Source organism: Homo sapiens (assembly GCF_000001405.40).
Source record: "Homo sapiens chromosome 16 unlocalized genomic scaffold, GRCh38.p14 Primary Assembly HSCHR16_RANDOM_CTG1".
In the NCBI taxonomy this organism is placed as follows: domain Eukaryota; kingdom Metazoa; phylum Chordata; class Mammalia; order Primates; family Hominidae; genus Homo; species Homo sapiens.
The window spans coordinates 1,680,458-1,752,546 of record NT_187383.1 but is presented as its reverse complement, the minus strand read 5'-3'; the positions used below and the strand labels follow the sequence as shown (position 1 = coordinate 1,752,546).

The 72,089-nt window shown below is 44.9% G+C and overlaps 1 long non-coding RNA gene across 1 annotated transcript; it reads right to left on the bottom strand.

Moving 5' to 3' along the window:
- Positions 1-15,812: 15,812 nt before the first annotated feature.
- On the bottom strand, positions 15,813-47,729 carry LOC105379547 (paraneoplastic antigen Ma6E-like). The gene is made up of 6 exons (XR_005647093.2): positions 47,677-47,729; positions 47,335-47,570; positions 47,075-47,167; positions 41,733-41,899; positions 40,780-40,869; positions 15,813-17,230 (listed from the first exon to the last, which is right to left on the bottom strand). It is a non-coding gene; the product is annotated as a paraneoplastic antigen Ma6E-like (long non-coding RNA).
- Positions 47,730-72,089: the final 24,360 nt, after the last annotated feature.

The following is a 72,089-nucleotide window of genomic DNA, read 5'->3' as shown; positions in this document are numbered from 1 at the left end:
CATCTGACTTCAGAGTACATGTTTTTTACCTATCATGATAAGACATGTGTAGTTTCTATTGACAGGGAGTTTACAGAGTAAAGAGGGCAACAACTTTAAACAAGAAGACCAATCAATCATTACAAACCATGAGCAGGACCATCATGGAAAAGAGCAGGAAAAGATGGTGAAGAGTAACAGGAAGGGTCGGGCACAGCAGCTCACACCTGTAATCCCAGCACTTTGGGAGGCCAAGTCCAGCAAATCACTTGAGGTCAGGAGTTTGAGACCAGCCTGGTCAACATGGTGAAACCTCATCTCTACTAAAAGTACAGAAATTATCCGGGGCATGGCAGTGAGTGCCTGTAATCCCAGCTACTGGGGAGGCTGAGGCAGGAGAATCACTGGAACCTGGCAGGCGGAGGTTGCAGTGAGCCAAGATCGCACCACTGCACTCCAACCTGGATGACAGATTCTGTCTCAAAAAAAAAAAAAAAAAAAGAAGAAGAAGAAGAAGAATGGGGAGGACCTGTTTTAGGTGTTCAGAGAAGTCTTTTCTTATTAGGTGATATTGTCTGAAGAATGAATGGGATCAGAAGGAAAAATAGCTAGGAAAGAGAAGAATGTTCCAGGCAGAAGGAATAGCAGGGAGGTGAGTCTTGAGGCATTCTACAGGCTGGTATGTTCTCAGGACTGAAAAATGGTCATTGCTTCAGTGAGGCTGAAGGGGTGAGTATGTCTTTTACTTATTGCCATAGGAGGGTAGCTGGTCAGCAAATTTTTTGTAAAGAGCCAAATAGCAAATTCTTTAGGTTTTGTAGGCCATGTAGCCTCTAATGCAATTACTGAACTCAGACATTGTCGCACAAAAGCGTCCATGTAGAATAAGCATAGCTGTGTTCCAGTAAAACAGTATATGCAGACACTGAAATGTACCTTTCAGTGTTGCAGTTCCACAAACAGCAAGCATGTGTGTGAGAACACACAGGATGGTCACAGTTAGTGCATTTCCAACAAATCCGGTGGCCTTTCATGAATTTTTTTTTTTTTTGACACAACGTCTCACTTTGTCCCCCATGCTGGAGTGCAGTGGCATGATCTCAGCTCACTAAAACCTCCTTCTCCCGGGTTTAAGCAACTCTCAGAGTCAGCCTCTCAAATAGCTGGGGTTATAGGTGTGTGCCACCACATCCAGCTAATTTTTGTATTTTTAGTAGAGATGGGGTTTCACCATGTTGGCCAGGCTGGTCTCCAACTTCTGGCCTCAGCTGATCTGTCTGCCTCAGCTTCCCAAAGTGCTGGGATTACAGGTGTGAGCCCCTGTGCCCAGCCGCCTCTCATAATGTTTGATGCACCTTGACCTTTAACTTTCAGTGAGTTCTCTGTTGAAACAGAACACAGGTCACACCATTAAGAACAAGACAGAATTTTGAGTAAAAGTAATGAATAAGCGATTGGGTTATCTAATTATCCCATTTCTAAAGAGGAATAAATGATAGAATCACCCAGAAAAATGAAGTAAAGTTCTTGTTGACTTGACATGATGTATCGGCATCGACAAAGATAACATAAAACACATGCTCCATCTTTACAAAGAGGATGGGGACAACAAGACTGGTTAATGAGTGTCATCCTTCAAAGAGCATTAAGATTAATTGCCATGCAAGAAAACTTGAATTGCCCTGAAATCTTGGAGGTCATGTAAGAAAGAAATGTGATACATGTTTTCTCAAATTTAACACAATAATCCTAAAATTTTACAATACCTGACTAGTAATAAGTGGTGAAGCCAAAAGAAACTTTTCAAAACTGACAATAGTAATTAAAAAAAAATTTTTTTTGATCAATCATGTCAGGCACAGTGGCTCACACCTGGAATCCCAACACTTTGGGAGGATCACTTGAGGCCAGGAGTTCAGGACCAGCATGCGCAATATAACAAGACCTCGTCTCTACCAAAAAAAAAAAAAAAAATTGAATTAGTCAAGTGTGGTGGCTAATACTTGTGGTCCCAGCTACTATAGAGGCTGAGGCAGGAGAATCACCTGAGCCCAGGAGTTTGACAATGCAATTAGCATATGATCATTCCATGGCATTCCAGCCTGGGAAACAGAGTGAGACCCTGTCTCTAAAATTAAATTAAATTATATTAAAAATTACGATCAGCCATGATGGAGGAAAGACTAAATCCTCCTTCTCATAGTCACTATCTATAAAATAATAACCCAGTATTGTTAAAAGATAATTAAAGAGTTTGTAGCTGAAACATATAGGACAAAAGTATCATAGCAGGTGCCTGTAAACCCAGCTACTTGGGAGGCTGAGGCAGGAGAATCGCTTGAACCCGGGAGGCAGAGTTTACACTGAGCCAAGATCGTGACACTGCACTCCAGCCTGGGTGACAGAGCAAGACTCTGTTTCAAAAAAAAGTCAAGCAGTTAGTTAATTTTTAAAAGATGCTATTTGGGGGGGATTTTATGATATTAGTGATTTTTTCGGCTTTAAATTTTTTACAATTTGTTGTACTTTCTTCTTTTATTCTAAATAAACATTAACTTTCCTAACTAATTTTGTGTTCTTTTTCTTTCGGGAAGCCCCCAATTGTATAAGGTTGAAGACCTATAAACAGGAACCACTTCCGTTAAAGCCCCTACTATATGAGCCAAGCATATTTAGATGCTAGAAATCATTGAACGAAACAGATGGAGGTGGTTTTAAAATAGGTCCACAAATTCTCTGGCACTCCTGTCTCTGAAAGGCAGAGGTTATTTCCCTTCCCCTTGAGTGTAGGCAGGGTCCAGAGACTTGTTTCTAAGGAACAGAAGGTTGTGGGGGTGACACTGGGTGACATCCAAGACTAATCATAAAAGGCACTGGAGTTTCCTCCTTGCTGTTCCTCTTAGGAACCCAGCTGCTGTGACATGAGAACTCAAGCTGCCCTATGGGAAGGTCTGCATAGTGAGGAACGGAGGCCTCCAGCCAGCAGCCACATGCAGGAGCCTGCTCAGAAGCACGTTGTCCAACTCCAGTCAAGCCTTTAGGTGCCTCCAGCCCAGAACAACATCTTGACTGCCTCTTGACTATTCACAAGAGGCCCTGAGCCAGAACCATCCATCCAAACTGCTGTAGGATTGCTGACCTCAGAAACTGTGAGATAAGAGATGTTCGTTATTTTTCTAGCTGGCCCTTGAGACAATATTTTATTTTAATAAATAGAAAAAAATGTTTTTAAATGTTCATATTTTAAGCGAGTAAGTTTAGGGAAAATTTGTTACCAGCAAGAGATAATTAATATACTTACAAAAGTTCCAGTTTTATGATTCTTATATTCTGAAGTTTATTAAATAGACAACGAATAAATGGCTTTTGAGAATGGTGAACAGTAAAAACTTTAAGAAATGCACCAAATTATCCTACCACTTGACCCAGCAATCCCACTACTGGGTATCTACCCAGAGGAAAAGAAGTCATGATACAAAAATTAGCCGGGCATGGTGACAAGACACCTGTAATCCCAGCTACTTGGGAGGCTGAGACAGGAGAATCGCTTGAACCTGGGGCAGAGGTTGCAGTGAGCCGAGATTGAGCCAGTGCACTCCAGCCTGGGCAACAGAGCAAGACTCTGTCTCAAAGAAAAAAAAGGAAAAGAAGTCATTATACAAAAAAGATACATACACACACATGTTTATAGCAGCACAATTCGCAACTGCAAAACTGTGGAACCAAACAAAATGCCCATTAATTAATGAGTGGATAAAGAAACTGTGGCATGTATATAAATATACACACACACATATATATGTGGTATACATATCAATACATATCATATATCTATGTATCATCTGGGTGGCTTGGCTGCCTTGGCTGGCTTGGCTTGCTGGCTGGCCGGGTGATTTGGCTGTCTTGGCTGGCAAGCTGTCTTGGCTGGCTTGGTTGGCTTGCTGGCTGGGTGGCTTGGCTGGCTTGGCTGGCAGGCTGGCTTGGCTGGCTTGGCTGGCTGGCCGGGTGGCTTGGCTGGCTAGCTGGCCTGGCTGGCTTGGCTGGCTTGGCTGGCTGGCTGGCTGGCCTGCCAGGCTATGTGGCTGGCTGGCTTGGCTGGTTGGGTTGCTTTGCTGGCTTGGCTGGCTGGGTAGCTTGGCTGCTTTGGCTGGCTGGCTGGCTTCCCTGGCTTGGCTGGCTGGCTGGCTGGCTTGGCTAGTTGGCTGGCTTGGCTGGCTTGGCTGGCTTGGCTGGCTGGCTGGCTGGCTTGGCTGGCTGGGTGGCTTGGCTGGCTTGGCTCGCTGGCTGGCTTCACTGGCCGGGTGGCTTCGCTGGCTTGGCTGGCTCGGTGGCTTGGCTGCCTTGGCTGGCCGGCCATCTTCGCTGGCTGGCTGGCTTGGATGGCTTGGTGGCTTGGCTGGGTTCGCTGGCCGGGTGGCTTGGCTGCCTTGGCTGGCTGGCTGACTTGGCTGGCTAGGCTGGTTTGGCCGTCTGGCCGGCTTGGCTGGCTGGCAGGATGGCCGGCTTGGCTGTCTAGCTGGCTTGGCCGGCTTGCCTGGCTGACTGGCTTGGCTGGTTGGCTGGCTTGGCTGGTTGGCTGGCTTGGCCGGCTTTGCTGGCTGGGTGGCTTGGCTGGCTTGGCTGGCTGGCTGGCCGGGTGGCTTGGGTGGCTTGGCTGGCTGGGTGGCTGGGTGGCTTTTCTGGCTTGGCTGGCCGGCTGGCTTGGCTGGCTGGATGGCTTGGCTGGCTTGGCTGGCTTGGCTCGCTGGATAACTTGGCTGGCTTGGCTGTCTTGGGTCCCTGGCTGGCTTGGCTAGCTTGGCTGGCAGGCTGTCTTGGCTGGCTTGGCTGACTTGGCTGGCTGGGTGGCTTAGCTGGCTGGCTTGGCTGGCTGGGTGGCTTGGCTGACTTGGCTGGCTGGCTGGCTTGGCTGGCTTGGTTTGTTGGCTGGCTTGGCTGGCTGGCTTGGCTGGCTTGGCTGGCTGGCTGGCTTGGCTGGCTGGCTTGCTTGGCTGGCTTGGCTGGCTGGCTCGCTTGGCTGGCTGCCTGGCTTGGCTTGCTTGGCTGTCTCGGTGGCTTGGCTGGCTTCGCTGGCTTGGCTGGCTGGCTGGCTGGGTGGCTGGCCTGGCTTGGCCAGCCAGGTGGCTTGGCTGGCTTGATTGGCCAGCCGGCTTCGCTGGCTGGCTGGCTTGGCTGGCTTGGCTGGCTTGGCTCTCTTGGCTTGCTGGCTGGCTTGGCTGGCTTTGATGACTGGGTGGCTTGGCTGGCTTGGCTGGCTTGGGTGGCAGGGTGGCTAGCCTGGCTTGGCTGGCTGGCTGGCTTGGCTGCCTGGCTTGGCTAGCTTGGCTGCCTGGCTGGCTTGGCTGGCTTGGCTGGCTTGGCTGGCTGGCTGGCTTGGGTTGCTAGGCTGGCTGGCTGGCTTGGCTGGCATGGCTGGCTGGGTGGCTTGGCTGTCTTGCCTGGCTTTGCTGGCCGGGTGGCTTGGCTTGCTTGGTTAGCCAGGTGGCTTTGCTGGCTTCGCTGGCTGGCTGGCTTGGCTGGCTTGGCTGGCTTGGCTCTCTTGGCTTGCTGGCTGGCTTTGCTGGCTGGGTGGCTTGGCTGGCTTGACTGGCTGGGAGGCTTGGCTGGCTTGTGTGGCAGGGTGGCTAGCCTGGCTTGGCTGGCTGTGTGGCTTGGCTGGCTTTGCCAGCTGGGTGGCTTGGCTGTCTTGGCTGGCTGGCTGGTTTGGCCGGCTGGCTGGCTTGGCTGGCTTCGCTGGCTGGCTGACTGGCTGGCTTGGCTGGCTGGGTGGCTTGGCTGGCTTGGCAGGCTGGGTGGCTTGGCTGGCTTTGCTGGCTGGCTGGCTTGGCTGGCTTGGCTGGCTGGCTTGGCTGGCTTGGCTGACTGGCTGGCTTGGCTGGCTTGGCTGGCTTGGCTGGCTGGCTGGCTTGGCTGGCTGGGTCCCTTGGCTGGCTTGGCTGGCTGGCTGGCTGGGTGGCTTGGCTGGCTTGGTTGGCTGGTTGGCTTGGCTGGCTTGCTGGCTGGGTGGCTTGGCTGGATTGACTGGCTGGGCAGCTTGGCTGGCTTGGGTGGCAGGGTGTCTAGCCTGGCTTGGCTGGCTGTGTGGCTTGGCTAGCTTCGCCGGCTGCCTGGCTTGGCTGGCTTGGCCGGCTGGTGGGCTTGCCCGGCTGGCTGGCTTGGCTGGCTTTGCTGGCTGGGTGGCTGGCTGGCTTGGCTGGCTGGGTTGCTTGGCTGGCTTGGCTGGCTGGGTGGCTTGGCTGGTTTGGCTGGCTGGGTGGTTTGATTGGCTTGGCTTGCTGCCTGGCTTGGGTGGCTTGGCTGGCTGGCTTGGCTGGCTTGGCTGGCTGGCTGGCTTGGCTGGCTTTTCTGGATGGCTGGCTTGGCAGGCTGGTCTGCCTGGCTGGCTTGGCTGGCTGGGTGGCTTGGCTGGTTTGGCTGGCTTGGCTGGCTTGGCTGGCTTGGCTGGCTGGGTGGCTTGGCCAGCTTGGCTGGCCGGGTGTCTTGGCTGGCTTGGCTGGCTTGGCTGGCTTGGTTGCTTGGGTGGCTTGACTGGCTGGCTGGATTGGCTGGCTTGTCTGACTGACTGGCTTGGCTGGTTGGCTAAGCTGGCTGTGTGGCTTGGCTGGCTGGCTGGCTGGCTTGGCTGGCTTGGCTGGCTGGGTGGCTTGGCCAGCTTGGCTGGCCGGGTGTCTTGGCTGGCTTGGCTGGCTTGGCTGGCTTGGTTGCTTGGGTGGCTTGACTGGCTGGCTGGATTGGCTGGCTTGTCTGGCTGACTGGCTTGGCTGGCTGGCTAAGCTGGCTGTGTGGCTTGGCTGGCTGGCTGGCTGGCTTGGCTGGCTTGGCTGGCTTGGCTGGCTGGGTGTCTTGGCTGGCTTGGCCGGCTGGTTGTCTTGGCTGGCTTGGCTGGCCGGCTGGCTTGTCTGTCTTGGCTGGGTGACTGGCTTGTCTGGCTTGGCTGGCTGGCTGGCTTGGCTGGCTTGGCTGGCTGGCTGGCTTGGCTGCCTGGATGGCTTGGTTGGCTTGGCTGCCTGACTGGCTTGGCCGGCTTGGCTGGCTGGCTTGGCTGGCTTGGCTGGCTGGCTATCTCTCACAGGCTGCAGTGCAGCAGTATGATCTTGGCTCACTGCAACCTCTGCCTCCCAGGTTCAAGCAATTCTGCTGCCTCAGCCTCCCAAGTAGCTGGGATTACAGGCCTGAACAACCTCACCTGGCTGATTTTTGTACTTTTAGTAGAGACGGGGTTTCACCATGTTTTGCACTCCAGTATGGGTGACATAGGGAGACTCTGTCTCAAAAAAAAAAAAAAATTTATACATTGCCATACAGATTCATACACATACACTCATATTCACAAACACACAAGTACGATAAATGCAGGGGTACACACAAACCCCATCAGAAAAACACACTTCCATACAACACAGGAATGCACGCTCACACAGAAACACACATGGAAACACACATTGTCTTACAGACTCACAGACACACTCATCATCACATAAACAGGCACACACACACAGCCACACAAGCACACACCCACACCTACATCAACACACACACTCCCACACAGCACCCATGCGCTCATGCACACAGGTAGAACAGGCCTGCATTACCTGATAATACAGTTAAATCAGACGTGATGCTGCCTGCCGAGGAGACCTGGAGGCTTCCCATGAATGGGCTTTCGGACGAGAGGTCTCTGGGTGCATTTGGTGACACCCCAGGCAGTGGGGGAGACGTCCAGGATGGAAGGCCAGCCACAGCCAGCCTTGCCCGCGGATGCCATGTCCATTTGCTTCAGTAGGATCTGCATCCTGTAAACCCTGGTTCCTGCCTCTCCAGGACACCTCACTGAGGTCAGCACACTCCTCAGGTTTAGAAGGGGTCTCTCAGTGAAATTTGGAGACACCCCAGGCAGAAGGGGGGGCGCCACAGCCAGCTCTGCCCGCGGATGCCACGTCCATTTGTTTCAGTAGGATCTGCACCTTGGAAACCCAGGTTCCTGCCTCTCCAGGACACCCCACTGAGGTCAGCACACCCTCCAGGTTTACAAGCGGTCTCTGGGTACATTTGGTGACACCGCAGGCAGAGGGGGGATGCTAGAGCCATCTCTGCCCGCAGATGCCACGTCCATTTGCTTCAGTAGGATCTGCACCCTGTAAACCTTGGTTTCTGCCTCTCCAGGACACCCCACTGAGGTCAGCACCCCCCACCCCCCACCCCCAGGTTTGTCCAGCTTCGCTCTCTGAGGAGAGACCCAGAAAGACCACATTCGGTGGAATTCTGGCTATAACCTTTTGTGGCCAGCAAGAAGGATCACCAAGCTGTCCTGTTACCTTGCTGGAGCAGTCACTGGTTTCATGCTTGGCCCCCATGCAGTGAGTGCCTGGGCCAGGCTTGATTCCTGGAGCTCCGGTGAAATTTGGGCTTGGAGCTCATGCCTGCACCATCCAGAAAGCAGAAGGCAGCCGGCCCGGGCTGTATGGTTCGTAGAATCAGAGAGAACACTGCTTGCCTTCGTGTCTGTACCACAATAAATCTGCCAACTGCCGTCAAAGTCTCTGGATTCCTGCCCCCTCATTTTATTTTGTCTATTACGGAGCGGAAGGAGTGAGAAAGATTTTGCTTCCTATTTTGTTTTGCAAAGCGCTTCTAAGAAAAACAACCCGCGTTCTGAAAACGAGATTCTGAGTGTCCCCTGGGCGTGATGAAAACAAACTTTGGGAATCCAAGGGCCTGAGAGGCAGAGTGAATGTCATTCGCATTTCCCTGCGAATGACAAAGTCACTTTTTATTTATTATTATTATTATTATTATTATTATTATTGTAGATTCAGGGGATCCACAGGCAGCTTTGTGACCTGGGGATATTGTACAATGCTGAGGTTTGGGTATGAATAATCCCGTCACCCAGACACTGAGCATTGTACATTCCTGAGGTATATAATGTGTACTAAAAATAAAATGTATATTTATATATGCACTAATGATTCAACTTGATTCCTTGTAATTAAGAAAAACAAACCCCAAATTCTAGAGGAGTTCTAGAAATATGTAAGAAGAGAGGCCAGGTGCAGTGGCTCATTCCTGTAATCCCAGCACTTTGGGAGGCCGAGGCAGGTGGATCACCTGAGGTCAGGAGTTCGAGACCAGCCTGGCCAACATGGTGAAACCCCGTCTCTGCTAAAAATACAAAAATTAGCCAGGTGTGGTGGCGGGTGCCTGTAGTCCCAGCTACTTGGGAGGCTGAGGTAGAAGAATTGCTTGAATCCAGGAGGCAGAAGTTGTAGGGAGCCGAGATTGCACCACTGCACTCCAGCCTGGGTCACAGAGCGAGACTCCACCTCAAAAAAAAAAAAAAAAAAAAAAGAAAAGAAAAAAGAGAGAGAGAGAGAGAGAGAAAAAAAACAAACAAGCAAGAAAATGCAACAGAAAAATCCATGACCCAAAGATCTCTCCAGTTGCTGCCTTCTGCCTGAAATTCAAAGAATCTCAGGGTAATTTTTCAACCCTTGTACCCCCACCCCTGCTTCCTGATCTATTAGTCCTGAGGGTCTGTGGTGCCCCTTCATTGTGTCCAGGTGCAGGCAATGTTTAGCTCCCACCTATAAGCGAGAACATGTGGTGTTTGATTTTCTGTTCCTGGCGTTAATTCACTAAGCATAGCGCCCTTCAGCTTCATCCATGTGACTGCAAAGGGCATGATTTTATTCTTGTTCATGGCTGTGTAGTATTCCATGATGCGGAAGGACCACATTTGCTTTATCTAATTGAGAACATGTGGTATTTGATTTTCTGTTTCTGGCATCAATTCACTAAGCATAATGCCCTTCAGCTTTATCCATGTTGCTGCAAAGGGCATGATTTTATTCTTGTTCATGGCTATGTAGTATTCCATGATGCGGAAGGACCACATTTGCTTTATCTAGTGAAGAACATGTGGTATTTGATTTTCTGTTCCTTGTATTGAGTCACTAAGCATAATTCCCTTCAGCTGCGTCCATGTGGCTGCAAAGACATGATTTTATTCTTTTTCATGGCTGTGCAGTGTTCCATGGTGTAGAAGGGCCAAAATTGCTTTATCCAGTCAAGAACATGTGGTATTTGATTTTCTGTTCTTGTGTTAATTCATTAAGCATAATGCCCTCCAGCTACATCCATGTGGCTGCAAAGGACATGATTTTATTCTTTTTCATGGCTGTGTAGTATTCGATGCTGTAGAAGAACCACTTTTGCTTTATCCGTTACCCCACTGATGGGCAACTGGGTTGATTCCATGACTTTCCTATTGTAAGTCATGCTGTGATGAGCCTTACAGGGCCGGGCACTGTAATCCCAGCACTCTGGAGGGCCGAGGTGGGCAGATCACCTGAGGTCAGGAGTTCAAGACCAGCCTGATCAACATGGTGAAACCCTATCTCTACTAAAAATACAAAAATTAGCCAGGCATGGTGGCACATGTCTGTAATCCCAGCTGCTCAGGAGGCTGAGGCAGGAGAATCACTTGAACCCAGGAGGCAGAGGTTGCAGTGAGCCGAGATTGCTACTGCACTCCAGCATGGGCAATAGAGCGAGACTCCATCTCAAAAAACAAAAAACAAAAAACAAACAAACAAAAAAAACAAGGAATTTTACCATGCATGTGTCTTTTTGGTAGAATGACTTCTTTTCCTTTGGGTAGATGCCCAGTCTTGGAATTGCTGGTGCAAATGGTGGAGCAGTTTAGATTCAGGAGGTACATGTACAGGTTTCTTACATGGGTACGATGTGTGATGCTGAGGTCTAGGGTATGAGTGATCCCATCACCCAGGTAGTAAGCATAATACCCCACAGTTGGTTTTTTCAACTCTTGTCCTTCTACATTCCTCTCTCCCCCTAACTAGACCCCAGTATCTGTTCCCTTCTCTGTGTCTACATATACACAACATTTAGCTCCCACTTATAAGTGAGAACACGCAGCATTCTGTTAATTTACTTAAGATAATGGCCTCCACACTGTTCACAATAGCAAAGATGTGGAACCAACCCAAATGCTCATCAGTGATAGACTGGATAAAGAAAATGTAGCACATAGACACTGTTGGCTGGGAGCGATGGCTCACACCTGTAATCCCAGCACTCTAGGAGGCCGAGGTGGGTGGATCACCTGAGGTCAGAAATTCAAGACCAGCCTGACCAGCATGGCGAAACCCCGCCTCTACTAAAAATACAAAAACTGGCCGGGCGTGGTGGTGCATGGCTGTAATCCCAGCTACTTGGGAGGCTGAAGCAGGAGAATTGCTCCAACCCAGGAGGCAGAGATTGCAGTGAGCCAAGATCGTGCCACTGCACTCCAGCCTGGGCAACAGAGTAAGACTTGGTCTCAAAAAAACAAAACAAACAAACAAAGCACATAGACACTGTGGAATACTATACAGCCATGAAAAAGGATGAGTTCATGTCCTTTGCAGGGACATGGATGAAGCTGGAAACCCTCATGTTCAGCAAATTGACACAGGAACAGAAAACCAAACACTGCATGTTCTCATTCATATGTGGGAAGTGAACAATGAGAACACATCGACCCAGAGAGGGGAACATCACACACTGGGGCCTGTTGCAGGGGTGGGGGACTGGGGGAGGGACAACATTATGAGAAATACCTAATGTAGATGACGGGTTGATGGGTGCAGCAAACCGCTATGGCAGATGTATATCTATGTAACAACCCTGCACATTCTGCACATATACCCCAGAACTTAAAGTAGAATAGAAAAAATAAAAAATAATAAAAATAATTAAAAAAGATAATGGCCTCCAGCTACATCCGTGTTGCTGCAAAAAAACAAAAAAACATGATTTTGTTCCTTTTCAGGGTTGCGTAGTATTCCATGGTGTAGCTGTACTGCATTTTCTTTGAGGGTGGAGGGTGGGAGGAGGGAGAAGATCAGCAAAAATAACCTGTGGCTGGGTGTGACAGCTCACACCTGTGTTCTCAGCACTTTGGGAGGCCGAGGTGGGTGGATCACCTGAGGTCAGGAGTTTGAGATCAGCCTGGCCAACACGGCAAAACCCTATCTCTACTAAAAGTACAAAAATTAGCCGGGCATGGTGGTGCACGACTGTAATCCCGGCTCCTCTGTAGGTTGAGGCAGGAGAATCCCTTGAACCCAGGAGGTGGACATTGCAGTGAGGCAAGATCGTGCCACTGCCCTCCAGCCTGGGCCACAGAGTGGGACTCCATCTCAAAAAATAATCATAAAAATAATAATAATAACCTGTTAGGCTTAGGACCTAGGTTGATTCCATTACAAAAAAAAAGAAAAGAAAAAACTATCTTTTTAAAAGAAGGATCTCTCTGTTCAAAAACAAAACCAATGCCCTGTCAGGAAAGATGTTCTGTGTTTTTCTGGTAAAGCTGGAAGGAACCTACAAGAAGGAGTCACCCCATAAAATTAGTGGAGCAGCATTGCCTTTTGGGGTGAGGGCTGCTTCTGATAGGCCACCAGGATGAGTGCCTTCCTGGGGAGTGTGGTTCATCCTAAACCATCCAGGAAGCAATTCCTGCCCCCAAATCACCTGCCAGCTTCTGCCCTGTAAGTAAAATCCCCAGCAAGCAGGCAGCAGGGAGCTGCTTGCCTTGGAAGGCAGCTGAAGTCTCTGCCCACCACCCAGACTGTGTCCTCTGGGCAAGGCCAGGGCTTCCAGTTGGATGGTTTTCACATTAGCGGCTGCTGTTTAGAGTCATCAACATTGGCCAGGCGCGGTGGCTCATGCCTGTCATCGCAGCACTTTGGGAAGCCGAGGCGGGTGGATCACAAGGTCAGGGACCAGCCTGGCCAATATGGTGAAACTCTGTCTCAACTAAAAAAAAAAATACAAAAATTAGCTTGGTGTGGCTGGGCATGGTGGCTCATCCCTGTAATCCCAGCACTTTGGGAGGCCGAGGTGGGCGGATCATGAGGTCAGGAGATCGAGATCATCCTGCCTAACACGGTGAAACCCCGTCTCTACTAAAAACACAAAAAATTAGCCAGGCACGGTGGCAGGCACCTGTAGTCCCAGCTACTCGTGAGTCTGAGGCAGGAGAATGGCGTTAACCTGGGAGGCGGGGTTTGCAGTGAGCCCAGATCGCGCCACTGCACTCCAGCCTGGGCGATATAGAGTGAGACTCTGTCTCAAAAAAAAAAAAAAAAAAAATTAGCCTGGTGTGGTAGTGGGCACCTGTAATCCCAGCTACTCAGGAGGCTGAGGCAGGAGAATTGCTTGGACCCTGGAGGCAGAGGTTACAGTGAGCCGAGATCGCACCATTGCACTCCAGCCTAGACAACAGAGCAAGATTCTGTTGCAAAAACAAACAAACAAACAAACAAAAAGAATCATTCACATTGCCATGGCCCAATCTCTTCCCAGACTTGTCAAATCTTTACCACTGGACCTCCATGTTCTAGTTTCAAAGCTCTGCTGGCCACAGTGGCTCATGTCTGTAATCCCAGCACTTTGGGAGGCTGAGGTAGGAGGACTGCTGGAACCCAGGGGCGTGAATCCATCATAGGCAACATAGTGATAATAGTGTTAAATGAGAGCCCGTGTCCAGTAATTCCCCAAATATCTGAGAATTTTCTTTTCTCTAAGTCAGTCATCCTGATAGAAGGCTGTAGGTCCCTTTGGGGAAGACTGGGAAAAAGATTAACAATGTAAATTTTTGGCAATGTAGCAGCGTACTTCCCCAAGATCACCCAGCCTCCCCTTCACTTAAGGGGTTGTGGCCTGTGAACTGGCTCAAGTCTGGGAATTGATTGAGGGTTTTAGATCTGTGTTTCATTAATTTGAGTTAGTCTTTTATTCAGTTGACCTAGAATTCTTCATTTTTTAAAGAACAACTAAGACTTTGGTACAGCCCATTAGCTCTCCCTGTGGATACCATGGACTACACAATGCTGTGGGTTTCTGTGAGTCAAACCATTCTGACTGCTGCTTTGACACTGCTTTCCACTGTGGTGACCACACCCACCTCATCTTTGGTGATTAAGGACAGCCCATGTTCCCTGCCACCCCAGGATTCAATTATCCTCATTTTATTTAAAGATCCCAGTCCAGTGGCTGCAGTTCCTGCTGTTAACATTTTGCCTACTGAGAGCACAAGCTCAAAGCTCTTCCAGGATACTGGGCTCCTCTCACAATATTCTTTCTCACGATCGTTGTGAGAAGTATGTTCCGTAGACCCTCCAGTGTGAGTGAGCAGGTCTGACATAATAAATCCAGTCTCCCTGAGTTTTTGCCTACCTTCCTGTACACATAAACCAAGGAAGTTGTGGCATCTCAACTTTATGTACCTTAGGTAAACTCTGATTCTGTTTCAGCCAACCAACCAAGACACCAAACAAATAAGCAAACAGCCAACTAATCAACCAACAAGCAAGCAAGCAACAAACCAACCAAACAACCAAGCAAGGAAGCAAGCACCAACCAACCAACCAAGCAACCAACCAAGTAACTGATCAAACCAACCCTTGGAGCCCTTTCTAAAGATTTGACCTACAACCCTGAATCCAGAATCTCTGTTTAGTGGGCCAACATTAATAAATTTAGCTGAATCCAACTTTATGTTACTTCCACCATGGTGCCACACACTTAATATCCATTCCCACATATATTCTCCAGATTTCTTTCTGTATAAATTGTGTGTGTGTGTGTGTGTGTGTAGAAAGAGAGCATTGACTGAAAAATCACACTATTTTATAAACTTAGAAAAGAGATCTTTATTTCTTATAAAGGTTTGCAGCCTGCAAGGTGGCCCTTATGACAGGCTGGGAAGTGTGGCCTACAGCCAAGGCCAGAGGCAGGCATTTCCAGTGAGGAAGGAGAGGACAGGAATTTGAGCCGAATGAGTTGGCTACATATACATACTCAATAGGATATCAGAGGAGCTATATCATTTTATGAGAATACTCATAAGAGAGGACGTAACAGATGCATATTCAATAAACATGCATGTTCATTCTGGGGTGGAGACTTGACATTTAAATGTATTATAATTAGGCCCTACACATCAGAAAGTGAAGCAGGGACATGAAGGTACTCAGCCTCTGTAAAGGCACAGCCTCTAAAACTGGCCAGAACCAGTCCCTGGAGGATGGTCTCTTATCAGGAGAAAGTTATTGAAATCAGTCCCTTGTCCAGTGAAAGCTGTCATTAAGGTTGGTGGGGCAGGAGATCAGTTACTCAGCATCTGTGAACTGGGTGAGTTGTAACTGTTTTAATCTTGCTTCTGTCACAGCCAGTGCTTGCTTGGCTGCTAGAGAAAAATAAAAACCATGTGGTAGTTAGAATCTAGTTTATGCTTTAAGAGTAGGGGACAAGACTTAACCCTCGCCTGGCATGGCCCTAGGTCCTGTTTATAATTTGGGGTCTTATTGCCACAAAGAGTCTGTTCTGTCAGTCTCATGATCTCTATTTTAACATTAATGCTGTTCAGTCATTGGGTCTAAACCATAAGAGGGAATGAGGTACAGGGAGGTATGTCTGACCTCCTGTCCTGTCATGGCCAAGAACTGAATTTTAAGATTTGAGGTTCCATTGGCCAAAAGGGGGTCTGCTAAGTCGGGTGGGGGGCTTAGGATTTTATTTTTAGTTCTCAAGGGAGATAAAATAATTTAATCCATTGGCCCCTGTGACTGTGGGACTAACATGGCTATGATCTGTCGGACAGACTTCAGGCTGGCACCCAGGCAAAATTCTGTGCTGTAGTAAATGCATCATGCACATTTGTAACAACACGTACATAACAATGTCACAAAATACTTTCATGGTGACACCTAGATTAGTGTTTTATTGAATAGCTGATGATATAAACTGGCTCATTTGGTGCCAAGACTGACCATCACCACCATACCAAGGTCATCACTGATCAGAGGCCTAACCCAAGGAGGGGGTCATGTGCAGGCCCAGCGGTGGGGAGGAAAGATGCCGCAGAGGAGACGGATGCCCACAGAGGCCCCTGAGCGGATACCATGCTCACTAAGTGGTAAGTATAGACTCAACGTAGGCTGTAAGCTCTCCCCCTGTGCAAATGGGACCCCATCCACTTGAGAGTCAAGGGTCTGTTTGGGTGGCAGGGTTAGCCACTTCTGAAGGTAGAAAGGAAAATAAGCCACCAAATTGGTACCTTTCTGTGAAATGGACATCGTGCTCAGAATCTCCATTTTCCCCACAACCTGGAGGAATAAGTACTGTCATCTGCATTTTATAGCTGAGGAATCTGACTGAACAAAATTGAATTACTCGCCTAAGCAATTAGCAATTAACCAAGTCTTTCTGACTCAGAAACCCAGCTGTTGCCTGTTCATATCCAGCCCCCTGTATTGGTGTCAAGATCTGGCCTGTTCTCAATGCAGCAAGATCCAGGCAGATCACACTGGACTCCCAGCACTGAATCTGGCTCAAGGGGACATCAAATTTGACTGGGTCATGGGGCTCAGGAGCATCACTCTCAAAAATAGCAGTACAGGAAGAGGCGATGGCCCTAAACAGCACTTGCAGGCAGATCCCATGTTAATCGTAAGGGTCAGGACTCTCTCACTTTTCTGTCTCTCTCTCTGTCTCTCCTCTAGGGCTGACCCCACATTGGACACCACTGCTTCCATGTCGATCACACACCACAGCTGCCTTTTCTTCTGCCTGCTTATGGGAAAGTCCCCTCCTCTCCTCCGTTTTCTTCTCTTCCTGCCCTATCACACCGTGCACTTCTCCCTTTCCTTAAAGAACCACCATCAACTTTAGGAGGAGGGAAAGGGGTGGCTCTGGCAGGAAAAGCCAGAATCCCCTCTAGCCAACAGAGAGAGAGAGGAATGGCTGCATGTTTTCTCCCTCAATCCAAGGCACTGGGTCTTGGCTGAGTTGCAGGTTCCAAGCTGCTCTCCTGCTGTGTCGGTGAGTTCTGGTCAACCTGCAACCTCCTGACGTGGCCACTGCAGTTCATCGAGTCTTCAGGGACTCCCCATGGCCTAGAGTACTTTGCCTTGCTTACACGGGAGAGGAGAATGGATTTATAGAGAACATCATCTAAATCCAACTTGACCATTGTGTGGCCACACTTGCTAGATTGCTATAGTCTAAATCTAGCATTGTAGAAAGACGGGGGAGCTTGGAGCTGCACAAACCCAGGTCTGGAAATGGCTCCTTACCTTGGAAGGTGAATGATCCTGGCAGGACTTAGCCTCCCTGGGCCTCAGTTTCTTTATCTGTTTCATGGGAATGAGGATCTCTGCTGGTTGGTTGGGTGATGCGGGGGCTGTGTGAAAACAGCTTGTCAATACAAGCCGAAATAGAAATATTTCTCCACAGAGTATGAAGGTCAAATGAGAGAATACATTTAAATTAAATGGAAAATTAAAATGGCAAAAAAGGCAAAGCTGTATTCAAAGTTCCGAGCTTCTCTATAAGGAGCTTTTTGACTATGTGAGAATCCTGTACTCGTTCCCCCTAAATACAAAAAAAAAAAAAAAGTTGAAGGAGGCAGAAGGGAGAGTGATGCACGATGGGCGAGGACTTCACCTGCTGTTGCTGGCTTTGAGGATAGAGAAAGAAGGCCACAAACCTAGAAGCTGGAGCCCCTAGAAGCTAGAAAAGGCAGGGAGCCGATTCATCCCTTAAGCCTCCAGAAGGGACATAGCCCCGCTGGCACCTTGATTTTAGCCCAGTGAGATCCTCTTAGGAATTTTGGCAACCAGAACTATAAGACAGAAATGGAAGCCACTGAGTCTGTAGCTGTTTGTTGCAGCAGCAATAGAAAACTAATGCAGAGCCCAAGAAATCACTGGTGATGAGATGGGGAAAGTGGGCTCAGGAGGTCTGGATCTGTGATGAGATGGGGAAAGTGGGCTCAGGAGGTCTGGATCTGTGATGAGATGGGGGAAGTGGGCTCAGGAGGTCTGGATCTGAGGTGCGGATCTGGAGTGGAAGGGGAATTCATTTGTTCATTGTCTATCCTTTTGCATTGATTGAGTTTTTTTCTATATATATGTGTGAATTTTCACAATAACAGTTTTTTCCAAAATAAAATAAAAGAACAAAAGGGGCTTTTTGCAACCCAAATCCTATCTATGTCTGAGTCCACTTGTATTGAATGAGTCTTTCTGCTAACGTCCTTATATTTGGGTGACAATCTGAATGGCAGTGACCAATCAGAGCAGAGGCAAACCTTGGAGTGGGCAGGGCATCCTGAGGGCCCTGATTCCTGCCATGAGTCATAACTCTTTAGGTGCCAGACCATGGGGAGGTCCAGGGGTTGCAGGGGAGGGCTGTGCATCTGCAATGACTCTCAGGGGGCTCCTGGTGGTGGCAATTGGTGAATCTGCACAGTGGTGTTTCAATATTGTCACAACCCTGCTGTCTCTCATGCTCTCAAAAAGCATTCCTCTTACCTGTGACAGACTTCCTACACCTAACAGCTTGCAAAAGTGTTCCAGGTTAATGAGAATAATCTCTCGGAGCCATACCTCCCTGCTTGGGGTCTCAGTTTCCCCAACTGTCTCCAGACAAGTTAGGCTAGAAGGCCCCTGAGCCTCAGCCCCTCTATACCCCTCCTGTCACCCAGACCTGATCTGGGTCTTGCACCCTGGGTGCAGCATGACAGGGGTGGGCAGGGGCTGGCTCTGGGCCAGAGGACCCTTTCTGATGGACTTCAGCTGTTGGCCTTGCATGGGAGACAGATCAACCGCACAAGAGTCATACGGTGAGTAGCCGTGGGCAAATCCATCCCCCTCGTCTTAGATTTATGGGGAGACAGACAAAGAGGAGACACTCCAGGAAGACCTGCAGGTGGGAGTACCAGGTTGAAACCAAGGACACCTTCCTGGAGGAGCTGCTGCTTGAGCCAGCTCTGAGAACAGGTGGGGACAGGACTGGAGAGGAGGAGGGGGTCCCCTATGAGCAAAGACTGGCCACCACCCCACCTAACACCCCCACAGGGCCCCTGTGGCATCCCTGTCCAGTCCCTGTCACCACCCAGTTTTTCCCTCTGGACCCAGGAATTCAAAGTAAGCAAGGAGGTCCGCTGCTCCAGTTGGCTGCAAATAATTACAACCTTAAGCCCAAGCAGCACTTTGGGTCCTGGTTTGGGACCATGAAGCGACTCGGTGAGACTGAGAGGTAAGGCCAGGGCAGGAATTGGGACAGTAGGATTGAACTCTCCCTGGGGGCCAGCCTCAGAAAGCCTGTGGCCATAGCCTCTTGGCCAACATCAGATCCTGTGGTCTGGCAATGCCTGGGGTACCCAGACCTCACTCTGGACAGGCCCTGGGAGGGGGCCCTGGTGAGATTCCTGGCAGCCTCACAGCCACTCTTCTGTCCGTAGCTACAACCTATCATGCCAGCTGGAGGCTCCATCCCAGTTGGCTGGGAGCACAAAGGCCAGGAAGATAGACATCACCCACCACAGGGGCCAGTCGGGGCCTGAGCCAGGGCGGGCAGAGGTTGGCTGCCTTGGGATATGGGTGGGCTCAGGGAGTCAGACAGCAAGGGACTAGCCTCCCATCCTACTCCTGACCAGACCTGTGACTGGGGAGAGTCACCTTACTTCTCTGGGCCTCAGTTTCCCCCTCTGTGGAGTGACGCTAAATGATCTCTCTGGAGACGGGGATCAATAGGGCACTGGTGATTGACCAGGCACTCAGCACATGCCTGGAACACACAGTGCAGGACTGTGGTGGGGAGGTGGCCTGAGATCCTGGGGAGTCACCCATGTGTGCCTGCCCTTCCGACCAGCCACCAGGCCCTCAGGGCAGAGCCCACTACCAGCAGCAGCTCACACCCCGAGACCAGCTCAGAGGCGGCCCCTACCTCAGCAGCAGGGACATCACGGACACTTTAAGCTGGTACTAGGGTGGCTTCTCCAGCTCCCACGTGGAGAGGGGTCCCAGCTGAGTCCCACTCACGTGGAGTCTCATGCCCATGAAAGCGCCATTCACCACTGGCCAGGCTCATGAGGCCGCATGAGAGGGGGGTCACTGGGGAGGAGATATCGGGGGAACAGAGAGGATGGCTGAATTTTTGTATAATAGGCAGTGCAAGTGTTTACCGTTTGGGAGGGGAAAGGTTTGTTATTATTAGCAATGCTACACTTGAATATTATACTAAAATCCAGTCTCTCTATAACCTGGGAGTTGCTCTTTTGTTCTTTCTTTTCCTGTCTTAATTAAAATGAGATGCAGACTCTCACGGTCCACAGTCAATTAAGAAATCTTGCACGGCCATCAGGTTATGTCTTGGAGAGCAGAGTTTCAGTACCATCAGCCTGGCAAGGAGCTGGGCCTGCTCCTCAGAGCTCCCGGGACTGCGAGATTTGGCATGTTCACAGGGCACCGTCACAGCCTCTGAAACATGCTGTCTTTAAAGACTTTTGCCGTGGCTCACTCACTCACAGTGGGACACGGTGGCTCACTCCTGTAATCCCAGCACTTTGGGAGGCAGAAGCGGGTGGCTCACTTGAGGTCAGGAGTTAAGAGACCAACATGGCCAACATGGCAAAACCCCATCTCTACTAAAAATACAAAAAATTAGCCAGGTGTGGTGTCAGGTGCCTGTAATTCCAGCTACTCAGGAGGCTGAGGTAGGAGAATTGCTTGAACCCAGGAGGCGGAGGTTGCAATGAGCAGAGGTCACACCACTGCACTCCAGTCTGGGCAACAAGAGCAAAACTTCATCTCAAAATAAAAAAACAAAACAAAACACAAAGACATTTGCAAGGACCATGTCCTCACCCAGAATGGTGCCTGCCTTTCTACAGTTTTTCAGGAAGAGGAAACATTTTCTGCTTCTCTCGCTGAGGTTTTTTTTAACCACCCATTAGGAACCTATAGATTTCAGGATCGAACACTGGGATTCCCTCAGCACTAAAGGAGGAAAATTGCAAACAGAGCTGGAAGTGCAATGTGGAAAGGTCAGGCTGAGGAAGGTTCTTAGCCAGTAGACCAAGGGCAGGAAGGACACTGCCTCCTCAGTCTCCCACTAGGGAACTTGTGATTCTTGTCCCCTGATGTCAGAATTCCTTGTCATGTTTGTTTTGTCTCCAAGGGAAGGGTTTGAATTTCAGAATTTAAGGCTAGAGTGGGCCTCGTGCAGTTAACATTAACCCTCTCTCTCCTTCGCTGGCCGAGGTGAGGTCCAGGACCATGTAGTTCTGACGTCCACTCTCTCGGGGGATCACCAGTTCACCCATCTCACCCGGCAAGCTGGGCCCTAGTTTGGCGACAGGCATCTTCCACCCACCTGGGAGGCAGGGTTCAACACTCTGCCTCTGACCTTGTTTCCTTCTTCTGCCACCTGCTTAGGCAACCAGAAGGGGTTGTCCAGCCAGCACCTGGGCTTTAGCGCTCCTCAACCAGGTGGAGGAAGTTTCAGGCACCTGGCTCCTCAGGTGTCTGCCATCCAGGTGCTCTTCAGGCTTGCCCAGCAGAGCTCTCTTGATCCAGCTAGAACTGGCCAGAACTGACTCACTCAGGAATGTGTAGACTTTGGCATCAGGGGCTGCTTTAATTTGCACAATTTCCAAATACCTCTTTTTTCTTCTTTTTCTGATGAGTCATCTCCCTAGACTTGCATTTTAAAGAGATAGATAGTTATCAGGTTCCAGAGAAGACGTGGTAGAACATTTATATCTCAAAGACACAGAGCTGAGACTTCAGGTTGAGATATGATAATTTGCCTAAACCAAAAAGGAAGGTGTAGGTAAAGTTCTAGTCAAGACAGGATGGCCAGGAAAAACACCTTAAACCAAAGGATGGCTTGCTTTGCTGATTTAAGCCAATGGCTTCTTTATCATAAGACTTCCCAGTGATTTAGTCCTCCCTCTCTTCCAGTGCACAGAGACATACCCCTCCTTACAAATTAAAAATGTTCTTTATAGATGGAAATTTATTTTACAAAAATGTTTCAAAATAACCAGATGAAAATCATCCTTATGCCAGAAAGACTTTATTTTTTTATTACTAGAAATGAAACACTAAGTATTTGTTGTATTGACATACTTAGGCTTAGACCTATGTTTAACAAGAAAGCCTTAATAATAGCACTGTGGTTAGACTCTAGCCTATTTTTCCAAACCATCATTTTATTATTAAGGAAACAAAGGATCAAATACCTTTCATTCATCTGATATGATCCTTTAAAACACATTCCACCAATAAGTCCTATTTGGAACAGCTGAAAATCTTTTAATAAAACTTTTTAAAGATGAACTCATGGCTTAGTGTAAATTTCACAAGCTTAATTAGGTCAAGTGGAAGGAACTCAGATGAGTAGTTGCCCAATCAGAGGCCATTATTTGTAAGTCATCAGCCCCCTCCATGACCTTAAAACTCCACTCTGACCTAATTATTGCAAACCTATACACAACAAAGTGAAAGGATTAATTTTCATTCATCAACCTCTCAATCCCAGATTTTCAAAGAAAAAAACCTGTGTAAGGAATACTTACCAAAACCAGACAGGAAAATTAGAGCCTGCATACTTAAGAGTCAAATTTGTTCCACTACAGCCAGGTCGCATACAGTTACATCATTTGGTTCTTCATACACTCTAGAACTGACCAGGACAGAGTTTAGCATAGAAAAACTGTAAGAAATAGGTTCTGAAACATAGAAATTGCAAAGTTCAAAAGGCTATGAAAAAAACGAATGTAAATGAGACTTCCCTCCCTTTGTTTTAAATAAATAGACCCATCAGAGAAATGCAAATCAAAACCACAATGAGATACCATCTCACACCAGTTAGAATGGCGATCATTAAAAAGTCAGGAAACAACAGGTGCTGCCGAGGATGTGGAGAAATAGGAACACTTTCACACTGTTGGTGGGACTGTAAACTAGTTCAACCATTGTGGAAGACAGTGTGGCCATTCCTCAGGGATCTAGAACTAGAAATACCATTTGACCCAGCCATCCCACTACTGGGTATATACCCAAAGGATTATAAATCATGCTGCTATAAAGACACATGCACACGTATGTTTATTGTGGCACTACTCACAATAGCAAAGACTTGGAACAAACCCAAATGTCCAAAAACGATAGACTGGATTAAGAAAATGTGGCACATATACACCATGGAATACTATGCAGCCATAAAAAATGATGAGTTCATATCCTTTGCAGGGACATGGATGAAGCTGGAAACCATCATTCTTAGCAAACTATCACAAGGACAAAAAACCAAACACCGCATGTTCTCACTCATAGATGGGAATTGAACAATGAGAACACTTGGACACAGGAAGGGGAACATCACACACCAGGGCCTGTTGTGGGGTGGGGGGAGGGGGGAGGGATAGCATTAGGAGATATGCCTAATATAAATGATGAGTTAATGGGTGCAGCACACCAACATGGCACATGTATTCATATGCAACAAACCTGCACATTGTGCATGTGTACCCTAGAATTTAAAGTATAATAAAAAAATAAAAAAAGAAAGAAATAGATGTTCTGTAAAAATATACACAATTTTTACAGACAAATACATTTATAAGTTGTTTTTATCTTAAAAATTGGGGATATTTCATATTTATAACTAATTATTGAGCCTTAAGTTTTCTTGGCCATTTCTAGGCTAATAAACTAAGAATCATGTAAACTAAGCCAAAGTAGAATAGTCATAAAAGTCCTGAACACTTCAACTTCCTATTCTTCAAGAAGTATACTTGGCAAATCTCATTTGAGAGAGGAAAAGCTTTCCTCCACCCTCTGTTTTACAGCGCTGAGGCTTCTCATCACATTTCTATGACTTGTAGCTTAATCCATGTTACATGGTCACTGGCATTATTAGTGCTTCTCTTTTAACACTGTAGGAATTAATCAATTTGGTGGTGTATTTAATTAATTCTATCACTAGAGGATTGTAAAATTACATATATGAATACCTCACTTTAGAGGCCACTTAATTTTTTTCCAAGGGGATATTTGACTATATTTCACTTGTGTCTTAATGATTTTATAATTTAAACCCTAAATTATAAATCTAGAATTTAGAAAGTATATTTCCTCACTGGATTACATTTTTGGAAATATTATTTTATATGTGCACAAATATTACAAAATCACTGTAGACACCTGAAAACTATATTATCTTTTAAAGGCAATATTCTACATTAAACTGCTATAACAAAATTGTTTGGTGCATTTTTTCTAGTACATTTTGTATATATTACATGTTTAACCTTTTTTTTATCCAGCAAATAATTTTTGAGTATCCACTAAGTGCTAGGTTCTGCATGACTAACTGAATTTAAAGAGTGAAATAACAGACATGGTCTCAGACAATACAAATTAACATTAGGTCACCTATTTATATATTTTTAAATGGTAATTATGAAAACTTTTTGAGATTTTTAACTAGATAACATTATAATAACACACTTGATGTTGTTAATATTTGCCAGTGAGCAAAAAAGAAAATAAAAAGATGGTTTTATTCAATATACACTTTAAAATTGCAGGAAATAGTCAAGTTTCTCTGCTTTGCAGTTGAATGTCTATGTGTTTTTCTCTGCAACTTGGCTTTTGTGGAGTGAGAGAAACAATTATTCTTCCAGCCCAATGAAGGCAGAAGAGTAACAATAAATCTAATATTTTAAATGCTTATCAAAAGGTAGTAAACATATTATTTCAGAATACTGAGATCAATAAGTTGACCTAGAAAAAAAGCCAAACTGACAGTATTACTGAATAAGGAAAGGCCCAAAGAGACAAAATACTTATTATTTTGTAACCTCGGTATGACACAACTTACCCTAACTATAAAGACCCTAAATTACCAAGATGGGTGCTTATAATATGGAGAGTAAAAAAAGTCATTTCACTTTTAGCTTTTTTATTTCTCTCAGAATAAAAAGTGTATAAGGAGTTGATAAAGAAGTTGATACTATAAGTTAGTACTACAATGACAGCACTTTTCAAGAAAAGACTTTTTTCTCTCTTACAAATATCATGTTAGCAGTATTTGTTTTCTCCAGAAATAATGAGGAAATAAAAACATAAGTATGTGGGTAATTAGTGTAGTTTCTTAAAGAAATGAGTTAGGCAACAGGCTAATAATGTATACTTCGCTGGCTTTTGAATGCCAACAATCATATTTTTTATAAGGCACAGGGAAGATTTTTCTAAAGAACAAGTATGTGAACCTGAAAAGTAATCACCACTTGGTAGTGACAATATGGATAGGGTGAAGGGCGTCACCAAGAAGCAATGAAAAGATACATTTGCAGTTAAATTTGAAAACCATGATGTTTAATACATATAGTAATAAAGAATACTTTCTCCTGTTTCAAAATTATTTTAGAATTTAAGATAGAAGCTAAAATACCTAGGGATAATGATATGACTATTGAAAATTAAAAATTAAAGGACATTTTGAGTATTAGAAGTTAAGAATGAGAACTTATTACCCAATGAACAGGGGATAATTCATTATGCTCCATATCCATTGAATTAAAAGACAGGCCCATTACCTGGATAATTTGAAAGTTTAATTTTATTTAAAAGTCTTGTTTCATTCATCAAGCTAAAGGATTAGCTCCCAGAAATATTCTAGGATTGCATATCCCCAACTCTGTAGGAAGTATAGAAAGAATGTTATAAGGGCCACCACCTAAACATTATTATGTAAATAATTTAGTACCATTCCATTTGCCTTTGTAGATTTAAAAATGTAAATGGCTTTCTCATATTAGGAAACATCATTTTTCAAAACCCAGATAAACGTAGTATATTGCAAGAGAATAATTATTTTCTTTATTAAAAAAGAAATACTGGATGCTAAGTCCAAAAGACATAAATTATTTTATACTAATAACTACCAACATTTTATTCATTAAAATATAAAGGTCAAAGATTTTAAAATGATCTTTAAATGATTAATAACATGTTGATCTTTTTCTTCTTTCTGTAAACCTTTTTGAGTCTTAAAAATACTAAACTATACAAGCAATATTAAATAGTATATAAACTTGGATTAAAATATTCAAATTTACTAGAATGTGGACATTGGAAAGAATGAAAATAAACAGAAGCATAAAGCAGCAGATATAAAATTACGAAAGCAACTAAGAGTGTTTAAAGTACATATTCATCTGTAGTCTAATGTCTACCATAAACAATGACTCTTCTCAGTAAAACACAAGTCGTTCATGAAGGGAAAAAGCATGTTGTATTAGAGAATATTCAACATAACTTTTTTAGTACTAACTTGTGCCTGGAGTATTATTGGTTTTTCTATTATGAACTTATGCACTTGATATTTTTTTTCATAAAGATTGTATGTACAACTCCATTCAAAAGCAGTTTTTGGTGGTTTTTTTTTTTTTTTTTTTTTGAGACAGAGTTTTGCTCTTTTCACCCAGGCTGGAGTGCAATGGTGCAAACTTGGCTCACAGCAACCTAGCAACCTTTGCCTCCCAGGTTCAGGTGATTGTCTTGCCTCAGCCTCCTGAGTGGTTAGGACTACAAGCATGTACCACCATGCCTGGCTAATTTTGTGTTTTCAGTAGAGACATGGTTTTGCCATGTTGACCAGGCTGGTCTTGAACTCCTGACCTGAGGTAATCCGCCCACCTTGGCCTCCCAAAGTGCTGGGTATGGGCAAGAGCCACCATACCCGGCCTCAAAAGCAGTTTTTAAAAGCAAACACAATATAACACCAAAGTTGAAAAATCCAGGCTCACCCAAGGATGCCAGGTTTAATAAATTATTTATAGAACACTGCATCAAAAATAAGACAATAACCCAAAATATACCATTAAAGATGTATCCACTCCTACAACTAGAGATAATTAATCTATCTGGTAGCAAATGATACTTCAATCAGTTTCAGCATGTCTGAAATCTTTAAGGACAAAAGTGATAAAACATGACTTCATTCTTCATTAGACTCTTAGAACACTTGAAGGAAGATAATTTCTGAAGCACAAAGAGGTAAAGAGGTGTAATCTCTCAAAAAGATATTCAGTGTTCAAAATCCAAGAGTGCAATATCAGGCTGGGTGCGGTGGCTTATGCCTGTAATCCCAGCACTTTGGGAGACCATGGTGGGTGGATCACCTGAGGTCAGGAGTTCGAGACCAGCCTGGACAACAGGGTGAAACTCTGACTGTACTAAAAATACAAAAATTAGCCAGGCATGGTGGTGTGCACCTGTAGTCCTAGCTACTTGGGGGGCTGAGACAGGAGAATCGCTTGAACCTGGGAGGTGGAGGTTGCAGTGAATCGAGATCATGCCACCTCACTCCAGCATCAGTAACAGAATGAGATTCCATCTCAAAAAAAAAAAAAAAAAAAAAGAGTGTAATATCATATCGGTATACACAGATAATACACTGAATGAAAGAAATAGAATAATTTGAAGAGGTATCTTGATGAACGAGGAGTCATTAGAAAGGTTGTATTCATGTCTTTGAAGCAACTTTGCAATGTGAGAAATTAATACTTTGACTACTATACTAAAAGTTTATTGCTAACATGTATTGAGTTATTAACGTGTGTTAGGCAGAGTACCATATAATTTGCAAGTGTTATCTCATTTATTGTAGGTAAAATGTAATTTCGAACTCTGGGAGTATAAACGAATTAGATAGAATAAAATTCTATTTAAATTGCTATCAGTAAATCGGTATCTAGGAACAGGGTGATACAGTGCCCAAGTTTTCTATTCTTACTAAACGTTGTGTTTCATTTTCAATGTTTTCTTGGATATTGCTCTTTTTTGGCGACTTTGATTTTTTTTATTTTAGAAAACTAATAAATTGACTCTTCTTGGTACTGACTCTTGGGTTTTATAGAAGAAAAAGTAATTAAATTCTGTACATTTACCTTTACCTCATTTTTTCTCTTTTAAATTTACTTTGACATATAATAAATGTACATGTTATGGGGTACAGAGTGATATTTTGATATATTTATGCAATGCATAAAGATCAAGTCACAGTCATTATCACATCCATTACCTAAATCATGTATTATTTCTTTTCAGTGAGAATATTCAAAATCTTTTATTTTAGTTATTTGAAAACACACAATAAATTCCCGTTAACTACAGTCACCCAACAGTGCTGTAGAGAACTAGAACTTCTTCCTTCTCTCCACCTGTAATTTTGTATGTATTAACCACATTTTTCTTATACTCTTCTTTCTCCTACTCTTTCCAGGATATGGTAACCAAAACTCTACTATCTACTTCTACGAGATTAAAAATTTTAGCTTCCATACATAAGTGAGAACACGTAGTTATGTGGTGTTTATGTTTCTATGCCAGGCTTATTTCACCTAACATAGTGCCCTCCACTTGCATTCTTGTTGCCACAAATAACAGGATTTTGTTCTTTATTATGACTAAACAATATTCCATTATATATGTATGTCACATTTCTTTATCCATTCATCTGTTGATGGACACTTTTGTTGATTCCATATCTTGGCTATTGTGAATAGTGTTGTAATAAACATGCAGGTGCAGGTAACTCTTTGATATACTGATTTTCTTTCCTTTGGATATATACTGAAAACCATATGATCAAATTAATAAACACAATAAAAGCATTTGGCAAAATTAAATATTCTTACATGACAAAAAACCTCTTAACAATTTAGTGTAGAAAATATATGCCTTAACACAGAAGGACATAAAGGACAAATCTACAGCTAAGATCATACTGAGTGTGGAAAAGGTGAAAGATTTTACTGTGAACAAGAAAAAGATTTTACTGTAACAAGAAAAGGATGCCTATTTTCACCAATCATATTTCACATAGTGAAAGTCTTAGCCAGGACAATTAGGTGAGAGAAAGAAATACAGGATATCTGAATTGGAAAGGAGACAGTCAAATTGTCCTTGTTTAAAGACAATGTGATCTTATACACGGAAAAAAATAAGATGCTACCAAAAGCTTCTTAGGGTGATACATGAAATTAATAAAGTTGCAGGATATAAATCAACATACAAAAATCAGTAGCATTTCTATATATTGATAGTAAACTAGCTGAAACAAGAAATTAAGAAAGCAATTCCTTTTACAATAGCTACAAAAATGTACTTAGAAATAAATTTAACCAAGGAAGTAAAAGATTTCTACAACAAAAATGACGAATATTAATGAAAGAAATTAAAGAAAACACAAAAAAGACATCCACGTTTATAGATTGAAATAACTAATATTCTTAAAATGACCCACTATCCTATGTAATTTACAAATTTAGTACAATCACTAGCTTGTATTTTTAAAAGCACCTTTGCTGCATATTCTTAAGATATTCAATGACAATGCCTGGATTTATGTTTGAGGTATTATTATATCTATTTTATATTGGGCACAATATAATGTTATCAGAGGTAACGGTTTTGATTGGTCCTAGGTCATACAGTAATATATACATTGTGATTTATAGACGTTATCTTTTAATACTCAGGCATTTAGAAAGTTCATTTAGACAAAGTTATAAAAACTTGCCTTCCTTTCTGCCTATATCACCTAAAAATCCTAATTTAAGAGGTAATAACATTTTTTATTTGATATACAATTTATCAACACAATAAAAATCTAACAATTATCATGTGCAGAGTGTGAAAATCTCATCAGATTAAGGAACGCAAAGACATCTTTTTCATATTTCGAATGTAAAACTCTTTTGGAAACATTTTTAGAAACAGTTAAAAACACTTTTTCATTAGTTTTTCATGTAAAATTGTGACAACCAGCATGAAATAACTGTCATCACAGAAGCATGGTATATTTGATTCCAAAACATATTCTTTGTAAGTTTTAATATATTTATGTATTATTTATACTTAGATTGTAACCCATAATGTAGATATTATTTTTCCTTCAACTCTTAAGAATATTCTTAAATAATAAAATTAAAATGAATTGTAATTTTTGTTGGTTGGGAAAAAGAATAGACACACACGTGACAGTGCATCACTTCACCTCATCATTTCATCTCATTTCATCATTTCATCTCATCATTTCATCTCATTTTATCTCATCATATCATCTCATCATTTCATCAAATCTCATCTCATTTCCATTTCATTTTCATTATTTCATTTCACTATTTCATTTAATTTCATCTAATTTCATTATGTCACTTCATATCATCTCATTTCATCTCATCATTTTTCATATCATTTTTCATCTCATCATTTCATCTCAATTCATTTCATCTCATCATTTCATCTCATCTCATCATTTCCTCCTTTCAACATTTCATCTCATCATTTCTTCTCATCTCATTTCAATTTCATTATTTCATTTCATCTCATTTCATTATTTCACCTAATCTCATTATTTCATCTCATCTCATCTCAATTCATCTCATCTCATTTCATCTCATCATTTCATCTCATCATTTTTCATCTCATTTAATCTCATTTCATTTCGTCTCATCATTTCAGCTCATCATTTCATCTCACCACATCTCTTCATTTCATCATTTCATCTCATCTCATCTTTCAATTTCATTTCAATATCATTTCCTCATTTCATCTCATTTCATTATTTCATTATTTCATTTCATCTCATTTCAATTCATCTCATTTCATCTCATCATTTTTATCTCATCATTTCATCTCATCATATCTCATCATTTCATCATTTCATCTCATTTCTTCTCATCATTTCATCTCATCAGTTTAACTCATTTCGTCTCATCTCAATTTCATTATTTCATTTCATTTCACTTTATTTCATTTCATCTCATCTCATCATTTCATCTCATCTTACCTCATTTCATCTCATCATTTCATCATTTCATCTCATTTCATCTCATCTCACCTCATCTCATTTCATCTCATCTCATCATTTCATCTCATCCTTTCATTTCATCTCCTTTCACCTCATCTCACCTCAGCATTTCATCATTTCATCTCATTTCATCTCATCTCACCTCATCTCATTTCATCTCATCTCATCATTTCATCTCATCCTTTCATTTCATCTCCTTTCACCTCATCTCACCTCAGCATTTCATCATTTCATCTCATCATTTCTTATTTCATCTCATTTTATCTCATTTCATCTCATTTCAATTTCCTTCATTATTTCATTTCATCTCATTCATTTCATCTCATTTCATTACATCTCATCATTACATCTCATCTCATCTCATCATTTCATCTCATCATTGCATCTCATCATTCATCTCATCATTTCATCTCATCTCATCATTTCCATTTCCATTTCATTATTTCATTTCATCATTTAATTTCATCATCTCATTTAATTTCACCTCATTTCATTATTTCATTTCATTATGTCATTTCATTTCATCTCATTACATTTCATCTAATTTCATTTCATCTAATTTCATCTCATTTCATCTCTTTTCATCTCATCATTTCATCTCATCATCTCATCAACTCATTTCATCTTATCATTTCATCATTTCATCTCATCTTATATCTTCTCATCTCATTTCAATTTCATTTCATTATTTCATTTCATTATTTCATGTCATGTCATCTCATCATTTCATCTCATCACATCTCATCATTTCATCATTTTATTTCATTTCATCTTATTATTTCATCTCATCTCATTTCAATTTTATTTCAATTTCATTTTATTTCATTATTTCATATCATTTCATCTCATTATTTCATTATTTCATTTCATTTCATCTCATCATTTCATCTCATCATTTCATCTCATCGTCTCCTCTTATCTCATTTCATCTCATCATTCACCTCATCATTTCATCTCATTATTTTATCTCACCATTTCATTTCATCTCATCTCATCATTTCATCTCATTTCATCATTACATCTTATTTCATCTCATTTTATGTCATTTCATGTCATCATTTCATCACATCTCGTCTCATCTCATCTTTTCATCTCATCATTTCATCTCATTTCAACTCATTGCATCTCATCTCATGATTTCCATTTCATCATTCCATTTCATCATTCCATTTCATCATTTCATTTCATTATTTCATTTCATTATGTCATTTCATCTCATCACATTTCATCTCATCTCATCATTTCATCTTTCATCTCATTATTTCATCTGATTTCATGTCATCATATCATGTCATCATTTCATCTCATTTCATCACATCTCATCTCATCATTTAATCTCATTTCATCTCATCATTTCATCTCATCTCATCATTTCTTATTTCATCTCATTTTATCTCATCATTTCATCTCATCTCATCTCAATTCAATTTCCTTTCATTATTTCATTTCATCTCATTCATTTCATCTCATTTCATTACATCTCATCATTACATCTCACCTCATCATTTCATCTCATCATTGCATCTCATCATTCATCTCATCATTTCGTCTCATCTCATCATTTCCATTTCATTTCCATTTCATTATTTCATCACTTAATTTCATCATCTCATTTAATTTCACCTCATTTCATTATTTCATTTCATTTTTTCATTTCATTATGTCATTTCATTTCATCTCATTACATTTCATCTAATTTCATTTCATCTAATTTCATCTCATCATTTCATCTCATCATCTCATCAACTCATTTCATCTTATCATTTCATCATTTCATCTCATCATTTCATCTCATCTCGTATCTTCTCAATTTCATTTCATTATTTCATTTCATTATTTCATGTCATGTCATCTCATCATTTCATCTCATCACATCTCATCATTTCATCATTTTATTTCATCATTTCATCTTATTTCATCTCATCTCATTTCAATTTTATTTCATTTTATTTCATTATTTCATATCATTCATCTCATTATTTCATTTCATTTCATTTCATCTCATCATTTCATCTCATCATCTCCTCTTATCATTCATCTGATCATTTCATATCATCATTTCATATCATCACTTTATCTCACCATTTCATCTCATCTCATCATTTCATCTCATTTCATTCATTACATCTTATTTCATCTCATTTTATGTCATTTCATGTCATCATTTCATCACATCTCGTCTCCTCATCTTTTCATCTCATCATTTCATCTCATTTCATCTCATCATTTCAACTCATTGCATCTCATCTCATCATTTCCATTTCATTATTCCATTTCATCATTTCATTTCATTATTTCATTTCATTATGTCATTTCATCTCATCACATTTCATCTCATCTCATTTCATCTCATCTCATCATTTCATCTCATCATTTCATCTCATTATTTCATCTGATTTCATGTCATCATTTCATCTCATTTCATCACATCTCATCATTTAATCTCATCATTTAATCTCATTTCATCTCATCATTTCATCTCATCTCATCATTTCATCATTTCATCTCATCATTTCTTCTCATCTCATCATTGCCATTTCATTATTTCATCATTACATTTCATAATTTCCTTTCATTATTTGATTTCATCTCATTTCATTATTTCATCTCATTTTTCATCTCATTTCATCTCATCATTTCATCTTATCATCTCATCTTATTTCATCATTTCATCTTATCGTTCATCTCATTTCATCTCATCATTTTATCTCATTATATCATCTCATCTCATCTCAATTTCATTATTTCATATCATTTCATTTCATTATTTCATTTCATTTCTTCTCATCATTTCATCTCGTTTCATCTCATCATTTCATCCCTCATCTCATTTCATGTCATCTCATCTCCTTTCAATTTCTTTTCAATTTTGTCATTTTATCTCATCATTTCATCTCATCATTTCTACTCATCATTTCATCTCAAAATTTCATCTCATCATTTCATCTCATCATTTCATCATTTCATCTCATCATTTCATCTCATCTCAAGTAACCTTATCACTTCATCTAAGTGAAATGATGTAATGGAATCATGAAATGAAATGGATAGGATGCCCTCAGTGATGTTAAATTTAAAAATTGTTTTCATGTATTCATTTTTATATTTATATGTATTTATATTTATATTTACTTATATTTCTTTTTACTTATTTTTATTTATATTTTTACTTATTTATTGGTAGACAAGGTCCTGTTCTGTGGCCTAGGCTGGAATGCAGTGGTGCATTCACAGTTCACTGCAGCCTCAAGCAAACCTCCCACCTTAGCCTCCCAGGTAGCTGGGACCCCAGGTGCGCACCACCACACCTGGTTAATATTTTATTATTTGTAGAGATGGAGTCTTGCTATGCTGCCCAGGCTGGTCTCAAACTCCTGGGCTCAAGCAATCCTCCTGCCTTCGCAACCCAAAATGCTGGGATCACAGATATGAGCCACAGTGCCCATCCTATTTATTTACTTATTTATTTATTTAATAAAGAAAAGGTCTCAATATGTTGCCCAGGCTGGTCAACTCCTGGACTCAAATGATTCTCCAAACTTGGCCTCTCAAAATGTTGGGATTACAGGTATGAGCCACCATGCCTGGCCTAAAAATAGTATTATATTTTTGCATTATATAATTTTCAATTAAGTAATATGAATATTCTGTACAGGAAATATGCCCTTAATTACATAGGAATAAACATTTGTTACACTGAGAAAAAATCTAATAGAGCTAAAAATAAAAATTAGTTTGGAGAGGTCATTAGATACTCATACATTCTTACGTTTATATATTCTTTCATATATTCATATATTCTTTTAACAGTATCAATGGTTTGGAGTTATGTGTACAAAACCATGACCTACATGTAATACAACTAATAACAAGCACTTACAATTCAAGGCATATTATATACAAAGCTTTAACTTCTCATCTTCAGATTTTGTTTTTTTTCTTTCTGTTTTGGCAGATACTATGAACACAACATTCAACTCACAGACACTATGGAGCCCTTACTAAGCATAAAGTACTGTGAAAGGCCAGGGCTAGGACAGAACTGAGACAGGGCCAGGGATAGGACAGAACCGGGGCAGGGTCATGGCCAGAGAAAAACCAGGGGCAGGGTCACAGCCAGGGACATAAGAGGACCAAGGCCAGGGCCAGAAGTAGGGCAGAACCAGGGCCAGGGCAGGGACATGGCAGGGGCAGGGCCAGGGCCATGGCAGGATCAGGGCCAGCAGAAGGCCAGGGCAGGGCTAGGGTAGCACAGGGCCAAGGCAGGGCAGGGTCAGTGTAGAGCAAGAAACGGGCCAGGGTATGGCAGGGCAGGGACAGGGAGGTCCAGGGCCAGAGTCAGGTCCAGGACATGGACAGGGCAGGGCCAGAAACATGGCAGGACCAGAAAGGGGAAAGGGCAAGGGCAAGGCCAGAGAAGGACCACAGTAAAAACATGGCCAGGGAGGGTCCAGGGCAAGGGCAAGGCCATGGCAGAACCAGAGCCAGGGCAGTCCAAAGGCAGGGCCAGGGCAGGGCCAGTGTAGGGTGAGGGTAGGGCCAGGGCAAGTTCAGGGCCAGGGCAGGACTAAGATAGCACAGGGCCAAGGCCAAGGCCCTGTACTAAGATAGCACAGGGCCAGGGCAGGGCCAAAGGAGGGGCCAGGGCCAAGCATGGCCAGTGTGCGGCCTGGGGATTGTCAGGGCCAGGGCCAGGGTCAAGGCTGAGCCAGGAACAGGGCCAGAGCAAGGGCAGGGCCAGGGAGAAGGCAGAACCAGAGAGGATCCAGAGAAAGGGCAGGGCCAGGGCAGAACCAGGACCAGGATAAGGCAAAGCCAAGGCCAGGGCAGGGCAAGGCCAGGGCAGGGCAAGACCAGGGAAGGGCAAGGCCAGGGTAGAAATGGCCAGTGTACGGCCAGGCCAGGGTAGGAAAAGGCCACGGTAGGGCCAAGGCCAAGGCGGGGCAGGGCTAGGGTAGCACAGGTCATGGCCAAAAACAGGGCAGGGCCATAGCAGTGGCAGGACTAGCAACAGGGCCAGGGTAAGCGCTGGACCAGAGCATGGTGGGGACAATACAGGGCCAGGACAGATGATGGCAAGGCAGGTCCAGGGTCATTTCATGGACTCGGTAGGCCTGGGGTCAGGCCAGGGCAGGGAAAGGGCAAGGCCAGGGAGAAGGCAGGGCCAGGGCCAAGGCACTGCCAGGGCAGGGCAGGACCAGTGCAGGGTGAGGGAAAGGCCAGGGCATGGAAGGGCAGGGCAGGACCAAGGAAGGGCCAGGAGAATGCCACGGCAGGGTCAAGGCCAGAACAAGGGTACGGGTGGGGTCAGAAATATGGTAGGGCAAGGGCTGGGCCCAGGCTGGGACATGCAGGGCAGAGCATGGCCTGTGCAAGGCAGGGCCAGAGCCAGGCCATAGAGATGGGAGGGCAACACCAAGGCAGAGTCAGGGTAGATCCAGGGCTGAGCAGAGTCAGGGCAGGTCCAGAGTCGAGGCAGAGCTAGGGCCCAAGCAGGGCCATGGCAGCACCAGGGCAGAAAAGGGCAGGGCAATGCAGGACTGGGCCATGGCAGTGCCTGGTCAACTCTGGGGCAGGGCCAGAAGCAGGACAGGGCCAGGGCCAATGCTCAGACCAGGGACAGGGCATGACAGGAAGTGCCAGAGCAGGGCTGGGCCAACGTTGGGACAGGGCAAATCAGACCAGGACACCTCCAAGTCCAGCTCTGGCCCTGCCTTGGCCCTGGCCCCTTCCTGACCTGACCTTGTCCCTGGCCCTGCCCTATCCATGCCCTGTGTGTTTGACCAGTGTTTTATAACCAGAATCCTATAAGAAACTTAAATCAGCTCTTTTTGTGCATTTTTAGTAGAGATGGGGTTTCACAATGTTGCCCAGGCTGGTTCCAAACTCCTGAGCTCAAGCCATTTGCCTGCCTTGGCCTCCCAAAGTGCTGGGATTACAGGAGTAATCTGGCCAAGTATTTAACTTCTTTATGCCTGTTTCCTACATTTGGAAAATGGGGATGCTTTAAGTACCTAGCACCTAGAATTATTGTGAGAATCAATGCCTCACATATTTACATATTGATAAAATTGTACTCATAGAACACTACTGGAAGCAAAGATAGTATTAGTTAAAATTTAGTGATTATTTACTGCAAATATTATTACTATTACAAACAACATAGTATAGACATTATTACCACTACTATAGTTATCTTAAAAATCTAAAATAAAAATTTTATGTGATAGCCTAATGTAATCTCTCCTGCTCTGCCCCGGCTCAGCCCTAGTGCCGGCTCTGCCCCTAGTCCTACCACATCACTGGCCCTGACCCTTCCCTGGTCCTGCCGCTGCCCCGGCCCTTCCCATCTTCAGGCCTTACCATGGCCCTACCCTGGTCCTGACCCTGGCCCTACCCCAGAGAAGGGGTATGGCAGAGCCAGGGAAGGGCCGGGGCAAATAAGGGACAGGACACATCCAAATCCAGGAAAGGGCCAGGGCCATGACAGAGCCAGGGCGAGTCCTTGGCAGGGCCAAGTTCCAGGCCAGGGCCAGGAAAGGGTCATGGCAGGGTCACTGTACGGCCAAGGTCCAGGCCAAAGCCAAGGCAGGGGCAGGGGCAGGCCTGCATAAGGGCAGGACCAGAGCCAGTGATACGGCAGGGCCAGGGCTGTGCCAGGACAGAACAAGAGCAGAGCAGGGCAGGACCAGAGCCAGGCCATAGAGAGAGTAGGGCAAATGCCAAGCCAAGGCCAGGGTAGTGCCAGGGCTGAGGCAAGGTCAGGGAAGGTCCAGGGCTGAGTCAAGGCTGGAACCAAGACAGGGGCAAAGGCCGGGGCAGATCTAGGGCACAAGCAGGGCAGGCTAGGGCAGGCCAATGGCAAGACCAGGCCATGGCAGGGCCAGCCCAGGATAGAACAGGGCACAGGCAGGGCGGGGCCGGGGCCACGGCTGGGGCAGGACAAGGACCAGTACTGGGGTCCAGGCCAGGGCAAAGGTATAGCCAGGGCAGAGGTAGGGCCAGAACCAGGGTCTGGGTAGGACCAAGGAGGGTCCATTGCAGGGCCAGGGTTCAGACCAGGGCCAGAACAGGGCTGGGACAGGGCCAGGGCCAGGACCAGGAAAGGGCAATGTCAGGATAAGAGCCATGGCAGGACCAGCAATGGGGCTAGGGCCAGGACAGGGACAGGGTCAGGGCTAGGGCCAGAATAGCATGCCAGGGTAGAGCCAGGCCAAATTAGGGCCAGGACAGGGTCAGGACCAGGGCTGGGACAGGGTATGGCCTTAAGTAGCAAAGGGCCAGGGCCAGGGTCCATGCCAGTGACAGCGCTGGTCCAGGGCAGAGGCAGGGCCATGGCCAGGTCAAGGACAAGGCTGGGGCAGGGCCAAGGTCTGGGTCAGGGTCAGCATGAGACCAGGACAGAGCCAGGAGAGGGACAGGGCCATGGTAGGGCCAGGTTAAATCAGGGACAAGACACCTGCAAATCCAATTCAGGGCCGGGGTCAGGGCAGGGCCAGTTCAGGGCCAGGGCCAAGACAGGGCCAGGGCCGGGGCTGTCAGGGTCATTGGCAGGGCAAGGGCCATGGCAGGAGTAGGGTCAGGAGCAGGGGTCAATGCCAGGCCAATGCCACAGATAGGACCAGGTATGTGCTAGGGCCAAGGCGGGGTCAGGGCAGGGCCAAAGGGAGGGCAGGGCCAGGGCAGGTCTATGGCTGGGGCCGGGGCAGGGCCAGGGCCGGGGCAGGGCCACGACAGTGGCAGCTCCAGGGCAGGGCCAGGGTTAGGACCACGGACATGTCCAAGGCCAGTGCCAGGGCAAGGACAAGGGCAGGGGCAGGGCCAGGGTCATCTAAGAACCAGGGACAAAGCCAGGCCCAGAGCAGGGCCAGGACAGGTACCTGGCAGGGCTAGGGTCTGGGGCAGGGCCATGGCAGGGCCAGGGCCACAACCAGGTCTGCGCTATGGCCAGGTACAACACAGTGCCCAGGTAAGGCTAGGATGAAGGCCAAGGTAGGGCCAGGGCAGGGTCAAAGCCAGGCTAGGGCCAAGGCAGGACCAGGGCCGTCAAGGAAGGGCCAGGAAAGCATAGGGCCAAGGCAGGGCAGGGCCAGGCCAGTGCCAAGACCTGGGCAGGGCCAGGGAACAGCCAGGGGAGGGCCAGGGCCAGGGCCTGGGCAGGACCAGGTTTGGGGCAGGAGCAAAACAAGGGCAAGGACAGTGCAGGATCTTGGCACAGCCAGGGTCCAGGACAGTGTCAGGGCAGGGCCAAGGCAGGGTCTGGGCCATGATAAGACCAGCAACAGGGCTGGGGCTAGGCCAGTGACAGGACCAGAGTCAGGGCAAGGGCCAGAGCAGTGCAAGGCCAGGGTAGGGCCAGGCATTTCAGGGTCAGGGCCAGAGGAGAACCAGGGCAAGGTCTCAAGCAGGGAAGGGCCAGGGCCAGGCCAGGGCCAGGACAGGGCCAGGACAGGTCCAGGGCAGGGCCATGACAGGGCCAGGGGCTGTGTTAGGGCAAGGGCAGGGCCAGAGCAAGGTAAGGGTCAGGGCCAAGGCCAGGGTAGGGACAGGGCAAGAAATATGGCAGGACCAGGGGCAATGCCAAGGCCAAGGCTGGGCCAGGGCTGAGCCAGGGCTGAGTCAGGGCAGGGCAGGGCAGGGCATGGTATGGCCAGTGCAGGACAGGACAAGAGCCGGTCCACAGAGAGAGCAGGACTGATGCCAAGAAAGAGCCAGGCTAGTGCCAAGGCTGAGGCAGTGTCAGAACATGTCCAGGGCAGGGCCGGGCCCAGGGCCAGAACTGAGCCAGGGCACAGCCAAGGCAGGGTACGGCAGGGAAATAGCATGGCCGGGTCAGTACTGGGACAGGGCAGAGCAGGGCAAGGCAATGGTAGGGGCAGGGCAGGGACAGGCCAATGCAGAGCCATGTTACGCCGGGGCCAGGACACCTCCAAGTCCACTTCAGGGCCAGGGCTATGGCAGGACAAAGACCAGGGCCAGGGTCAGGGCCAGGTCTGTGCTAGGGCCAGCTCCAGAGCAGGGCCTAGCGAAGACTAGGGTGAGGGCCAAGGTAAGGCCAGGGCAGGGTCAAAGGCAGAGTAGGGCCAGGGCAGGGTGATGACACATCCAGAGCACAGCAGGGCAGGGTGATGGCCAGACCAGGGGCAGACCACTGCCAGCTCAGGGCCAGGGAAAGGCCAGTGCAGAGCCAGGAGAGGGTCAGGGCCAGGAACAAGGCAGAGCAGGGCCAGGGCCATGGCAGAGTCAGGGCAGGTCCTTGACAGGACCAGGTTCCAGGCCAGGGCCAGGGCAGCAGCAGGGGCAGGGCCTGGATAAGGGCAGGGCCAGGGGTATGGCAGGACCAGGGCTAGGGCCAGGGCCAGGCCGTAGTGAGGGCAGGGCAAAAGTCGAGGCAGGGTCTGGGCAGGTCCAGGGAGTGGCCAGCACCAAGCGGGGCCGAGGTACAACCAGTGCAGGGTAAAGCAGGGCAATGGCACCACTGGGCCATGACAGGGCAAGGTCAGTGCCAGGAGAAGGCAGAAAAGGCAGGCCCATGGTAGGGCCAGGGCAGGGATGGGCCAAAGCAAGACCAGGACATGTCCAAGGCCAGGTCAGGGCCAGAACAGGAGTAGGACCATGACCACTGGCAGGGCCAGTGCCATGACATGACCAGGGTCAGGACAAGGGGTAGGGCCAGAGCCAGGGCCAGAGCCAAGGTCAGGCCAGTGCAGGTTCAGGGCAGGGCCAGTGCCGGTTCAGGGCAGGGCCAGTGCCAGGGCAAGACCAGGGCAGGGACAGGGTAGCACAGGGCCAAGACAGGGTCAGGATGGGACCAGAGCAGGACAGGGCCGAGACAGTCCATGTAACAGTAGGGCAGGTACAGGGCAATGCAGGGCAAAGCCAGGCCCATTGCCAATGCACCAGCCTTCCCTACAAGGCTCCTACCACCTGGCCACTGCTGCAGCCCGTCCATCGCTGTAAGCCTGACCCCCAACCCTGGCTGCAGCCGCCTGCCCTCCTAGCGCGGCCGCTCTCCTACCGCTCTGGCGCACTGCAGTCTCTGTCGCTGCCACCCACCCGCAGTGAGGCAAGTCGTGGTGTCGCAGGCTCTAGGTGTCTCCTCCTCCTCCTGGCATGGAGCAGCTGGGTGGGCAAAGCCAGAAAAGCCTAGAGGAAGATGTGAGGGGTGGAAGGGTTAGAGCCTCAACTTGTCATGCTGGCCACTGGGTGGCAGGGGCCAGTTTCAGCAAAGGCACTCACACCCACCCTCCAAAGTCCAGCCTCTCCTTTTGGTCCAAGCTGGCCAGGAACTGGGGTCTGGGGAGGGTGCTGGAGACACCACAGCACCCAGCTCCCCACTCCACAGGAACCATTGGGCCCACCGGGGCTGCACTCCTCGGGGAGCAGGAGAAGCAGAAAAATTCAGACCCAGCCAGCCCTCTGCACCCAGGTGCCAATTCCTGTTCCAGACGCCTCCACACACAGGGCCCTGTCCCCCGTGGTGTCCCCAGGGGTGCCTGGCAGCCTCTGAGGCACAGACCCAGAGTGCACAGGCCCAGGAACCATGGTGGGTGTGGGGGCTCTGCCGTGCTCAGGATTCCCACGCAAATGCTGCGTGCCTGCCGCATTCCAGTATGACCAAGAGTGGGTCGCCCTCTGGAGTGTGGAGTCAGGGAGAGGAGAACCACTCCTTCCTTGGATGCCAACTCTGCTGACCACTGCCAGCAGTGCAGCCCCTGATAGCACTGAACTCGCCCCCACTCCACGGCTAGTCCTGCCCTCAATAGCGCCCCCCACCTCCATCCCCCAATGCCGCCAGTAGCGTATACCTGATAGTGCCCTAACCTGTCCTCCTCCATGGGCATTGCAGCCCCAGAAAGTGCCCATAACCCACCCTCCCTGCCATGGGAAGTGCAGCCCTGTACAGTGCTACCAACCAGTACCCCTAATGCAGGCAATGACACCCTGGATAGCACCCCCAACCCACCCCACACTGTGAAAGGTGCAGCCCTGGATAGCCCCTGTCCTACCACTCTGGTCGTGCTGCAGTCTCTGTCACCGCCACCACCAACCATAGTGAGGCAAGCCAGTGGGCCACAGGCTCTAGCACTCAGCAGCCAGACATGGAGCAGCTCTCGCCGATGACCAGCTCCCACCACTCTGACCACGCTGCTATCTCCGTGGCCATCTTCTTTGACTACAAAGGAATAAAACTAGATATCAATAAGAAGAGTAATTTTGGAAACAATACAATCACATGGAAGTTAAACACTACCCACCTGAATAAATGACTAGCGGGTCAATGAAGATACTAAGACAGAAATTCAAAAATTTCATGAAACAAAGGGTAACGAAAACACAGTATACCAAAACTTGTTATGCAGAAAGCAGTACAAAGGCAGAGATTTACAGCTATAAGTGCCTACCATCCAAACAAAAGAAAAACTTCAAATAAACAATACATCTTAAATAACTAGTAAAGTAAGAACAAACTAAACCAAAAATAAGAAAAATAAATAAGATCATAGCAGAAATAAAATTGAAAGAAAAAACACACAAGATGAAATGAAAAGTTGGTTTTCTGGAAAGCAAAACAAAATTGACAAACTTTTAACCAGGCTAACTAAGAAAAAAGAGACAAGATTCAAATAAATAAAATCAACAGATTAAAAAAGGCAGACATTACAACTAATACTTCAGAAATTCAAAGGATCATAACTGGCTATTATATGCCAATAAATTGGAAAGCCTAGTAGAAATTGGCAAATTCCTAGATGCATACAACCTACTTAGGTTGAACAATGAAAACATCCAAGACCAGAACAGATTGGTAACAAGTAATGAGATTGAAGCCATCAGAAAAAGTCTCCCAGTAAAGAAAAGCCCAGGAACTGATGTCTTCACTGCTGATGGCTTCACACCAAACAATTTAATGACCTAGTACAAATCCTACTCAAACTATTTTGAAAAACAGGAGGGAATACTTCCAAACTTGTTCTATGAGACCATTATTACTGTGATACCAAAATCAGACAAAGGCATCAAAGAAGGAAACTACAGGCCAGTATCTCGAATATTGATGCAAAAATCCTCAACGAAATACCAGTGAATCAAATTCAGTAAAACATTAAAAAGATAATTCATCATGATCAAGTGGGATGTATCCCTGGGATGCAAGGGTCACTCAACATACAATGTGATACATCATATCAACCAAATAAACGACAAAAACAGTATGATCATGTCAACTGAAACTGAAAAAGCATTTGATGAAATTCAATATCCCTTCATGCTATTAATCCTCAAATAAACGGGTACAGAAGAAACATACCACAACATAATAGAAACTACAGGAAAGACACCCAAAGCTAGAATCATATGGAGAGAGGTCCAGGCTGCAGTGGGCTGTGATCCCACCACTGCACTCCAGCCTGGGCAACAGAGTGAAAGCCTGTCTCAAAAAAAAAAATACATAAAAAGAGGTATGAGCCCCTTTTATAGGTGCAGTGACTCACATCTGTAATGCTAACACTTTCTGGGAGGCTGAGGTGAGAGGATCTCTTGAGGCCAGGAGTTCAAGATCAGCCTGGGCAAAATAGCGAGACCCTTTATCTACAAAAAAATTTTAAATATTTGCCAGGTGTGGTGGCACGTGCCTGTAGTCTCAAACAATTATCACATGACCCGGATAGTGTATTCCTTAGGGATATACCCAAGGGAAATGAAAATATACATCCACACTAAAATTTGTACACAAATGTTCACAGCAGCATTGTGCATAATAGCCAAAAATTGGAAAAAAAACTCAAGTGCCTATCAATAGAGGAACTGATAAAATATGGTATATCCATTCAAAAGATTACTCAGCATTAGAAAAGAGTGAAGTGCTGATATACGCTACAGCATGGATAAACCTTGAAAACACTGTGCCAAGTGAAATAAGTCAATCACAAAAGACCATATGTAGTAAGATTTCATTCTGTGAAACCTCCAGAACAGCTAAACTCAGAGACAGAAAGTAAGCTAGTTATTGCCAGGGACTAGGGGAAAAGGGAATAAGGATGACTGCTAATGGGTATGGGATTTCTTGTGGACTGATGAAAATGGTCTGAAAGTATCTAGATACCTGTCTTGTTTGTGCGATTCTGTGAACATATTATAAACCACAAAATTCTGCACTCAAGGGGTTGATTTCATGGTAGGTGCATTTATCTCATTTATCTTTATCTCAATAAAGCTTTTTAAAGACACTTTAAAAAGACATATCTGTATAAGCTACAAAAATAACACACTGAGACTAAAATGCTTAATTTTTCCATTTTTCTTCTTCAGCACAATCTCAAGTCCAAAAGTCCTTCCTTCCTATATATGCATATTTTGTCCAGTGAAACAAGAAACTCTATTAACTTTTTTATTAGAAATAAAAAAAAGCCATGTGTGCTGGCTCACAGCTGTGCTTCCAGCTATTCAGAAGGCTGAGGAAGAAGGATCACTTGAGGCCAAGACTGGGAGTTCAAGACCAGCTGAGGCAACATAGCTAGATCCTGTCTTTAAAAATATTTTTTAGGCCAGGCACGGGGGCTCACGCCTGTAATCCCAGCACTTTGGGAGGCCAAGGAGGGCAGATCATTTGAGATCAGGAGTTCAAAACCAGCCTGGACAACATGGTGAAACCCCATCTCTTCTAAAAATATAAAAATTAGCCAGGTGTAGTGGTGGGCACCTGTAGTTCCAGCTACTTGGGAGGCTGAGGCAGGAGAATTGCTTGAGCCGGGAGGGTGGAGGCTGCAGTGAGGCCAAGATCATTCCACTGCACTCCACCCTGGGTGACAGAGCAAGACTCTGTCTCAGGAAAAAAAAAAAAAAAAAAAATATATATATATATATATATATATATACATATATATATATACACACACATATACGCATATATGCGTATATGTATATACGCATATATGTGTGTATGTATATATATATTTTTTAGGTTAAAACCCTACTGAAATGAAACTAATAAAATAAAATTCAACTTAATTAAAAAATAGTTCCTGAAATATTAATTTTCAAACAATTCTATTTTAGCTTTGACTCTGAACAAAATATAAACGTCAATTTCAAAATATCACAAAGATTGGCTGGGGGCAGTGGCTCATGCCTGTAATTCCAGCACTTTGGGAGGACGAGGCAGGTGGATCACTAGAGGCCAGGAGTTCCAGAGCAGCCTGGTCAACATAGGGAAACCCAGTCTCTACGAAAAAAATACAACAAAAATTACCCGGGTCTAGTAACCCCAGCTACTCAGGAGGCTGAGGCATTAGAATCGCTGGAATCTGGGAGGTGGAGGTTGCAGTGAGTGGAGATCATGCCACAGCACTCCAACCTGGGCGACAGACTGAGAGTCTGTCTCAAAAAAATAAAAATAAGGCCAGGTGCTGTGGCTCACACCTGTAATCCCAGCACTTTGGGAGGCCAAGGTGGGCAGATCACTTGAGGTCAAGGAGTTTGGGACCAGCCTGGGCAACACAGTGAAACCTCCTCTCTACTAAAAATACATAAATTAGCTGGGCGTGGTGGCACACACTTGTAATGCCAGCTACACCAGAGGCTGAGGCAGGGGAATTGTTTGAATTCGGGAGGTGCAGGTTGTAGTGACCTGAGATTGTGCTACTGCACTCCAGCCTGGACGACAGAGTGAGACTCCATCTCAAAAAAAATAGAAAAAAAAAAGAAAATTTAAATTTAAAATTTAAAAAAGTCACAGAGACTACAAATACTCAGGTTTAAGCAAATTCCCACCTTTCTTGAATTAACAGTAATTCATATTTGCTTTGTCAAAAATGTAGATATTTACCTGCCTCAACGGAATGAAATCCTAAAAGCCTAGTGTTCTCAAATGATGAAGACAAAGAAACATGCATATTTTAATTTAGAATTTTGATTCAGAATTAATTTTAACCTAGCTGGAGTATACATAATCATCTATGTATTTATTTACTTATTTAAGAGACTGGGTTTCGCTGTGTTATCCAGGATGGAATGCAGTGGCACAACCTTGGCTCACTGCAACTTGTACTTCCTGAGCTCAAGCGATCCTCCCACCTCAGTCTCCAGAGTAGCTGGGACTGCAAGTGCACGTTACCACACCCAGCTAATTTTTGCGGAGACGAGCCTCGCTATGTTTCCCACACTGGTCTCTAACTCCTTGGCTCACTACAGCCTCAAGCCCCTGGGCTCAAGCAATCTGCCTCCCAAAGTGCTGAGATTACAGGAGTGAGCCACCACAACCGGCCTAGTCGATAGTGTATACTAAGCAACATATACCCTGCTTTTGCCTAGAACATACTGAAAACATGGCATTAAAAACAATCACAAAAGTTGGGAGCTGAGAAAAATATACTGTAAAACAAATCTGACAGATATTAATCTCAAGAAGCTCCTGAAAATGTCTCAAGAACTCCTATGCTGCACTCTCCCTAATAATTTAGACTTTCTACAGATATTTTCTGATCATCTACCATGTGCCAGGCACCATGCCAGGTACCAAGATGCCATGGTGAGGTATACACAAAACCGGCTCCTGCTTGCGGGAAGCCTACTCTCTCAAACAGTGCTTGCCAAGCTCGACTGATCACAACTTGGGAGCTTGTTTAAGTTCCAAATCGGCTTCCCTGCTTAGGTGAGCCACAATCCGTGGCATTTTTATCAGGTGCTCCCAATGATTCCTACGCTCTAACGGGTTTGGGAGGAAAGGGTGGGGGTAAGCTCGAGAGCCCAGACCCATCCCGTCCAGCGGGGGCCCCACCTCTAAAGTCCATGTCGCTCAGCATCCTTCCCCCTGACTAGTGGCCCAAACACAGCACGAAGCTGAGGTGGGTGGAACGCTTTCCAAAACAGCGCTCTGTGATGAGCCACCGACAGACTTGCTCGCCTCCGGGAACGAAGAGCTCACTCCTCACAAACCCCACCAGGGAAAGGTAGCACCTGAGCCTCCCGGGCTGCGCGGACACCTGTCTCCCCGCGGGTGCCGCCTACTACTCCGGTGGACTCCAGTCCCCAGGTTCCGCCCCACGGGGACTGGGGGGAGGGGGGAGGCGCCGCGCGCATTAGGCGCTGACAGTATACCGACCCCCCCTCCGGTGTGCACAGGCCAACACCCATACACACCCTCACACACCCGCACACACTCCCGTGGAAACTGAGGCAGGCAGGCGGCGGACCAGGTCCCGCCGCCTGACGGCTAGCGGCTGGGATGGAACCCGGACTGCCAGACGCCTTCCGCCTCACAGGCACTCCTCAGCCGCTGAGGCCCGGCCTGGCTCCCACCGCCGGAGTTTCACAAAGAAAGTCTCCCGGCCCGAGCCCCTCACGCACTCACCGGCGCCGACGCCCGCGGCGACTGGGGCTCCCACCTCCTTCAGCTCCTTGCGGGGGTCGGCCCTGGGGTCGGCTTGGGCGCCGGCAGCGGCGACTGCTCCACATCCACCGGGTCCGGGCCGCGTCCGCCTCGAGCTAAGGGTCCCGCCAGCTAGGCGCGCGCGCCAGTTCCGGGCGCCATGTTCCCGCCGTGCTGCTCGCCGCCGAGGCGACCCTCACTGCCCCCCAGCCGCGCGCGCCCCCGCGGGCCCACACACGAACCGCGCACGCGCGCGTTCGCCGCGCCCCCCTCCCTCCCCGCGCGCCCCGCCTCGCCCCTCTGGAGCTGGCCGCTGTTCCCAGTGTCTCGCCCACCCCCGCCGGGCCCGTCCGACTCCGCGGGTGAGCGCGTGGTTCCCGGCTGGGCACCGCCGCCTGCCTCTCTGCAGACCACCCCGGACCCGACCCCTTGGCCACTTCCCCACACTGCCCCTTTCGCTTCCCCCACCACGCGGGGCCTAGGAAGAGGGTCTGGGCCAAGAGGAGCTTCCCTGCAAGAAGTGCCCAGCTAAGGACGCTACTAAGGGGGCGGGATCGCCACCGTGGAGGTGTGCAAGCAGGTGCCTGCGTCCCGGAGACAGCCGACTCAACGGAGAAGCTGAGTTGAAGTCCCACATCTCCACTAACACTTGCGTGTTAGGGTCAGGGCTTCGGAACTTGTTTCTCCTAAATCTTTTTTTTTTTTTTTTTTGAGACAGTCTCGCTCTGTCACCGAGGCTGGAGTGCTGTGGTGCGATCTCGGCTCACTGCAAGCTCCACCTCCCGGGTTCACGCCATTCTCCTGCCTCAGCCTCCCGAGCAGCTGAGACTACAGGTGCCTGCCACCACCTGCTGATTTTTGTATTTTTAGTAGAGGTGGGGTTTCACCGTGTTAGCCAGGATGGTCTCCATCTCCTGACCTCGTGATCCTCCCGCCTTGGCCTCCCAAAGTGCTGAGATTACAGGCGTGAGCCAGCGCGCTCGGCCTGTTTCTCCGAAATCTAAAGACTCAATATCATAATCAAGAGAACGCCTCAGCACCGCGCCTAGCACTTAGTAGGTAGTGATCAAGAGAGAAGATCTCTTAAGTGGTTTTAATGGTTAAGGACCACAGGTTCTCAAGAAAGGGAAATCTCAATTCAAGTCCCGTCTCCATCTCTTGGAAACTGAGAAACCTTGAACAAGTCACTCAGAGGAGCCAAAGATCCTTGATTTCTACATGTGCAAAAGGGGAGTGTGGCAGTAGCACTGCACAGGGTTGACTGAGCTTTCAGGGAGATGATGACTGTACGATCATGCCTCTCTTAATCACGGGATGGTTCTGAGACATGCCTCCTTAGGTGACTGCAGCATTGTGCAAACAGCAAAGTGCATTTACACAAACCTTGTATAGCCTTGTATAGCCTACTAAACACCTAGGCTGTATGGCCTATTGCTCCTAGGCTACACACCTGTACAGCCTGATACTTTACTGAATGTACCATAAGCAGTTGTAACGCAATGTAAGTACTTGTGTACCTGAACATAGAGAAGGTACAATAAGAATAGAGTATAAGAGAATTTAAAATGGTACTCCTGTATAGGGCACTTACCACGAAAGGAGCTTGCAGGACTGGAAGATGCTGTGGATGAGTCAATGAGTGTGAAGGCATAGGACCTTACTGTACACTACTGTAGACTTTATAAACACCATATGCTTAGGCTACACCAAAATTTTTTAAAGCTTTTCTTCAATAAATTCACCTTAGCTTACTGAAATGTATCTTAAAAATTTTGCCAGTCATGGTGTCTCACGCCTGTAATCCCAGCACTTTGGGAGGCCGAGGCAGGCAGATCATTTGAGGTCAGGAGTTCAAGACCATCCTGGCCAACGTGGTGAAACCCTCATCTCTACTAAAAATACAAAACTTAGCCAGGCATGGTGGTGTGCACCTGCAATCCCAGCTACTCAGGAGACTGACGCAGGAGAATCGCTTGAACCTAGGAGGCGGAGGTTGCAGTGAGCCGAGATCGTGCCACTGCACTCCCGCCTGGGCAATTACATGCATGGAGATGTCCTCTCCTGTGATAACAATGCCTTCTTCTTCCAGAATACTTCCTGAAGGACCTGCCTGAGGCTGTTTTATAGTTAATTATTTTTTAATGTAAGTAGAAGACATACATTCTAAAATTATGAAAAACACTAAATACACCAGGGCTGGGCACAGTGTCTCATGTGGGTAATCCCAGCACTTCAGGTGGCTGAGGTGGGAAGATCATTTGAGGTCAGGAGTTTGAGACCAGCCTGGGCAGTGTGGTGAAACCCCATCTCTGCTAAAAATACAAAGATTAGCTGGCCGTGGTGGTGGGTGCCTGTATTCCCTGCTACTCAGGAGGCTGAGGCAGAAGAATCGCTTCAACCTGTGAGGCAGAAGTTGCAGTGAGCCAAGATCGCGCCACTGCACTCCAGCCTGTGCGACAGAGCAAGACTCTGTCTCAAAAACATAAGATAAACCAGTAACATAGTTGTTCATTATCAAGTATTATATATTGTATGTAATTGTACATGCTATGCTTTTATAGAACTGGCAGCACAGATTTGTTTACACCAGCATCACCAGAAACACAGAAATGCATTACCCTAACATTACAATGGCTATGTCACTAAGCAATAGGAATTTTTCAGCTCCATAATCGTCTTATGGTACCAGTGACTTACATGTGGTTTGTCATTGACTAAAATGTCATTATACAACACATGACTGCATATCCCAGGGCCCAATGCCTGGCACACACAAAGCTGAGTTTCACTGGTGTAATTCCCACCCTATCCATCCAAGAATCCTGAAAGTTTAATGAAAGGGGCTCTGCTCCCAAAACCCTGTGGTATAAGTAGCTGGGAGGAGTTCGCCCAACTTGGGGTTGCAAGGACTCTTTCTTCCCACCTCTTTGCTTTCCTTTCTCTCCCCCAAACTTCTCTGAAAACCCTAAAGTTGGCAGAAAAATGGAGAATGTTTTCCCTACTAACAAAAAGAATCTTCAAGAGTCTCTTGGGATTTGTAAATGGTTGCATTTACTAGTCTGGTTTTTTTTTGTTTTGTTTTTTTGTTTTTGTTTTTGTTTTTTTTGAGATGGAGTCTTGCTCTGTCACCTAGGCTGGAGTGCAGTGGCACGATCTCGGCTCACTGCAACCTCCGCCTCCCAGATGCAAGCAATTCTCTTGCCTCAGCCTCCTGAGTAGCTGGGATTAAAGGCACGCACCACCACGCCTGGCTAATTTTTTTGTATTTTTAGTAGAGACAGGATTTCACCATGTTGGTCAGGCTGATCTCAAACTCCTGACCTCATGATCCACCTGCCTTGGCCTTCCAAAGTACTGGGATTACAGGCGTGAGCCACTGCACCCAGCCTTCTAGTTTCGTATTTTTCTTATTCAAGTAACAAGGAAAAAATAAATAACTCCACCAAGAGGAAAACAGAAAAAAGGAACAAAACTGATAGCATGACTGAAAAGGCCTGGGGTGGTACCTCACTTCAGGCATAGCTGGATACAGGCACTTATACAAGATAAGTCTCTCTAATCTCTCTGTGCTTGCTTCCCTTTGATTACTTCATTCTCATGCAATTCTTTCCACATAGTGGCCTGAGCAGCTCCTAACTCACATCTGCGCAAGAAAGCAGAGGCTGTTCCCCAATAGTCCCAGCCAAAGTCCCAGGACTGACTTTCACTGGACCCGTTTGGGCCACATGCCCTGCCTGAGCCAATCACCACATCCAGCCTGGCCAGACCTGGCTTTCATGAAGCCCCTTCAGGAAGCAGTTGGGGTCATCCCCTCCAGAAGGACATGGGGAAAACCAGAAAGTGGGAGGAGGGATGCTTCCTTCTGAAAAATAGGGATGCAATTACCACAAGAGGTATCAGATACAGGGCTGGCACAAACAAGAGCTATCCACGGCACCATCATGTAGGCATGCAGCTGGTCCACCATGAAGCAACCTGGCTGCTCCGCAAAATGGAATCACAGTTAATTCAGCCAATGAGAAATATCCCTCTACTTGGGTTCCCACCATTCACCCCAGGCCTGGCACGTCCCACATTTCCTTGGTCAAAGGCAAGCAAATTACCCGCCTTTTATGCTGCACAAAAAGCTGAAAAGATTATCTTACTTCTCTGGCTCAAGAACTTTCTATGACTCCCTCTGGCTACTTATGTGGCTCCCCCACCCTTAATGATAGAAGCCAACATTCATGAATCCCCTACCACATGCCAGGTACCTTATGACCTGCCTCCTCCAAACAGCATAGAAGAGGTTGGTACTCTTACCGCACCCATTTTATTAATATGGAAACAAAGGCTCAGCAATTTGAGGTAATTTACCAAGAGCCAAAGTTAGGAAGTGCAGAGTTCAGATTAGCACAATATTGTTCCCGCCATTGCCATCCCAGCTCCATTTGTTCATGTTTCAAAGTCCTACACCCACCTCTAGCTAGGGGCCAGTGGGAACAGCTCCATGGCAGAAGAAGCCTCTAGGAACCCCTTCAGCTTCTGCAGTGGTGGGGCTGGGGAGTAGGTGCAAAAGATACTTAGCTTTACCATCCTCTCCCATAACATTTTTTTTTTTTTTGAGATGGAGTCTCACTCTGTCACACAAGCTGGAGTGCAGTGGTGCGATCTCAGCTCACTGCAACCTCTGCCTCCTAGGTTCAAGCAATTCTCATGCCACAGCCTCTGGAGTAGCTGGGATTACAGGTGCCCACCACCACACCTGGCTAATTTTTGTATTTTTAGTAAAGATGGGGTTTCACTATGTTGTCCAGGCTAGTCTCAAACTCCAGACCTCAAGTGATCCACCCGCCTCAGCCTCCCAAAGTGCTGGGATTGCTAAGCCACCATGCCTGGCCCCATCTCCCATAACTTAATGGGGTAGGGAAAAGAATTCCTCCAAGATAAAATTAAAGTGACGTTAGGAAAGGAAGTAGATGTTTGGTAACCTTCAATCAGCAGCTGATTTCTCCCATTGGTGAGTCAGTTAGTTTTCTATGGCCGCTGTAACAAATTACCACGAACTGATTGGCTTACAACAACACAGACTTAATATCTTATTGTTCTATAGTTCAGAAGCCTCAAATCAGTTTCACTTGGCTAAAGTCAAGTTGTAAAGGACTGATTCCTTCAGGAGGTTCTGAAGGGAAAACCCGTTTTCTTGCCTTTTTCTGCTTTTAGTGGTTACCTATATTCCCTGGATTGTGGCCCTTTCCTCCATTTTTAAAGCGTATCACTCCAATCTCTGCACAGTGCTATGGTTTGAATGTGTCCCCCAAAGTTCATGTGTTGGAAATTTAATCCCCAATGCAACACTGTTGAGAGGTGGGACCTTTAAGAGGAGATTAGGTCATGAAAGATCTTCCCTCATTAATAGAGTAATAATGTTATCTCAGCAGAGGGTTAATTATCATGGGGATGGGTTCCTAATAAAAGTATTGAGTTCAGCCCCCTTTCTCTCTTGATGTGATACCTTCCATCATGGGATGACACAGCAAGAAGACCCTCACCAGAAGCAGGCCCCTTGATCTTGACCTTCCCAGCCTCCAGAACTCTAAGAAATAAACCTGTTCTTTATAAATTACCCAGCCTCAGATATTGCATAGCAATACAAAAAAGACTAAGACACTCAGTCACCATCGCATTGCCATCTCCCCTGACTGCTGAGTCCCTCTTAAAAGAGCACTGTAGGCTGGATGTGGTGGCTCACGCCTATAATCCCAGCACTTTGGGATGCCAAGGTGGGCAGATCACGAGGTCAGGAGTTCGAGACTAGCCTGGCCAACATGGTGAAACCCCATCTCTACTGGAAAAACAAAAATTAGCTGGACATGTTGGCGAGCACCTGTAATCCAGCTGCTCGGAAGGCTGAGGCAAGAGAATCGCTTGAACCTTGGGAGGTGGAGTTGCAGTGATCCGAGATTGCATCATTGCACTCCAGCCTGGGCACCAAGAGCAAAAAACTCCATCTCAAAAAAAAAAAAAAAAAGCACTGTGATGGGACACTGGGCCCACAGGCAACATAGGATAAGTTCCCATCTCAAGATGCTTAATCACATCTGCAAAGTCCCTTTTGTCATGGAAAGGAACATAGTCACAGATTCCGGGGATTAAGTTGAGGACACTTTGGAGGGGCCATTATTCAGCCTGCCATGGAAGATATCATGAGAGGGAGTTAATACAAAATGCTCTGGAAACAGAGAAGGGCGGCCGGGCATGGTAGCTCATGCCTCTAATCCCAGTACTTTGGGAGGGAGGTGGGTGGATTGCCTGAGGTCAGGGGTTCAAGACCAGTCTGACCAACATGGTGAAAACCCATCTCTACTAAAAATACAAAAATTAGCTGGGCATGGTGGCAGGTGGCTGTAATCCCAGCTACTCAGGAGGCTGAGTCAGGAGAATCGCTTGAACCCAGGAGGCGTAGGTTGCAGTGAGCTGAGATTGCACCATTGCACTCCAGCCTGGGTGACAAGCATAAGATGATTGTCACCTTCATCTCGATTAAAAAAAGAAAAAAGAAAAAAGCAACAGAGAAAAGCTGGCTAACTCTCCACAGTGGGAAAAATGTCCCAGGAAACCACAGCCTCCACATTAAATATTCAAATGAGCTAAAACCCATCTAATTGGCAATCTCAGTCTTATTCCTTTAAACATGCAAACCACCTAAATTCCCAACAAACCCCCTACACCTGGCCAGCCAAGTCTCAGAATGCTTATATACCCTTTAATAGAAATTTTCAACCACCATCCCCATTTCCTAAGGAAATGGCTGTGTGCCCTCGAGCCTGCCTTGACTGAATCACCAGTGGCCTTTGAACCACGGCACTCAATTCATGGCATGGCCAGTGAGCTACAAAGTGTCCTAGCATCGACCAAGCAAAGTTATAAAAGCAGATTCAGTGGACAATAAGGAACATTAGCTTTAGAGTCAAAAAGACCTGGGTTGGGTCCCAGCTCTGCCATTTACCAGCTGCGCGACATCAGAAAAGTTACCTTCATCCTCCAACTTTGGTTTCCTCACCTGTGACATGACAGTGGCTAGAGGACCTCATAGAATCACTGTGAGGACAAGAGCAGCCAAGGGTAAGTCTTTGCACAGGGCCTCCCCGGTCATTATTGGGTCATCAAGACATAACCGTGCCTTATCTCCACTTCAAAAACCCAAACAGCTCTCAAAAATGAGTCATTGTAGCTCATTTGGAAGAAAAGACTGATATGAATCAATATGCAACTACCTATAATCTTTCTCTATCCCTCTTACTGTGAATATTTGCTGTGGAAATATTAACATGTTTGGTCTCCACTGGGGTAGGACTCCACATGTGTAGGACTCCACTGGGGTGCTACACATACACATAGTAGATATGCCTTACCACCTTCCGAAAATTGGGTAATTAAATTTCACAACTTATCTAGCCCAAAGGTTTCAGAGACTGTAGACCTGTATCTTTATGAGGGCAAGGATGAGAATATAACCTGGCCTGTTATTATGCACCAAGGTACCTGCTGTTCTCATGAAGATGTCAGCAGCCAGCCAGCCAGTCTCTACAAACTCCACCCCCAACCTCGCTATGCTCCTTTCCCTGGAACTTTCCAAGGGGCCCTTAGAATTTGCATTCAGCTCTCACAGGCTGAGACCAGGGTGACATCCTGGGAAACCTGCCTAGTGATAGCCAAGGTGTAGCTCCAGATGAAAGGCACACAACAACTTTAAATATAAAAAAACCATTCAGGCTAGGCATAGTGGCTCACGTGTGTAATCCCAGCACTTTAAGAGACCGAGGCAGGCGGATCACCTGAGGTCAGAAGTTCAAGACCAGGCTGGCCAACGTGGCAAAACCCTGTCTCTACAAAAAAATATAAAAATTAGCTTGGCATGGTGGCGCATACCTGTAATCCCAGCTACTCAGGAGGCTGAGGCACGAGAATCGCTTGAACCTGGGAAGCAGAGGTTGCAGTGAGCCAAGCTTGCACCACTACACTTCAGGCTGGGCAACAGAGTGAGACTCCGTCTCAAATAAATAAATAATAAAGCCATTCAACTAAAGAACCGATTATCAAGCAGAAGCACAAAGCCCAGGTTCCATCAGGTTTTTTATTGTACATCAGTGACTGTGAAAAAACAATTATTTCCATAATTAATATACAAACTATAAAAAAACAGACTCAAAGAAAAGAAAGATGACAGAGTGAAAGAAGGTACATTTCTTTCATGTTCAAACCACGGAGTTCACAACACAGCAGCACACACAGCCAGGCGCTTTGTGGTCTCGGCACCCTCGGCTTCCCCTTCACGAGGCCGCTTTTGACTAGTAGAAGGCTGAAAATAAAGGAAAATGGAGAAATATTCAAAAGAAAATCACTGGCTTCTTTAAGATTATCAAAGTTCCTCAATGTACTTCCAGTAAAGTGGGGGCATTTGATGTGAAATTCTAGTACCAAAAATTACTGGTTTTCATCATTGACAACTGAGTCCTCATCACAGCCCACAACTCAGACATGCTTATCTAATGGATATTTCTCTCCCTTATGGCTTCTGACCTCTGAATGATGTATACTGAAAGCAAGTAGCATAACCAACTTCCTCTTGATCATCCTCTTCTAAATATCAAGTTTAAAAGGACTACAATACCTCTCAGTTGAAGCCCCAAGTCTTGGTCTTTTGCGGGAAGACAACCTTTGTGCCTTAGTTGTTTTCCCATATACAAAATTGGGAGGAAGGCTGGGTGTGGTGACTCACACCTGTAATCCAAGCACTTTGGGAAGCCGAGGTGGGTAGGTCACTTCAGGTCAAAAGTTCGAGACAAGCCTGACCAACATGGCAAAACCCCATCTCACCTAAAAATACAAAAATTAACTGGGCACAGTGGCAGACACCTGTAGTCCCAGACACTCAGGAGACTGAGGCAGGAGAACTGCTTGAACCCAGGAGGCAGAGGTTGCAGTGAGCTGAGATTGCACCACTGCACTCTGGCCTGAGTGACAGACTAAGAGTCTGTCTCAAGAAAATAAAAATCGGGGGGGGGAGAAAACAGTGGGAAAAAGGACAGCTACCATTCAACAACAACAACAACAACAAAAAAGCAGGACTGGAATTAACTTATACTCACAAAGAACTTTAAAGAACAAAATTGTAATCAAGGAATCAACTACTGACCCAAATTTTAATTTTCCAACAAATTTATATTTGAGCCTCTAATAGAGTCTTTTGAAATTGCCTTGCAGGTGACCTTTTGGATGACAATCCCTAGCTGTGCTTATCTGTCTATTATGTGTTAGATATTAAACATATCCTGCAATTTTAAATCTAAGGGTGCTGGAGTGAATCAAGTTCAAACAGAGTTTCTACTACATTATAACTGAAACAATGTTAAGCAATTGCTACTCAGGAAAATCTTGAATTTCATCATCTTTGCTAATCAGCTCCTTAAGCCCAGACTATATTTAGTGATCATCAGGAATACGAATACCTGGGCTAGAACCTGAGATAGAGCTGTGGATTCATTTTCCTCAGACAGAAGATCTTGAAACTTTCTCTTCATGTCTTCATTCTGTGAGGGAATTAAAAACATAAGTAGCTGTGTCTGAAGGATAATAAACTCCTAGAATGACAGGGCTAGCATGCCCCTGTGGAAAGAGGGAGGAAAAGATGTCCTTCCAAGAATCATCCCCTTGATGAAGCTCCCACAGCGAAGGCATTATGTGTTGCCCCCCTCTACCTTCCCAGAGGAGTCCAATTAGCAGTCAATGCTCCATCAATCCTGGCTGACTCACATCCACATGCCTAAAAGCTCTCAGTGGGTCAATCACAGCCTCCAGCAGTCAAGAGTTTCTGAATTAACATCCCAGATCCTGAGAAAGGTGACAATCAGGGGGCCAGGGGCTGGGCCTGACTCCGTGCAGCTCCTCAAATCCTTCCGGGACCACTCTCCACCTGCTGCCCCTGCCATGAATGAGGCCAGTCACCCAGGCTGTCCTAACAACCAGCCCAGCACCCTAGGAAAATTCACCCAGCAGATGCCATACAAATTTTCAGAAGTACTTAAGGCCACAATATCCCAGAGCTCAGGTCTAATGAGAAAGGGAGACAATAAACATAACAAAGCATTACAGCTGTTTCATGCTGCAGGAGCGGGAGATGAGGAGGGCACAGACAGTGTGTATACGAGTAGCTCCCACCTCTCTGGATGCTTACTTCTGCAGGGTTCAAGGATTTGCATTAGGAAACCCTGAGAGGTGGTCTGGTGCAGCTCTCCCCATCTTCAGCAAGGTGAAAGGAACATCTATAAATAGGAATGTGGCCTTTGAGTGTTGGCCAGAAGCCCAGCTCAGCCACTCACAGGTGGCATGTGTGGAATACAGACCCAGAGTTATCTGATTCCAATGCCTCATGTACTTTCCCACCCAACTCCAGCCCCTCCTCCCACTGAGCCAAGCATACCACAGTGGGGAAAGGGAGAGGATACAGCAAAGTCCTCCACCATTTGGCAATTTGATGGATATGGAACTTTTACAACACTAGGTTGGGCATGGTGGCTCATGCCTATAATCCCAGCACTTTGGGAGGACAAAGTGGGAGAATTGCTTGAGGCCAGGAATTTGAGACCAGCCTGGGCAATATAGTGGGACTTTGTCACTACAAAAAAAAAAAATTAAAAATTAGGCCAGGCACGGAGGCTCACGCCTGTAATCCCAGCACTTTGGGAGGCCAAGGCGGGCAAATCACCTGAGGTCAGAAGTTTGAGATCAGCCTGGCTAACATGGTGAAACCCCGTCTCTACTAAAAATACAAAATTAGCCAGGTGTGGTAGTGCATGCCTGTAATCCCAGCTACTCAGGAGGCTGAGGCAGGAGAACCACTTGAATTCGAGAGGCGGAGGTTGCAGTAAGACAGGATCACACCACTGCACTCCAGCCTGGACAAAAGACTACGACTCTGTCTCAAAAAAAAAAAAAAATTAAATTAGCCAGACATGGTGGCATGCACCTGTAGTCTCAGCTACTTGGGAGGCTGGGGCAGGAGGATCACTTGAGCCTGAAAGTCATGGTGCAGTGATCATGCCGCTGCACTCCAGCCTAGGTGAGACAGCAAGACCCTGAGGAAGGAAGAAAGGAAAGAAGCAAGGAATTTAAAAGGGGGGGGATGAAAGAGGGGAGGGGGAAGGAAGGAGGAAGAAAGAAAGAAGGAAAGAAGGACCAGGCACAGTGGCTCACGCCTGTAATCCCAGCACTTTGGGAGGCCAAGGCGGGCAAATCACCTGAGGTCAGAAGTTTGAGATCAGCCTGGCTAACATGGTGAAACCCCGTCTCTACTAAAAATACAAAATTAGCCAGGTGTGGTAGTGCATGCCTGTAATCCCAGCTACTCAGGAGGCTGAGGCAGGAGAATCACTTGAATTCGAGAGGCGGAGGTTGCAGTAAGACAGGATCACACCACTGCACTCCAGCCTGGGCAAAAGACTACGACTCTGCCTCAAAAAAAAAAAAAAAAAAAAAATTTAAATTAGCCAGACACGGTGGCATGCACCTGTAGTCTCAGCTACCTGGGAGGCTGGGGCAGGAGGATCACTTGAGCCTGAAAGTCATGGTGCAGTGATCATGCCACTGCACTCCAGCCTAGGTGAGAGAGCAAGACCCTGAGGAAGGAAGGAAGGAAAGAAGCAAGGAAGGAAAAAGGGAGGGGGGATGAAAGAGGGGAGGGGAAAGGAATGGAGGAGAGGGGAGGGGGAAGGAAAGAGGAAGAAAGAAAGAAGGAAAGGAGGACCAGGCACAGTGGTTCACACCTGTAATCCCAGCACTTTGGGAGGCCAAGGCAGGGCAGATCACTTGAGGTCACTCTGTTTTGAGTTACTCAGTGTAGCTCCCCATTGCCATTTGACAGCAGCAAGCTCATCTGGATTCCTCTCCGCACCCTCTCACAGCCTTACTTAGGATCTCAATTATCTTGCAGTGTCACTCTCAAAAGTCCATCTCTTGGAAGCCCTTCAGTGAAGCCAAACAGAGTGGTCACAAGCCTAATCAGGCCTATATTTAAAACAAGTAATCAGGACAGGCGCAGTGGCTCATGCCTGGAATCCCAGCACTTTGGGAGGCCAAGGTGGGTGGATCACCTGAGGTCAGGAGTTTGAGACTAGTCTGACCAACATGGTGAAACCCCATCTCTACTAAAAATACAAAAATGGGCTGGGCATTGTGGCAGGCACCTGTAATCCCAGCCACTTGGGAGTCTGATGCAGGAGAATCACTTGAACCCAGAGGTGGAGGTTGCAGTGAGTTGAGATCACACCATTGCACTCCAGCCTGGTAGGCAAAAGCGAGACTCCATCTCAAAAAAGGCAATAAATAAATAAACATTGATTTTCTTCATGATGTCTACAATTATTCCAAAATATTAAATTAGCCAGGAACAGTGGCTCGTGCCTATTATCCAAGCACTTTATGAGGCTGAGGCGGGAGGATCCCTTAAGGCCAGGAGGTCGAGGCTGCCGTGAGCTATAATTGCACCAGTGCACTCCAGTTTGGGCAACAGAAGAAGACCTTGTCTCCAACAATAAATAAAATAAAAATTAAATTATAATATCCCTTGAAAGCAAACAGAAGTAATCCTCTATTTCAGGCAGTAAATACGAGGCAGACAGTAGATGTAAGGGATGCTCCCAAAACTGGGCACTCTGTTAATGACAAAACAGAGACCAGAATCCACATTCCCAACACTCAGTCCAGCGCCAGACCCACAAAACCATTTGGTTTTTGTGAAAACACTGAATTTTCCCAAAATAAAACCCAAACTATCACTAACAGATGTTTTAGATGGTCAGTCTTCATCCTCGTCTTCATTCAATGCTCATTCCTCCTTTTACTGCAAAAACAAAAGGTGGCTAGAAGAGTATTCCAGGGAGATCCTGCAACAGAGATGAACTACACCTTCTCCTTGGTTGTTAATAAGTTTTCTTTGAGATGAAGAAGTACAGGAAAAATGGGCTGTGCTTGCTCATAAATTTCAGGCAGATGCAAACCCTGTTCCCAGGCTCAACAGGCCAGCTCTGTTTTTTTTGCTGGAGATGAACACAGCTCCTGTACCTCTACATTTAGACCCAAGAGTTTCCCTATTAGGACACATGAAAAGAGCCAAAAGACATGTTTCTCTTTTTCATCAAAATTAAAATCCCCACATGCAAAGGCACCCTTTGTTTCCAAACCCCTTTCCTCCAGGGTCCCACTGTTTCAAATCTGTGTGGTCTATTAAATGCTAAATCATCTGACAGATTTCTTCTGGGGAGACTATAGTTTCCAGCGCAACATCCAAAACACATATATCTGTCTTTTTTTTTTTTTTTAAGTTTTTCTTGTTCTCAACCTGAGCTGGCCTGAGCAAAACTGTTAGGTGTAGAGTATTAGAACAGAGAATGGGGACAGTCTTCCCAGAGTCCCAGAAGTACGGGGCTGAGGCTGGATTGCCCAAGGAGTTCCTGGACCAGTAATCCCCAGAGAAACAGCATTTAGCTCAAGTAACAGCCTTTAGCTCAAGCTACGAGTTCTGTCCCCCATCTCCACAGAAAACGGATTGATACAGTTTGGCTTTATGTCCCTACCCAAATCTCATCTCAAATTGTATTATCCTGGTGGTGAGAAAGGGAACTGTTGAGAGGTGATTGTCTCATGGGGGCAGTTCCCCCCAGGCTATTCTCATGATAGTGAGTTCTCATGAGATCTGACAGTTTCATAAAAGGCTCTTCGCCCTTCACTTCCTTCACAAGCTCTCTCACCTGCTGCCATTAAGACACGCCTTCTTCCCCTTCCACCATGATTGTAAGTTTCCTGAGGCCTCCCCAGCCATGTGGAGCTGTGAGTCAATTAAACCTCCTTTCTTTATAAATTACCCAGTCTTGGGCAGTTCTTTATAGCAGTGTGAGAACAGACTAATACACAGACCAAAAGAAAATTAATAGAAAGGGGCATGGCTGTGTTGAATGGAACTGCTCATTACAGAAGACCAGACATCTATCAGAACACCTGCCCAATGCCGTAGCTAATTCCAAAACTAAAGATTAATCCAGCAAAGCCAAAACGTACTTCCAACTCTTGGCAGTTCCAAATGAGGTCAGCATTTAATAATGGCAGCCCCAACCCCTAGCAGGAGCAGAGCAGTAACACAGATGAAAAGTGCAGGTGACGGCCTTCACTAAGGACACATTTACTCACCTGAATGAACAAGCAGTGGGACCCTTTATACCCAGTCACTTGGGCTCAAGAAATAGCTGGATTCTCCCCATGGAGGCTGCCCTCCTCCCCCTCCCCCACTTCCCCGATTTAAGGTTGAAGATGGTTGGAATGCACCGCACCTATGAAGACCAGTGGACATGGCTGGGGTTAGAGCCAGAACAAGCCCTCAAAAGAACACAGGCCATACTGGAGACTTGGGACAGCCAAGTGGAACCAGAACAGGACATAAAGTGAGCTTGTACATCCAACAGCCATGAGTAACATCGAAAAGGTTGTAGCCTAGCCAACACGGCGAAACCCCATCTCTACAAAAAATACAAAAAGTAGTTGGGCTTGGTAGCATGCACCTTTAATCCCAGCTGCTTGGGAGGCTGAGGCAGGAGAATCACTTGAACCCAGGGGGCAGAGGTTGCAGTGAGCTGAGATCATGCCACTGCACTCCAGCCAGGGTGACAGAATGAGAACCTGTCTGAAAAAAGAAAAAAAAAAGACAGGTTGTAACCCATCCTCCAAGATACCCCCCATACATCTAAAACAATTAGATTAAACAGACTAAACATGTTTCTGTCCTCTGTCTCATGTCTCTCAGGCAGCAGGGCTTCCCATGTATTTTATGCTAGCAGGCACTGTCCCACACCCTCCTGAAGCCACGGTGTCTTAAGGCTTCTTCTGTCATAAAACGTGCCTTTGGATCCACTACCAACAACTTCTTGACAAGGTCCAGAGCTAAAGCAACAATTGGGCAAATCACAGTGAAAAGTATAAATATATTATCAGTAATAGTATGCCAGAATTAACAGGTCACCATCCAGAAAGAGCAGAGAGGGTCTGAGATCATCAGGGAGTCAGCAGACAGGGCCCCCTAATCTTCCTCATTCTCTGTATTCAGAGTACTGTGAGAAGGCCAGGAATGATAATGACACTCCCTGTCTCCTGCTGCTGGGACATCATTCACGACCTCTTCACCGCCTGTTCCCTCTCCTGTTGCTAGACTCAAGGTCAAACTAATTAAAGCTAAACTTCTACCCAATTCTAAGATACTTGGGATGCACAGCAAACTCTCCCTGACAGATGGATGGGTGAGAGTTACTCAGCCAGGGAGAGGCTCCCTGGAACTGCAGACTTGTCAGAAATAAAACTTGACTACTCCAGCAAGCAACAAATGCACGCTGGCCTGTAAATTACAACATAATTATTCCTTAAATATTCTGACATTTAACACAATCACCTATGTTATGTTATTTAACATTCAAGACCTAGAATATTATATAGGCTAGTGAATATTATCCTTCATCTCTGGAGTATGAAAAGGAGCGTAACTGGTGAAATTGCTGGTTTTTTGTTATCTGACTAAGTGTATTAACCAAATCCAGTGAACGTTTCTGTCTGCATCGTATTCAAGATCTTTGCAGCTTTTGACGCCAATGATCACTCTCTTATTGAAACACTTGTCTTTTTTTTTTCTAATTCTGAGGCACTACTTACTGGTTTTCTTCTTCCCTCACTGCTTCTTCCTTTCTTGTCTTCCATATTCCATTCTTCTTTTCCTAACTTCTAAATATGAAATATCACTCAGGACTTAGACCTGAGCCTTTTCCTCTTTTCCTTTTATATAGTTTGTCTATGTGGTCTCTTCAATATCCAAGATATCATATTTATGCATGCAACATTCTAATTCAAACATTATCTGGCCAGGCACAGTAGTTCACGCCTGTAATCCCAGCACTTTGGGGGCTGAGGCGGGCAGATCACCTGAGGTTGGGTGTTTAAACCAGCCTGGCCAACATGGTGAAACCCCATCTCTACTAAAAAATACAAAATTAACCAGACATCATGACATGCACCTGTAGTCCCAGCTACTCAAGAGGCTTAGGCAGGAGAATCGCTTGAACCCAGGAGGCAGAGGTCGCAGTGAGCCAAGATTGTGCCACTGCACTCCAGCCTCAAAATATAAATATATATATATATATAAAATCATTATAGATATAGTTGAAGCTTCCTATGTACTATTTTCCAACCTCATTCCTCTCCTTTTCCTGGAGGTACCAGCTATGCAGATAAAAGCAGAAATTAATGTCAGTAGCAGTGTGTTCATCATGTGTCTATGCCTTCATGACAAAGGAAGTTTAAAAACTTGTGTTCCTGGCTTCTGCATTGGGAAAGTAGTATTAATAATGTTAGAAATTCTCCAAACATGGGGTGACTTATTAAAACCTGCTCAGGCCAGGTGCCATGACTGATGCCTGTAATCCCAACACTTCGGGGCACCAAGGTGGAAGAATCATTTGAAGCCAAGAGTGTGAGGCTAGCTTGGGCAACATAGTGAGATTTCATCTCTACAAAATAAAAACATTTTAAAATTAGCTAGGCATTGTGGTGTGTGCCTGTAGTCCCAGCTACTCAGGAGGCTAAGGCAGAGGTTCCCTAGAACCCAGGAGGTCAAGGATGCTGTGAGATATATGATCGTGCCACTATTCCAACCCAGGCAACAGGGCAAGACCTTGTCTCCTTAAAAATAATAAAATAAAATAAAAGCTGCTTGGGCAAACTGTTAAACGTTTGCTTCTATTCCTGAGATACCCAACTGGTCCAGAATTATTTTAGAATACATTACTAGATTTACTATTATTTTATTTTAGATGTTTGTATCTAAGCTTAGTTTGGCCTCCAATTTTCTTGGATTATAATGATCTTAAATATTTATATTGCATTTATGTTAGCCTCACAAAATGAATTGAAGGTGTTCCCTCTTTTTCCATACTCTGAAATTATTTTGATATGATAGTGCTTATTTATATGTTCTTTGAATGTTTGGTAGAACTTTCATATTAAAGTATCTCATACTAGTGGGTGTTTTCTATGAGAAAGTATTTACTGATTGAATTTTTAAAAATAGATACATGAATATTCATGTGTCCCATTTCTTCTTGACTAAGTGTTTATAAGTTATAGTAGCCAACGAAGTTGTTCATTTCACTTATGTTTTTAGACTGTTGTCATATAGTCATTTATAGTATTCACTTTATTATTTTTTCACTCATATTTTATCTTACACTTCATTTTTTATTCCTAATATTGCTTATTTACACCTTCTCTTTTTAATTAATCAATGTTACCAGAAGAGTGCCTATTTTATTATTCTTTTCAAAGAATCAGCATTTGGTTTTGTGAATCTTGCCTATTGTTTCTTTGTTTTATAGTTTATTAATGTCTATTTCTACTTTTAGCCTTATTTCCTTTAATTTATTTTATTTAGGTTTACTCCAATTTTTTTTTTTTTTTTTTTTTAGACAGAGTCTTGCTCTGTTGCCCAGGCTGCAATGCAGTGGCCCAATCTCGGCTCACTGCAACCTCTGCCTCCCTGGCTCAAGCAATTCTTCTGCCTCAGCCTCCCGAGTAGCTGGGATTATAGGCACCCACCACCACACCCAGCTAATTTTTGTATTTTCAGTAGAGACAGGGGTTTCACCATGTTGGCCAAGCTGGTCTTGAACTCCCGACCTCAGGTAATCCGCCCTCCTTGACCTCCCAAAGTGCTGGGATTACAGGCCTGAGCCACCATGCCCAATCTCTTTTTCTCTTTCTAAACTTCCTAAGGTGGACACTTAACTAATTTTCAGCCTATTTTTCAATATAAACATGTAAACATATAAATTACCCTTTCAGTACTGCCTCAGCTCTATCTCAGAAGTTTTGTTATGTAGTATTTCACATCCAAATATCTTCTGATTTTCATTTTCATGTCTTCTTTGACTGAAAAATTATTTAAGGTATGCCTTTAGTTTGAAGATGAAAGAAATTTACATTTTTTTCTCTAATAAATTGCATTTTGGTTACAGAGTATAGGCCACATGTTATAATGTTTGTTTATTTGTTGTGATTTGATTCATAGGCTAGCATAGGTTCAGTTCTCCTAAGACTTTATCAGGCTTCAAAGTATATATATATTCTCTAATTTGAGCATACAGCAGTCTATATATTTCCTTTACATTAAGCTTTTTAAATACAGTGGTAAAAATCTGAGATAATCTTACTACATTTTGATTATCATTGACTCAGAGGTTTAAGTTTCTTCAAAGTTGAGGATTTAGCCATTTTTCTTTGTAATTCTGCCAATTTGTGCTTCATATATTTTACGGTTGAATTGTTACATGCATACATGTCTTTACATAATGACTTTTATTCCTCAGAATGTTTTTTTGTCTTAAATTATAGTTTTTGATATGAAAATAGCTATATCAGCCATATATTGGTTAATATTTGTTTTATTTATCATTTACTCATCTCATACCTTCAGAATTTTGTGTCTTCATGTTTTTAACTATTACGGGTTATACCTGGATTTTCACATTTTTATCCAGTCTTCAAGTGTCTGTCTTTAACTAATTTAGATGATTTAAGTTTATTGTGGTTATGGATAAATTTATATTTACTTCTGTCATCATATATTGTGCTTTCTGTTAACCATATTATTTCTCCAATTCTTTTCCCCAATGCATTCTATTAGATTGATCAAGGTTTTTCCCCTTTATTTGTTTAAAAGTTGTATGTTCTAGTTCTATTCTATTCACAATTACCCTTGAAATGTAATATGTGTACTTGAATTAACAAGTAATTTAAAAAACTAATTGTAAAATTAAAATCACTAGTTTCATCTTGAAGGATGCATTAATTTTGATCACCCTCATTCATCCCCAACTTACTGTTTTCCAGTACTTTTGTTCCAATTTATATTTTATCAGCTTTTTTGAGGTATAATACACAGCGCACAAAATTTATTTATTCTAAATGCACATTTCGATGAGTTTTGGCAAATTTATAGAGTTGTACAACAATTACAAAAATTCAGTTTTTGAATACTTACATAATCTCAAAAAGTTTCCTCTGCTTATTTGCATTAAATCCTCACTCCCACCTACCCAAGTCCCAAGTAACAAATGATCTGCTTTCTTTATAGATTTGCCTTCCATGAAAAGTTACATAGATTGGCTGGGCACAGTGGCTCATGCCTGTAATCCTAGCATTTTGGGAGGCCAAGGCGAGCAGATCACCTGAGCCCAGGAGTTCAAGACTAACCTAGGCAACATGGTGAAACCCCATCTCTACTAAAAACACAAAAATTAGCTGGGCATGGTGGCGCACCTGATAGCTACTCGAAGGCTGAAGTGTGATGGATTACGTTAATTGATTTGCGTATATTGAACCAGGCTTGCATCCCAGGGATGAAGCTGACTTGATAGTGGTGGATAAGCTTTTTGATGTGCTGCTGGATTCGGTTTGCCAGTATTTTATTGAGGATTTTTGCATTGATATTGATATTGGTCATCAGGGATATTGGTCTAAAATTCTCTTTTTTTTGTTGTGTCTCTGCCAGGCTTTGGTATCAGGATGATGCTGGCCTCATAAAATGTGTTAGGGAGGATTCCCTCTTTTTCTATTCATTGGAATAGTTTCAGAAGGAATGGTACCAGCTCCTCTTTGTATCTCTGGTAGAATTCGGCTGTGAATCCATCTAGTCCTGGACTTTTTTTGGTTGGGAGGCTAATTAATTATTGCCTCAATTTCAGAGCCTGTTATTGTTCTATTCAGGGATTCGACTTCTTCCTGGTTTAGTCTTGGGATGGTGTATTTGTCCAGGAATTTATCCATTTCTTCTAGATTTTCTAGTTTATTTGTGTAGAGGGGTTTGTAGTATTCTCTGATGGTAGTTTGTATTTCCATGTGATCAGTGGTGAAATCCCCTTTATCATTTTTTATTGCATCCATTTGATTTTTCTCTCTTTTCTTCTTTATTAGTCTTGCTAGTGGTCTATCAATTTTGTTGATCTCTTCAAAAAACCAGCTCCTGGGTTCATTGATTTTTTGAAGGGTTTTTTGTGTCTCTATCTCCTTCAGTTCTGCTCTGATCTTAGTTATTTCTTGCCTTCTGCTAGATTTCGAATTTGTGTGCTCTTGCTTCTCTAGTTCTTTTAATTGTGATGTTAGGGTGTCAATTTTAGATCTTTCTTGTTTTCTCTTGTGGTTATTTAGTGCTACAAATTTCCATCTACACACTGCTTTAAATGTGTCCCAGAGATTCTGATATGTTGGGTCTTTGTTCTCGTTGGTTTCAAAGAACATCTTTATTTCTGCCTTCATTTCGTTATTTACCCAATAGTCATTCAGGAGCAGGTTGTTCAGTTTCCATGTATTTGTGTGGTTTTGAGTGAGTTTCTTAATCCTGAGTTCTAATTTGATGGCACTGTGGTCTGGGAGACAGTTTGTTGTGATTTCTGTTCTTTTACATTTGCTGAGCAGTGTTTTACTTCTAACTATGTGGTCAATTTTGGAATAAGTGAGATGTGATGCTGAGAAGAATGTACATTCTGTTGATTTGGGGTGGAGGGTTCTGTAGATGTCTATTAGGTCTGCTTGTTGCAGAGCTGAGTTCAAGTCCTGGAAATCCTTGTTAACATTCTGTCTCATTGATCTGTCTAATATTGACATTGGGGTGTTAAAGTCTCTCATTATTACTGTGTGGATGTCTAAGTCTCTTTGTAGGTCTCTAAGGACTTGCTTTAAGAATATGGGTGCTCCTGTATTGGGTGCATGTATAGTTAGGATAGTTAGATCTTCTTGTTGCATTGATCCCTTTACCATTATATAAAGGCTTTCTTTGTCTCTTTAATCTTTGTTGGTTTAAAGCCTGTTTTATCAGAGACTAGGATTGCAATCCCTGCTATTTTTTTCTTTCCATTTGCTTCGTAGATCTTCTTCCATCCCTTTATTTTGAGCCTATGTGTGTCTCTGCACGTTAGATGGGTCTCCTGAATACAGCACACTGATGTGTCTTGACTCTTTATCCAGTTTACCAGTCTTTGTCTTTTAATTGGGGCATTTAGCCCATTTACATTTAAGGTTAATATTGTTATGTGTGAATTTGATCCTGTCATTATGATGTTAGCTGGTTATTTTGCTCATTAGTTGATGCAGTTTCTTCCTAGGATTGATGGTCTTTACAATTTGGCATGTTTTTGTGTGGCTGGTACTGGTTATTCCTTTCCATGTTTAGTGCTTCCTTCAGGAGCTCTTGTAAGGCAGGCCTGGTGGTGACAAAATCTCTCATCATTTGCTTGTCTATAAAGGAGTTTATTTCTCCTTCGCTTATGAAGCTTAGTTTGGCTGGATATGAAATTCTGAGTTGAAAATTCTTTTCTTTAAGAATGTTGAATATTGGCCCCCACTCTCTTCTGGTTTGTAGGGTTTCTGCCAAGAGACCTGCTGTTAGTCTGATGTGCTTCCCTTTGTGGCTAACCCGACCTTTCTCTCTGGTTGCTCTTAACGTTTTTCCTTTCATTTCAACCTTGGTGAGTCTGACAATTATGTGTCTTGGTGTTGCTCTTCTTGAGGAGTATCTTTGTGGTGTTTTCTGACCCTAACATCACAATTAAAAGAACTAGAAAACCAATAGCAAACACATTCAAAAGCTAGCAGAAGGCAAGAAATAACTAAGATCAGAGCAGAACTGAAGGAAATAGAGACACAAAAAACCCTTCAAAAAATTAATGAATCCAGGAGCTGGTTTTTTGAAAAGATCAACAAAATTGATAAACTGCTGGCAAGACTAATAAAGAAGAAAAGAGAGAAGAATCAAATAGACACAATAAAAAATGATAAAGGGTATATCACCACTGATGCCACAGAAATACAATCTACCATCAGAGAATACTACAAACACCTGTACACAAATAAACTAGAAAATCTAGAAGAAATGGATAAATTCCTCGACACGTACACCCTCCCAAGACTAAACCAGGAAGAAGTTGAATCTCTGAATAGACCAATATCAGGCTCTGAAATTGTGGCAATAATCAATAGCTTATCAACCAAAAACAGTCCAGGACCAGATGGATTCACAGCCGAATTCTACCAGAGGTACAAGGAGGAACTGGTACCATTCCTTCTGAAACTATTCCAATGAATAGAAAAAGAGGGAATCCTCCCTAACTCATCTTATGAGGCCAGCATCATCCTGATACCAAAGCCTGGTAGAGACACAACCAAAAAAGAGAATTTTAGACCAATATCCTTGATGAACATTGATGCAAAAATCCTCAATAAAATACTGGCAAACAGAATCCAGCAGCATAGCAAAAAGCTTATCCACCATGATCAAGTAGGCTTCATTCCTAGGATGTAAGCCTTGTTCAACATATGCAAATCAATAAATGTAATCCAGCATATAAACAGAACCAAAGACAAAAACCACATAACTATCTCAATAGATGCAGAAAAGGCCTTTGACAAAATTCAGCAACACTTCATGCTAAAAACTCTCAATAAATTAGGTATTGATGGGACATATCTCAAAATAATAAGAGCTATCTATTACAAACCCACAGCCAATATCATACTGAATGGGCAAAAACTGGAAGCATTCCCTTTGAAAACTGGCACAAGACAAGGATGCCCTCTCTCACCATTCCTATTCAACATAGTGTTGAAAGTTCTGGCCAGGGCAATTAGGCAGGAGAAGGAAATAAAGGGTATTCGATTAGGAAAAGAGGAAGTCAAATTGTCCCTGTTTGCAGATGACATGATTGTATATCTAGAAAACCCCAGTGTCTCAGCCCAAAATCTTCTTAAACTGATAAGCAACTTCAGCAAAGTCTCAGGATACAAAATCAATGTACAAAAATCACAAGCATTCTTGTACACCAATAACAGACCAACAGAGAGGCAAATCATGGGTGAACCCCCATTCACAATTGCTTCAAAGAGAATACAATACCTAGGAATCCAACTTACAAGGGACATGAAGGACCTCTTCAAGGAGAACTACAAACCACTGCTCAATGAAATAAAAGAAGATACAAACAAATGGAAGAACATTCCATGCTCATGGGTTGGAAGAATCAATATTGGAAAAAAACTACTTTAAAGTTCATATGGAACCAAAAAAGAGCCCACATCGCCAAGTCAATCCTAAGCCAAAAGAACAAAGCTGGAGGCATCACACTACCTGACTTCAAAGTATACTACAAGGCTACAGTAACCAAAACAGCATGGTACTGGTACCAAAACAGAGATATAGATCAATGGAACAGAACAGAGCCCTCAGAAATAATGCCGCATATTTACAACTATCTGATCTTTGACAAACCTGACAAAAACAAGCAATGGGGAAATGATTCCCTATTTAATAAATGGTGCTGGGAAAACTGGCTAGCCATATGTAGAAAGCTGAATCTGGATCCCTTCCTTACACCTTATACAAAAATTAATTCAAGATGGATTAAAGACTTACATGTTAGACCTAAAACCATAAAAACCCTAGAAGAAAACCTAGGCAATACCATTCAGGTTATAGTCATGGGCAAGGATTTCATGTCTAAAACATTCTCCCCATCACTTTCAAGTACACCAATCAAACTTAGATTTGGTCTTTTCACATAGTCCCATATTTCTTGGAGGCTTTGTTCATTTCTTTTTACTCTTTTTCTCTAAACTTCGCTTCTCACTTCATTTCATTTATTTGATCTTCCATCACTGATACCCTTTCTTCCACTTGATTGAATCAGCTACAGAAGCTTTTGCATGCATCATTTAGTTCTTGTGCCATGGTTTTCAGCTCCATCAGGTCATTTAAGGTCTTCTCTATGCTGTTTATTCTAGTTAGCCATTCATCTAATCTTTGTTCAAGGTTTTTAGCTTCCTTGCAATGGGTTCGAACATCCTCCTTTAGCTCAGAGAAGTTTGTTATTACTGACCTTCTAAAGCATACTTCTGTCAACTCATCAAAGTCATTCTCCATCCAGCTTTGTTCCATTGCTGGCAAGGAGCTGCAATCCTTTGGAGGAGAAGCGGCGCTCTGTTTTTTTGAATTTTCAGCTCGTCTGCTCTGGTTTCCCCCCATCTTTGTGGTTAGATCTACCTTTGGTCTTTAATGATGGTGACCTACAGATGTGGTTTTGGTGTGGATGTCCTTTTTGTTGATGTTGTTCCTTTCTGTTTGCTAGTTTTCCTTCTAACAATAAGGACCCTCAGCTGCAGGTCTGTTGGAGTTTGCTGGAGGTCCACTCCAGACCCTGTTTTCCTGAGTGTCACCAGTGGAGGCTGCAGAACAGCAAATATTGCTGCCTGATCCTTCTTCTGGAAGCTTCATCTCAGAGGGACACCTGGCTGTATGAGGTGTCAGTAAGTCCCTACTGGCAGCTCTGTCCATTCTCAGAGTTCAAACTCCATGCTGGAGAACCACTGTTCTCTTCAGAGCTGTCAGACAGGGATGTTTAAGTCTGCAGAAGTTTCTGCTGCCTTTTACTCAGCTATACCCTGCCCCGAGAGGTGGAGTCTACAGAGGCTGCCAGGCCTCATTGAGCTGCAGTGAGCTCCACCTAGTTCAGGCTTCCCAGCTGCTTTGTTTACCTACTCAAGCCTCAGCAATGGTGGACGTCCCTCCCCCAGCCCAGGCTGCCACCTTGCAGTTCGATCTCGGACTGCTGCACTAGCAGTAAGCAAGGCTGTGTGGGCATGGGACCTACCAAGCCATACATGGGATATAATCTCCTGTGTGCCGTTTGCTAAGACCACTGGAAAAGCACAGTATTAGGGTGGGAGTGTCCAGATTTTCCAGGTACCGTCTGTCACGGCTTCCCTTGGCTAGGAAGGGAAATCCCCGACCACTTGTGCTGCTTCCCAGATGAGGCAACGCCCTGCCCTGCTTTGGCTCACCCTCTGTGGGCTGCACCCACTGTCCGACCCGTCTCAGTGAGAT